The following is a 62,731-nucleotide window of genomic DNA, read 5'->3' on the forward strand; positions in this document are numbered from 1 at the left end:
TGGACCAACTGAGCTATCCTCAGTGCCTGGGGCCGATGCTCAAACCAGTTGAGCCACTGGCTTGTAGGAGGGGAAGAAGGGGGAGAGGGAGAGAAAGAGAAACAGATGGTCACTTCTCATGTGTGCCTTGACCAGGGATCGAACCTGGGACATCTGCATGCTGGGCCAATGCTCTATCCACTGAGTCAACTGCCCAGGGCCCTAATCAGGGAAATTTTTATTGAAGACTAATACTTAGGTTGTAGCATCACTTGCTTAACTTTTGCTAGTTGAGAGTTTGAGTAAAATATAAAGATCACAAAATATTGCCTGACTAGTGGTGATGCAGTGGATAGAGCATAGACCTGGGACACTGAGGACCCAGGTTCAAAACCCTGAGGTTCCTGGCTTGAGCTCAGTCTCACCAGCTTGAGCACGAGGTCACCAGCTTGAACGTGGGATCGTTGACATGAGCCCATGGTCACTGGTTTGAGCCAGGGGTCACTGGCTTGGCTGGAGCCCCCTGCCCTGGTCAAGGTTCATATGAGAAAGCAATCAATGAACAACTAAAATGAGGCAACTACAAGTTGATGTTTCTCATATCTCTCCCTCTCTTTCTTTCTCTCTCTCTCCCTCTAAAAAATAAAACCACAGAATATTGTAGACCATCTTGCGGTTAATCAAAAGAAATGGATTTTAGGGTTTCAGTTGCATTTTTTTTTTTACAGGGACAGAGAGAGAGTCAGATAGAGGGATAGATAGGGATAGACAGGAACGAAGAGAGATGAGAAGCATCAATCATCAGTTTTTCGTTGCGACACCGTAGTTGTTCATTGATTGCTTTCTCATATGTGCCATGACCACGTGCCTTCAGCAGACTGAGTAACCCCCTGCTCGAGCCAGTGACCTTGGGTCCATGCTAGTGAGTTGTTGTTTTTTTTGTTGTTTTTTTTTTTGCTCAAGCCAGATGAGCCCACACTCAAGCTGGCAACCCTGGGGTCTCGAACCTGGATCCTTCCGCATCCCAGTCCGATGCTCTATCCACTGCACCACCGCCTGGCCAGGCTCAGTTGCATTTTAATGGGTAATTTTTTGCTTTTGAGGTCTTCTTACCATTTCTAGGAATGAATATATCTATAATTTCCTAGTGGTACTGTTTATTTCTTTTTTTTACTAATGGTTTTTATTTTTAAAGACTTTACTTATTCATTTTAGAGAGGAAAGAGAGAGAAAAGGGAGGAGCAGAAAGCTTCAACTCCCATATGTGCCTTGACCAGGCAAGCCCAGGGTTTTGAACCAGCGACCTCAGCGTTCCAGGTCAACGCTTTATCCACTGTGCCACCACAGGTCAGGCCTGTTTATTTCTTTAAAAAACTTTTTTTTTAATTTTGTTATTTTCTTTTAGAAAGAGGAGATGGGGAGGAATGAGAAGCATCAACTGGAAGTAGTTGCTTCCCTTATATGCTTTGACTGGGCAAGCCCAGGGTTTTGAACCAGCAACCTCAGCATTCCAGGTCGATTGTTTACCCACTGCACCACCACAGGTCAGGCTTCTTTAAAGATTTTTTTAAATTTATTTTATCTTTCCTGTAACTCAATGCAAGAGTGTCTTGCTAGACTTTCTTGGGACATAGTTTAGCCCAGTTCTCACATGAGTACTGTGGCAATATTTCCTAAACTTTAATCTTTCAAGAATCACCTTCACACATTTTGCCATATCCATGTGACCACTCATATTATTATTATTTTTTAATATTTATTGCATTGATTTGAGAGAGAGAGAGAGGAAGGGAGACAGGATAAGAGAGAGACTAGAATCAATCTGCTCCTGTATGTGCCTCGACTGGGGATCAAACTGGCAACCTCTGCGATTTGGGACGATGCTCCAACCAACTGAGCTATCCGGCCAGGGCACTCATATTATTATTTACTTAACTTTTTCCCATTTTTTATATGTAAAGTAATTTATTTTAGGCAAACAGTTGCTTTAACAGGTTTTTAAAAAGAAAAGTAGCAGCAGTAAAATTTTGAGTAGTCAAGTCGTGACACAAAAATAATGTGTTTCATATTCGTGAGGTTATAGATACTTGAAACCCTTTTTTTCTTTTTTTTTTTTTTGCTTATTATTTGAAACCCTTTTTAAGCTATAAAAATTGAAAATATACATACGTACATATATACATATATAAAACACTTAGACGCAGACGACAGTATGACGAGAGCCAGAGGGAAAGGGCGTGCAGGACGGGGGAAGAGGGCAGAGGTGGATGAATGGGGGCAGAAAGAGACTTGACTCTGGGTGAGGGGCACGCGCTGCGGTGTGCAGACGATGCTTTGTTGGGTTGTACACTTGAGACCTGTATGGTTTTGTGAACCAGTCTCACCCCAATAAACTCAAAAGAAAAAATAAAAAACAAAAAAAATATATACATGCTAGACAATTTTTTTAAACATGTATGGAGCTATCGCTCAGAAAATCTGATAACTATACAGATCTTGTTGGCAGGGAACCATGCTTTGATGTGTGACTGCCCATGTTTGCACTGTACAACTAACAAATGCCACCAATACCAGAAACAGTCACGCACACTAGACTGTTTTTGATCATATATTTTTAAATGGAACATGAACTTCCCTAATTTAAAATAAGTATACTAAAAATGTAAATTAAATTAAATAAGTTATTCTAAAGAAAAGCAATCTATACATCATCACCTATATCTTTAAATCTTCCTCCTTTCTGTACTTTTGTTTCTTCCCGAGCAACAAGAGTTAAGTTCACCCTCGCCTCCCCCCAAATATGAGGAAGACATCATGCTGAGAGATCAATATAACTTTCTCTTAAGAAATTCAACATAGTCAACATGTGACAAATTACTATTTCTTGAGTTAAGCCTTTGATAAAATCTTGAACATACATAGCTTCAGGTGAATTCATTCACCTCAGTTTATTTTTAAAAAAATTTTATTGACTGATTTTAGAGAGAGAGGAAGGGAGAAAAATACAGAAACTTTGATCTGTTACTGCATGTGCCCTGACAGAGGATCAAAGCGGCAACCTTTGCTTATCCGGACAACCCTCTCGGTTACTGATCTATGTGGCCAGGGCTCGTTCATCTCAATTTAATGTGCTTATAAAGGACACCACTATACCCACAAATAGTCACTGTCTGATATACTCACAGAAGTGCCCAGCGCCCTTGCCCTTTTACCATAGCACACAAACAGATTTAAAAATCTTTCCAGATGTGAGATGAACACTGCTGACATATTCATCTGCTGACTTTGTACAGACTTCCAGGAGAGGCGTGGGGCTATCTTCAGATAAACTTATATTCACGTTGGAATAGCTGGACTGTGGGCTAAAGGGGTGGAGGTAGAAAGGAAGTATCAAAATCTGAAATAGAGCTATAGAAGTCGTCAACATGGAGATGGTACTTGAAATCATGGGAGTCAAGTAAATCACTCAGCCAGAGTCTTGGAGTAAGAAGATAAGTGAAGCTAAAATTCGGAGGAATGCTACAGAATGTGGAGGAAAATCATGGAGGCTAAAGGTAGAGTAATTTTCTAGAAATGAGATTTGTTCATGGCAACAAATACTACTGAGAAGTTCCCTCTGGAGTCTGTCTGCTGGCTTTCCTAATATGGAAGTCACTTATTAGCATAGTAAAGCACTTGCAGCAGATGACTAGGGCAGAGGCCAGACTGCAGTGGATTGAATGATAATAGGAGATAAGGAAGTGGTGATGGTGCATGTGAACTGTTTTTGTTTTTTTTTCCCCTGGAAACCAGAATCTGCGCGTTTCCTTTAAAATTAGCAATACCAGTTACCATATGTTAAATAACAAATGCACAGAAGATAAATATTAAAAATTCTTTAAATTCCAGCAAACATTTATTGGGTGCCTTGGCTGCTGGGGATATGAAAGAGAAGCAGTTGTAGTCACTATCCCCAAGGTGCTCACAGTGCGGTAAGAGACATAAGCCGGGTCTGGGAGCACAGCTGAGGGGATATCATTTCTGTCAGAAGGGGTTGTGAATCTGAGAAGTCTTGACAGAGGAAATGACATTAGAATTGGGCTTAGAAAGATGAGTGGAAATTCTCCTGGTAAAGAGTAGGAAAGGCTGTCCTGGCGGTATAGCTCGGATGGATGTCCCCAGTCAGGGCACATATGGGAACAGATGTTCCTGTCTCTCTACCGCTTTCTCCCTTCCTCTCTCTAAACTCAGTAAAATAAACATTTAAGTTGCTTCTAAAAATAAAAAAAGAGTAGGGAAGGCATTCCAGGTAGAGGGACACGTAAGCAAAGGCTTGCAGATATAAAAGTCTGTCATGTTTAGCCTGACCTGTGGTGGCGCAGTGGGATAAAGCACCGACCTGGAACACTGAGATTCCCGGTTCGAAACCTTGGGCTTGCCTGGTCAAGGCACATATGGGAGTTGATGCTTCCTGCTCCTCCCCCTTCTCTCTCTCTCTCTCTCTAAAAATCAATAAATAAAATATTAAAAAAAAAAAAAGGTCTGTCATGTTTAGTGATGACTAGCGGTTTGGTGCAGATGTGGTATGCGGTTGGACTGTAAAGGGGTCTTTCAGCCATGTTAACAAGTTTGAACTTAAATGTAAATAATGGGAAGCATTCAGAGCTTTTTAAGCTAGAATAGTCACATGTCTAGAATTAGAAAGGCAGAACTGCAAGTGGGGAGACCAGGTGAGAGACTTCCATAATTGTCTGAGGGGATGAGAACCTGTTCTGAAAGAGTGGCAAGATGTTGGAAGAGAATAAAACAGAAATAGAGAAGTAAGATAGTTGAGCTTATTTAGTGGAAAAAAGAAGATGATTTGATTTTAAATTGATCATAATGATGTTGTTAAGCTCTTGAGCTCTGGAATCAAGAATTCTGGCTATGCACCTGACCAGGTGGTGGCACAGTGGATAGATCGTTGGACTGGGACTCTAAGGACACAGATTCAAAACCCTGAGGTTCACTGGCTTAAGCCCAAAGGTCGCTGGCTTGAAGCCCAAAGTCACTGGTGTGAGCAAGGGCTTGCTGGCTTGGCTGGAGCCCTCCAGCCATTTTCTATGAGAAAGCAATCAATAAACAACTAAGGAGCTGCAACGAAAAATTGATGCTTCTCATCTCTCTCCCTTTTGTCTTTCTGTCCCTATCTGCCCCTCTCTCTGACTCTCTCTGTCTCTGTAAAAAAAATAATAATAATTCTGGCTCTACAACATCCTAGTTGTGTAACCTTAGACACATTATTTCACGTCTCTGAGCCTCAGCTTCTTCATCTGCAAAATGGAAAGAATAAAATATCTACCTTATAGGACAAAACAGAATATTCAATAAATGTTAGTTATCATTTAAAAAAATTTATTGATTGATTTTAACAAGAAAACAAGGGAAAGTGTTGGGCAGATAAAATGTATTATGCTCACTGTTGGGCAGATAAAATGTATTATGCTCACTTTGTTAAAGATAACACGAGGAGGCCGTTGCCCAGGTGATATTAATGTGTGTTGGGGTGGGCTAAAGGCAGGCAGAATCCTTGTAGCCTGGGGCTTGGTTTTGGGATTAAGCCTTTCCCACCCTTTTTGATGTGGGGTGGTACAATCCAATCATGCCTCAGAAAGTGACTTTGTATTAGAGACTTCCCTATTTTGTATATTGGATTAAGGGTTTGGATTTCTACACTATAAAATGAGGACGAAGCGGGAGCTTGGGCTCTTGGCTCCTGAGATTATCATTAGAGGAGAGAGCAGAGCAGAGAGCAGAAGGAGGCCACGTGGAGGAGGCCAGGAGAAGCAGCCAAGATGGCGGAGTGCTGAGTGAGATGCCAGTTTGTGCAGAGTTTGTATCTGGGATAAGGAAGGAGATGGGGAACTGAGGAGAATAAGGCTGGTGAGCTAGAAACCTTTGATTCTAGGGAACTCGGATAAGTCAGTGGCTTTGTGAGCATTGAATGTGAGTGGGTGTTGGTCAAATAAGTTTGTAAACATGATATATATGTTTGCTCGCTTGTGACTTATAATGGGTGTGGGGGACAGGCTATAAGCAGGCCAGGTTGTTGTAGCCTGAGGTTTGGTTTTGGGACTAAGCTTTTCCCCACACCCTTGACTGATTGTATGATCTGGGTGGTGCACTCTCATGAGGAATCCAATTATGCCTTGGATAAGTGACTTTGTATCGGAGACTTCCTTGTTTGTATATTGGATTAAGGGATTTTGGTTTTCTACACTATAAAGTGGGACAGACCAGGAGCTCGGACACACAGTTCCTGCTATCACAATTGCAGGGGCTCCCTGATCCCTTGCCCTTCATGGGAAGAGCTGGTTTTCTGCTTTTCCCTTGTCTTCTTTTGTGGTTTGCCTGTCTTGGTGAGACACCAATAAATAGGATGGCTCCCCATCCTCTGACTCGCCATTTCTTTATCGTCTGCCCGAATCAAATGGGAACCTGCATGTGAATGGTCACGATGGCGGCTCCTGGCCTTACAGTGGGTTTTGGAGCCCAGTGTGTATTTTTTTACTTGCCTGCCGGGTGCAAGCTAGAATTAAAAATGATGGCCCACCAGTTTGTGGCTCCGTTGTTTCTTTACCGACTGTCCGAATCCAATGCGAACCTGCACTGGCCAGGCGGTTGTTGTGATGGTGGCCCTGGCCGTGACTACTGGCTTTACAGAGAGGGACAAGAATATTGATCTGTTCCTGTATGTGCCCTGACTGAGAATCGAACCAGCAACCTCTGAGCTTCTGGACAATGCTCTACCCAACCAAGCTATCCAGCCAGGGCTATTTTTAACATCATTATTAATTTTACTGCAAGCTAAATTTCAGTGACTGATGGAAATGTCCTATAAGCATTGGAAATATAAATTGAGGTGCAAAGGGAAGGTATGAATAAGAGATTTTGATTTACCTTATAGAGACAGTTAATCTTGAAGAGGGACTGAGCCTCTGTAAAGGACAGAATGGAATTTTATAGAACGGTGTTGCTTAGAAGGGGTCGGAGAAAGAGTATAGAAAATTGGTGGCTTGTGAGGGAGAGGGAGGTCCTTACCTTGGAGAGGAGCTTCCAATTGCTAAATGCTGTGGCATTGGCTGACCTGTGGTGGCTCAATGGGTAAAGCGTTGACCTGGAATGTTGAGGTTGCCGGTTCAAAACCCCAGGCTTGCCTGGTCAAGGCACATATGGGAGTTGATGCTTCCTGCTCCTCCCCCCTTCTCTCTTGCTCTTTCTCCCCCCCCCCTCTGTCTCCTCTTTCTAAAATGAATAAATAAAATCTAAAAAAAAAAAATGCTGTGGCGTCAACTAAGTCCCTGACCCTCTGCAGTATTGAATGCAGGCAGCCTCATGAAACCTCTTTTTAGAAATGCTCTTTTTCAGTTTCCATGGTCTTTTGTTCTCTTCTATCTTCTATGATTGCACATAATATGTCTCAGTTGAAAGCCTAATAGCTTACTCACTCCAATCCCCTCATTTTACAAATGACAAGTCTAAAGACCAGAAAATGGAAGTAGTTTGTTCAGGGATCACAGTCAGTTGTTTCTTCCTTGTCTTTATCCCCTTTCTCACCTCTCATGGTTCTTTGCTCTTCGCTCTCCCAAACTCAGTGGTGGGATTCAGCCGGTTTGCACCAGTTCAGCAGAACCCATACCTAATTTTTTGTTGAGTTCGGAGAACCGGTTTTAAAAATGTCATTTGTAAGTTCTCTCTAAGGTGGGCACCTGGGCAGCCACCCAGTGTGGAAATCACAAATTTACATTCCTTACTCTGTTTTAATGTTCGTCTGCGCAACAACATATTCTAAGTGCCCATAGTAATTCCATTCAGTCCATAGGTGAAAAAAATTGCAAGTGAGGACACCAATCAAGGAACAATATGAAATTGACCTGTGGTGGCGCAGTGGATAAAGTGTCGACCTGGAAAGCTAAGGTTGCCGCTTCTTTGAAACCCCGGGCTTGCCTGGTCAAGGCACATATGAGAGTTGATGCTTCCTGCTTCTCCTCACCGTCTCTCTCTCTCTCTCTATTCTCTCTCTCTTTCTCCTCTACAAAACAATGAATAAACAAAATATATATATATATATATATATATATATATATATATATATATATATATATATATTTTATCTTTCTGAAGCTGGAAACGGGGAGAGACAGTCAGACAGACTCCCGCATGCGCCCGACCGGGATCCACCCAGCACGCCCACCAGGGGCGACGCTCTTCCCACCAGGGGGCGATACTCTGCCCCTCCGGGGCGTCGCTTTGCCACGACCAGAGCCACTCTAGCGCCTGGGGCAGAGGCCAAGGAGCCATCCCCAGCGCCCGGGCCATCTTTGCTCCAATGGAGCCTTGGCTGCGGGAGGGGAAGAGAGAGACAGAGAGGAAGGAGGGGGGGGATGGAGAAGCAAATGGGCGCTTCTCCTATGTGCCCTGGCCGGGAATCGAACCCGGGCCCCCGCATGCCAGGCTGACGCTCTACCGCTGAGCCAACTGGCCAGGGCACAAAAAATACTTTTTTAAATTTCTCTAGGAAGCAATAGGAAATATCTTTAATAGTTTTACTGGTTTTTGTCAGGTATTATTTAATATTTTCATTTATATTTTAAAACGCTTTCTTTGAATCTAGTTTTGTGTACCTCTTTTATTATTCATATTTAAATATTAAAGGCATGAAATAATAAACTACATTTTGCTATATCTTTTTTTATACTTAAAATGGTCATGAGGGCAGAGAACTGGTTGTTAAATTATTTGAATTCCAGCACTGTGTACATTCACTTCTTCTTTCTATAAACTCATCTGTTTCATAGCTTTTAGGATTGCCTGTAGGTTTATGATTCCCCAGATGAAATCTCTCACCCATGCATCTGCCCAGGGTTGCTATCCTGCCCTTCTAACAGTTAGCTGGAGCTCTCACTGACACTTCACACTCAGCATGTCTGAAGCATCATTTTTCTCCATAAGGCTAGCTTCCCTCTTTGACTCCACTAGCTTATTAATGACACCTCCCTTCTCCTAGTCATCTGATTTCTTATCAAATGTGATCTATCAGTCCTATATATATAGATATGCATGTAGTGCAGCAGTCAAGCATGCTGCTTCTATGGACAAAACTGCCCAGGACAAATTCCTTGCTCTGTGATTTTAAGCAAGTGACTTAGTCTGAACCAGAGGTCATTAGAGCTGGAAGAGACCTTAAAGATACTTATTTATTCAAGCGTCACCATTTTTTTTTCCAGAAAAGAAAACTGAATCCCTGAAAGGTAAATCGCCATTTTCTATAACTAGAAAGCATGACTAGGACCTGACCAGGCAGTGGCGCAGTGGATAGAGCATTGAACTGGGACATGGAAGACCCAGGTTTGAAACCCCAAGGTCTCCGGCTTGAGCGTGGGGTCACTGGCTTGAGTGTGGGATCATAGACATGACCCCAAGGTCACTGGCTTGAGCCCAAAGGTCGCTGGCTTGAACCCAAGGTCGCTGGCTTGAGCAAGGGGTCATTGGCTCAGCTGCAGCCCTCCAGTCAAGGCATATATGAGAAAGCAATCAATGCACAAGCAATCAACCAACTGCCGCAAGGAAGAATTGATGCTTCCCATCTCTCTTCCTTCCTGTCTGTCCCTATCTGTCCCTCTCTCTGACTCTGTCAAAAAAAGAAAAAAGAAAGACAGAAAGCAGGACTAGGACTAGGACCCAGGGCTATGGGAGCCCCAGTCCAGTGCACTGTTTGCTACACTACATTGCCTCTCACAGTCATTGGATCTAGTACCACTGACACCTCCTTAGATAGAATGTTCATAACTTCATGTCTGGATTATTGATGAAGCCTTCTACCTATCTTGCAACCTCTGTTTTACCCCCTTCTTGGTTTATCCCATCAGATTACTCTTCTTAAAGCGTCATTTCCATCTTGTTATTCCCTTCATTGAAAAGCTTTTCGTGATTCTTCATTACCTACTAAATGAAATTCAAATATCCAACCCTGACATCAAATTTCCTCCAAAATCTGGTGCCAGCCCATCTTTCCATGCTTTGTACCCACACTACCCTTTTATATCCTGTGACTCGAGCGTGCCCCAAACTCTGTGTTCCTTAAATAGTTCAAGCACCTTCATGCCCTGGTGATTTTTTACATATTGTTCTCTCAACTTTGAGTATCCTGACTTTGATTTTTCTCCTGCCAAATTCTTACTCACATTCAAGGCCTAACTCAAATGTCCTAGTGCATGATGACTTTTCAGATCCCTTAGTCAGAATTAATGCATGAATTATGATAATACATGCGCCAAGAGTTGCCATCAAAATGGTGTTTAGTAAACGTGATCGTGAATTTCCACCTTCCTTCCTTTTTTCATCTGTGTTCCCACAACATGTTGCTTATACCTCTGTTTAACACTTATTTCACTTCCTTTATATTAAAGGTGGTTATTTAAACAACTAGTGAGACCTGCTTTGTACATCTATCTTCGCATCCTTTGTGACCCCGAACAGAGTTCCTGGCAAGCAACAGGTACTTAACAGATAATTATCAAAATAAAACTGTGGAGACAAGTCTTGAGTCATTCATTGTCTCATTAGCAATTCAGCAAGACCAACTCCTGTTGTTGATCATGGAGCAACATGTTGAGAGAAAAGAAATCTGGGAAACCTTGTTGGCAGATTTCCAGCAAAGTGCTTCTGAGCAACTCTGATAATTTTCAACCAGTTTGCTTGAGGGTGGTAAGGTAAGAAGGTGACACAATTCAGACGAAATTCTTATCTCCACATTCTTTCAAATGAGCTAAGATCAATGTAGGTCCATGGTCCCCAGTTACACTTCTACGGCCTCTCAATAGCAGGGTCCGTTCCAGGCCATTCTGAACCAGCTTCTAGCTGAGGCTGCTATGCAGATCATCCCACTTCTGAAAGTGATGCCTGGGATATGGCCAAGATAAAAGATAACTGCACTATCGTGCCAGAGTTTAAGGGTAGATTGAAAGCCTTGAGTTCATTTTTTTGTTGGCCATGTTCATGTATTCATTCAACTGTCATTCATCCAACTTTTTCTAAAAAACTACTGTGTGCTATAGGTGCTCATATAGAGATGAATGGTACCCACCCTTCAAAAGTACTGTTTTTTTATTAAGAGAGAGAGAGAGACAGAGATAGGAAGGGAGCGAGATGAGCATCAACTTGCAGATGCGTCACTTTAGTTGTTCATTGATTGCTTCTCATACGTGACTTCTCAGCTTGACTTGGAGCTCTAGCCAAGCCAGTGACCCCTTGCTCAAGCCAGAGACCTTGGGCTCAAGCCAGGGACATTGGGCTTCAAGGCAGCAACTTTTGGGCTCAAGCCAGTGACCTTGGGATCATATTGATGTTTTTGCACTCAAGCTAGTAAGCCTGCACTCAAGCTGACACCTCAAGGTTTAAAACCTGGGTCTTCAGTGTCCCAGGTTGATGCTCTTTCCACTGCACCACCATCAGTCAGGTCAAAAGTACTAATCTAATGGAAGAGTCACACAAGTAAACAGAGAATATGGTGGTCTATGGTGAGTACTAACTCAAAGATATACAGGCAGAAGAAAAACAGAAGGACAGAGGAAATGGAGGAAATAAAACCTAAACTCCTGAATTTAGCACAAAAAGCAGAGGTGTATTTAATGGCTAAAGCACTGGTGTGTGCTCTGGGCCCTGACTTCTGAAGGGCCCCGCAAAACCCCAACTTTACACTTTTTTCTAATGACACCAAGCTTGGTTTCATATGTGCGATTTTAACATTAATAGTGCATAATATTTTTTATTTATTTAAAAATATGGTTAACATGTATTTTTCTTTTCCCTGTCTCTCTCTCTTTTTTAAGTGGCCTAATATTCTCTTCTGCGCCCGGGGCCTTAACCGACCTTAATCTGCCTCTGAGAAAATGGCGCTGGCTACCTCTCGTCACTCCTTAGCTTTTTTGTACATGAAAGGCAGGCTATCTGAGCTGAATTTCAAAGAATGAAGAAAAGTTGGTAAAAAAAAATGGGAAAAAGGAGTTATAGGCAGATTTTATTACAAAGGCAGTGAGGAGCAAATTGAGGATTTTAAACAAGGAAGTGGCATGATCAGATGTACATTTTAGAAAAAGCACTCTGAAGAAAGTTTGGAGAATGCACGGGAGGAGGCCATGAATAGAGGGTAGGGAGACAGGAAATTGGCTTACTAATTCAAATGTAAAATTATCAGAGTCTGTACCAGGGCAGTGGCAGTATTTTATTTCTTTTTTTTTCTTGTGGGAGAGACAGATAGGGACAAACAGACAGGAAGGGAGAGAGATGAGAAACATCAATTCTTCGTTGCGGTTCCTTAGTTGTTCATTAATTGATTTCTCATATGTGCCTTGACGGGGGGGGGGGGGGGCGGGGGGGGGGGCGGGGGGGCGGGGCTACAGCAGACCAAGTAACCCCTTGCTCGAGCCAGCGACCTTGGGCTCAAGCTGGTGAGCCTTGCTCAAACCAGATGAGCCCGTGCTCAAGCTGGTGACCTCGAGGTCTCGAACCCGGGTCCTCCACATCCCAGTCTAATGCTCTATCCACTGTGCCACCACCGGGTCAGGTGGCAGTGGCAGTAGAATAAGAAAAAAAGGGGGGGGGAGATATGAGTAGGTAAAATTTACAAGGTTTAGTTATTTATTGAATACAAAGTGGTAAGAGGGTAAGCAAGATAATGCCAACTCCCTAGATTTTTGGCTTGGGCAATTGGGTGGGTATAATACCATTCACAGGGATAAGAGAATACTAGAGGGACAGCAGGCTTGGGAGCAGAAGAGGTGAGAGGATATATTTGGAGACCAGGAGTAACTCTGGCTTAATGATACAGATTTGAAACTATTAGTAGGTGAAACTATGGGAGCAGATGAGACCACTCTGAGAGAGTTTGCAAAGTGACAAAACAGACAGAATGGAATGTTCAGGAACATCTACATTTAAGAGGCAGAGTAAGAAGAAAGAAAGCATGGAGTAGTCAGAGAGATGAAAGACTTGGTAGATATAAGTATAAAAAAATTAAAGGATACGACATAGCTGTCTAAAATCTTGTTTTAGAAAAATATTTAGTGACATTTTAAAATGGCCATGCTATAATGGCAAGTGAGAGGGAATATAAAATAATGCCTATTTCAGAGAACAGATTGGTGGTTGCTGGAGGTGGTGAGTAGAAGGGAATCAAAAGGTACAAACTTCCAGTTATCAAATAAATAAGCCATGAAGATGTAATGTACAGCATGGTAAGTGCAGTTAATGACATGATACTGCAAATACAAAAATTGCTAAGAGAGTAGATGTTAAAAGTTGTCATTACAAGAAAAAAATTGTAGCTGTCTATGGTGATGAATGCTAACTACACTTCCTGTAATGATCATTTCACACTATACAGAAATATTGAATCATAATGTCGTACACCTGAACGTAATATGTTATATGTCAATTATATTTTATAAAAATAATTATGTGCATCATATGACAATTTTATTTTAAAAGAATGTTTCTATGTTTTATTGAAAAAATGACCATTACATTTTACACTTATTTGTATAACCTCTGGGTGGTGGTGTTACAGATTATTTTTATTTTCATCCTCATGATTTTTTTTTTTTTTTGTATTCTTGTTTTTCCATAAAAAACATGCATTACTTGTGTGGTCAGCAAACATAAAAATTAATGTTAAAAGGAAAAAAATCAAAGGTAAATACAGTTTCAAGAAGGTGAAAGTGATCAACTGAATCTAACACCTCAGTATCAGTAAGGCTCATTCTGAGATGTCTTTTGGATTTAGCAACAAACTGACCTTGGTGAAAACTGTTTCAGTACAGTAGGGAGTAGGAGCAAAGCCAGCTTGGAGTGGAACTGAAGAGTTAACAGGTGACGAAGAAGTATAGAAAGCAAATGGAGAAGTGCTTTTCAATAACTTGGTTAAGAAGGAAAAGAGATAGGGCAGAGGCCAAGTTTAAGATGCTATCCAGTTGGAGATGCCCACACTATGTATGGTGGCTTTGAGTATTCTGATGAAAGGTAGATTATGAAGGGCTTCTGATTTTCAGATTTTCAGTATAAAGAATCACAGCCTAGGTTGGAATTAGAAGCAGCAGTCAGTGCAGGAAATCAACATCAGAAGTTGCTCTTCTGGGCTCAGAGACAAATTTATCATTAAAACTGAGCAAAATAGGCCCTGGCCAGTTGGCTCAGTGGTAGGATGTCAGCCCAGCCTGTGGAAGTCACAGGTTCAATTTCCGGCCAGGGCACACAGGAGAAGCACCCATCTGCTTCTCCACCCTTCCCCCTTCTCCTTCCTCTCTATCTCTCTCTTCCCCTCTTGCAGCCAAGGCTCCATGGGAGCAAAGTTGGCCCAGGGCACTGAGGACTGCTCCATAGCCTCGCCTCAGGCACTAGAATGGCTCCAGTTGCAGTGGAGCAACACCCCAGATGGGCAGAGCATCGCACCCTGGTGGGCATGCTGGGTGGATCCTGGGTGGGTGCATGCAGGAGTCTGTCTCTCTGCCTCTCCACTTCTAACTTCGGAAAAATACAAAAAATAAACAACTGAGCAAAACACTCTAATGCTACATATATAACTACATAATTTAGAGTGTGAATTAATCTTTAAAAAGACATGCTTCTCATCAAAAAACAAGTTGTGGAAGTTCTTGGGACACATGTGATAACAGCCTGGGCTCCTCTTACAAGGTGTGTAGCTCAATTCCATAGACAGTATTGCTCTTTAGCAATGATGCCAACCTCAGTGCACCTTATGGAATGTTTTATTGAAAAACCCAGCTGGAAGCTGAGTTACCAGCTCCAACATGATGAGATGAAATGTCAGCAGTGAGAAAGAACTATTTATGTGTATTTTAAAGTACCACTCAAATTCAGAAATCAATAACTGCTTGACATTCTGAAAAGCACCCTAATGCTAGCAAATCCAATGCCATTGAACACCTACTTCCTAAGAGATAATGAAGTAGCTCCATCATCATTGTCTTTTGCAGTGGAAAACATAACCAAAATGGAGGCTTCTTCAGAGGTTCTGAAGTCCTTACTTTATATTCAAAGCAGAGGCCCCACACACTGTGGAATCCTTATTCTGCATGTGTCTGCTTCTGGGATCAGCAGAGGGAGGGGGCTAGGGCCATCCAACTAGAAGAGGTTTTCACTTGAGGAGTCGCGGGGCAACAAAACTGTAGAGAAGAGCTATGATCTTTATTTTTTTTATTTTTATTTTTTGGGTGCTTTACATGAACTCATTTTGTTCTTGAGCCACCCATTGAGGTGAGGATTACTTGCCTTGTTTTTTTTAAATTAATTTTAGAGAGGAGAGAGAGAGAGAGAGAGAGAGAGAGAAGGGGGGGGAGGAGCAGGAAGCATCAACTCCATATGTGCCTTGACCAGGCAAGCCCAGGGTTTCGAACCGGCAACCTCAGCATTTCCAGGTCGACGCTTTATCCAAGCTACGATCTTTAAACAAAAGGAAGATGAAGATGGAAATGGAAGAAGGGAGACAGAGTCTTTGTGTGGGAGCCATGGGAGCAGAATTGTCCTGTTCAGGTGTAAGAAACAGATGAAGGAAAGCAGGTTAGTTAGAATGAAGGTTGTGAAGGATGAGGATGTATTGCAGCTCTGCTTTTTATATGACACTCAAAGCCTGTTGCAGGGACTGATTTGGCAACTTACAGAAGGTATACAGCCCTGGCCAGGTGGCTTGGTTGGTTAAAACCATCATCCCGAAGCACAGAGTTTACCAGTTCAATCCCTAGTTCAGGCACATACAAGAACAGCTCGATGTTCCTGTCTCTCTCCTGCTCTCTCTCATTCTCTCTCACTGAAATCAATAAAATAAATATTTAAAAAAGAAGGTATACAGGAGTAGATCTCACCTTCCCCTTCACACACATACACACACACACACACACACACACACACACACACTACTGTACTGGCTAGGTCTGGAGCTAAGCTGGCTCTATGAAAGGTACTAGGCATTACGGTGAGAGCTAAAGCTGGACTCAAGTTATTATGGGTGCCCCTTTGGCCCAGTGTTCTCTCCCTGGGCCAACTACTGAGATCCATGTGGGTGAGTCTGTCCAGGAATCCAAGCCCCACATAGTCTGGCTCCCAGTCTCTGACAAAGTGCATGAACAAGGAGGTGGAGAACTTCAGGCAGAAGGCAATGAAGTTTTTTATTTCAGAAATCTGAATGGGCCTAGAAGTCAGCCCTCTAATTTGATCAAGGTTGGCTTGGCAGGTAGGAAACCCAGGCAGTTTTTCTCCTACTCACCTGGCCAGTTAACCATCCTTCCTATAAGCAGTACATATCAGCAGAAACATCAGCCTTCAGTGTGTTACCAGCAACCTGGCACCCCCAAAGTATTGACCGGTAGTGCTGGGTGTTCCGGAAAGGAGCAAGGGTAGTGGTTGTGATGACTGAGGCACGGGGATTCTGGATGAGGCATTTATGGTGTTACTGTTGGCAAATATGGCTGACAGAGGGAAGACTAGAGGAGTCCAAAGATTAGACAAAGGGTGAGCACAAGGGCTAATGTTTAGGACTTGGTTTACATTTTTTATTGGATCCTGAGCTTGAAGGGTGGGTAATAAACCATTAGATTTCTATTTGGAAGACCCGGAAAATTATCCTATGAAAAAAATCTTCTATATGTACAATATGATTTCAATGATAGATATGTATATAAAGAAAGAAAACTGGAAGGAAAGTCCTAAACTATTAACAGCTTAATGGGCAAGGCATTAGTTCATCAAGTTGGCTTCCCATACTTTGGACAATTATCAGAGATAGCTAACTTCTTCAGTGTCCTTTTCACCTGACTCTTCAAGCTTGACACTTAGCTCCATTTTTCTGGCTATGACCTGGACTCTTCTCTGATTCTTCCCCCTACCATGCTACTTCTAATCCCTGTGGATAAGAATCCAGAATTGGATTCAATCTGAGAACTTTCTACTTCTGTGCCATCCCTGAGGTCCTGCAGTGCGCTACACCCACAAGAGCAGAGCGATCAGTAAATGGATATCAAGCTGGATTAATTGAATAAAAGCAACATGAAAACAGGAGCCCAGCCTAACCATGCAGTGGCACAGTGGATAGAGAGCATCGGACTAGGACACAGAGGACCCAGGTTCAAAACCCTGAGGTCGCCAGCTTGAGTGTGGGCTCACCAGGTTGAGTGTAGGATCACCGATTTGAGTGTGGGATCATAGACATGACCCCATGGTCTCTGGCTTGAAGCCCAAGGTCAATGGCTTGAGTCCAAGGTCTCTGGTTTGAGTCCAAAGGTCACTGGCTTGAAGCCCAAGGTCAATGGCTTGAGTCCAAGGTCTCTGGCTTGAAGCCCAAGGTTGCTGGCTTGAGCCCAAGGTCATTGGCTTGAGCAAGGGGTTGCTCGCTCTGCTGTAGACCCCAGCCAAGGCACATATGAGAGAGCAATCAATGAACAACTAAGGAGCCACAACAAAGAATTGATGCTTCTCATCTCTCTCCCTTCCTGTCTATCTGTCCCTATCTGTCCCTCTGTCCCTATCTCTGTCTCTGTCACAAAACAAACAACAACAAAAAAACAGGATCCCAAAAGTTCCAATTTTTCATTTCACTCTTTTTCAGTTGGCTACTTGGTTTAGTGAAAGTGTGTAGAATTTTCTGGAATCTTTTGCAAACATACCCTCTATTAGTGCAGTGATCAGACATCAGTGAAATATAGTACCATTCTTCAAACCCTAGGAATTAAGGTCTTCATAAAACACAAAAACAGGGGCAAAATGATTTCCAAATTGCAGGGAGTGGATATGGTGCTGCTGAAGACTCCTCTTCCCAGGAAATCTACACGTTTTGAGAAGCACTGCCTCACTTTCAGGCTTTACTCTTGGTAGAATGATTGTACCATCCTGACTATGTAGGGCTGCTTTTAGGATATTTCATACATTTAAGTTTTAGGGAAATTGAAACAACTTTTTTTTTTTTTTTTTTTTTTTTTTTTTTTTTTTTTTAATTTTTATTTTTTTTTTAACACAGTCAGAGAGAGGGATAGACAGGGACAGACAGGAACGGAGAGATGAGAAGCATCAATCATTAGTTTTTCATTGCGCGTTGCGACTTCTTAGTTGTTCATTGATTGCTTTCTCATATGTGCCTTGACCACGGGCCTTCAGCAGACTGAGTAACCCCTTGCAGGAGCCAGCGACCCTGGGTCCAAGCTGGTGAGCTTTTGCTCAAGCCAGATGAGCCCTTGTTCAAGCTGGCGACCTCGGGGTCTTGAACCTGGGTCCTTCCACATCCCAGTCCAACGCTCTATCCACTGCGCCACCGTCTGGTCAGGCAAATTGAAACAACTTTGCTTTTGTTCTCCTCTCCAAACTCTCCTTAGGACAAAATATATGCTCAACCGTCAGGTGGAATGATGCACTATCAGGGTATAGTTCTTCAGAAACCTCCTTGAAAAAACATTGGTAACTCCCACTTGCTAATCCCTTCTAAGAATATGAATTCCTGGGGGACAGACTTATTCATACAATTATGTGTGCTTTTGAAAAAGATATGTGGAAACCAATGACAATTATGAATACAGGACCACTTCCATCTTTCCCTAGCAGCCTCTTCACGCAGTTTGCATAACCTTCCGCAGCCTGAGCTGGGATGGGAGCATTGGGAATGTTTTGCAGATTTTCAGGGTTCCCCATTTCCTCAATTTCATGGGTTAATTTGGGAAGAGTTTTTTGCCTGTGTGTCTTAAGTACCATTTATATTGGAATTGTCCTCTTTGATTTCAGAGCCATACAGCAATGCTGCTTCATTGATCAAAGCCATACTCAATGCCACATTATGTTCAGTAATGAGGCCCAGGGACCAGCTGGGTGATGGACTCCACATGCGAGGTGGTGCCGCAGCATGCTGTCTGAGGAAGCCCCATGACTGTTGTGATGTAATGAGCAGAGCTTCCATTCGCCTGCTTGATTGATTCTGTGAATGGCGTCTGAACCTCTGAACTATGACGATGTCATGGGTGAGATGTGTTCTACACAATGTGATCAGGTTCCACCATCAACTGTCCCAGCCCCAGGTGGAACAGGAGTGGGGAAAGCCCTTGTTGGGGCCAATGTTTGAGCCATACCAGAGACAGCAGGCTTATGTTTAGGGCCTCTTACTTTGTATGTCTCAAGACCTAATGAAGGTCTCCCTGAGTGAATCCAAGGAAACAAACAGGCTGATGTAAAATCTTCAAATACTCCCCCAAAACACTCATTGTAAAGAAAAGTCTGCGTAGGATTCAAGGCAGAAACTGATTTTAGCTGCTTATCAGGAACAAGTGGATTTGCATTGCTCAGTGTAGCACTTTTCTTCCTCTCCACTCCATTTTCTTCCCATCTTTTCCCTCCCACGTCCTCCCTCTCTCTCCTCACTTTTCCTCTCCCTCCTGTAGGATCAATACCGCATCAAGAAGATGTGTTCAAGTAAGAGTAAACTGGCACAGGGCAAGTCAATTCTAACAACAATATTTTTATACATCTACAAGCTATTCAGATAGACTCCCTGTAGCCTAGAACTGCAAGCAGCCTAATTAAATGCTGCCAGAACTCCAAGTAACAATGAGTACACACTGATGTTAACCTGTAGTTTTCCTCCCAATCAGATCCACTATAAGCAGCATTCTCTTCTGGTCGAACAGGTCTGCCTGCCATTCCCTAACACATCTCACAGCTTCCTGTCCCTTTGGATGCTTGGCCTTCCATCTCCTATATGACCCGAGCCCAACTCTGTCTCTTCCATTAAACCTACCCTCTTCTACATCTGAATGCTTCCTGGCACCTCATATCTATAAATGGCACTTCGGACATACACACTTGTTGCAGTGTGTATACAAAGGTATATGTCTCTAACACCACAAGATGTTCATCCAATTTTAAATTGTACTATATGTGGCTTTTAAATTTTTTTTTATTTATTCATTTTAGAGAGGAGAGAGAGACAGAGAAAGAGAAGGGAGGGAGGAGCTGGAAGCATCAACTCCCATATGTGCCTTGACCAGGCAAGCCCAGGGTTTCGAACCGGCAACCTCAGCATTTCCAGGTCGATGTTTTATCCACTGCGCCACCACAGGTCAGGCTATATGTGGCTTTTTTTTTTTTAATTTTATTTAAGTTTACAGAGGCAGAGATAGACAGGGACAGACAGACACGGAGAGAGATGAGAAGCATCAATCATCAGTTTCTCGTTGCGCGTTGCGACTTCTTAGTTGTTCATTGATTGCTTTCTCACATGTGCCTTGACCGCGGGCCTTCAGCAGACTGAGTAACCCCCTGCTGGAGCCAGCGACCTTGGATCTAAGCTGGTGAGCTCTTTGCTCAAGCCAGATGAGCCTGCGCTCAAGCTGGCGATCTTGGGGTCTCGAACCTGGGTCCTTCCGCATCCCAGTCCGACGCTCTATCCACTGCGCCACCACCTGGTCAGGCTATATGTGGCTTTTTGATGTCTTCCCTTGACTCTAGTAAAATGTAGTTTGAAACTTGTAAACAACTAACTGTGTTTGCTCAAAACATAGTTCATATGAACTAGGCAAGTGACCCTTTCCCCCTCCTTCTTCTAATCTAATTGTAAAGCGGCCATCCTGAAGCCATGGCTGGTGCTCACTAGCTTTCTGATCTTTCAGATGAGATCGGCCATGTTCAGGGTGGTTTGGCCGTAGACCATCACTTTCTTTCAGATGCATCTTTACACTCTTGCACAGAAATTAAGAAATAAATGTCCACTACTTCGGGTTTTTTATTTTCATAAAGTACATGTCTCTTTTCTCCTGCTAGCTTAGAACCTGCTAGAGTAAGGGGTCGGTGTGATTCCCGGCCAGGGCACACAGGAGAAGCGCCCATCTGCTTCTCCACCCCTCCCCCTCTCCTTCTTCTCTGTCTCTCTCTTCCCCTCCCACAGCCAGGGCTCCACTGGAGCTACGTTGGCCCCAGCGCTGGAGATGGCTCCATGGCCTCCTCCTCAGGTGCTAGAATGGCTCTGGTTGCAACAGAGCAACGCCCCAGAGGGACAGAGCATCATCCCCTGGTGGGCATGCCGGGTGGATCCCAGTTGGACGCATGCAAGAGTCTCTCTCTGCTTCCCGGCTTCTCACTTCAGAAAAATAAAAGTAATAACAATAAATAAATAAAATAGAGTTAGGGATCGGTTCTCATCAGCTGTGATATAATGGAACAAGTTCTGGAGCCACACTGCCTGGGTTCAAATCTAGCTTTGCTACTTACTAGCTGAGTGACCTCAGTTACATAACTTAACTTCTGTGTGCCTTAAATCCTCTGTAACATGGGAATATTAGTAATGCCTGCTGCAACCCTGGCCGGTTGACTCAGTGGCAGAGCATTGGCCTGGTGTGTGGATGTCCCAGATTCGATTCCCAGTCAGAGCACCCAGGAGAAGAGACCATCTGCTTCTCCCTCCTCCAATCCCCCCGTTCTCTCTCTCTCTCACTCTTCTCTTCCTGCAGTCATGGTTCGATTGGTTTGAGCACATCAGCCCCGGGTGCTGAGGATGGCTCCATGGAGCCTCCACCTAAGGTGCTAAAAATAGCTTGGTTGTGAGCAGAGCATCGGTCCTAGATGGGGGTTACCAAGTGAGTCCCGGTAGGGGCACATGAAGAACTCTGTCTCTTTATCTCCCCTCCTCTCACTTAGAAGAAAAAAATGCCTGCTGCATAGGTTTATTTTGAGGATCAAAGTAACACTTGCAAAGTATTTTGTATGTTGCCTTAAGAAGAGTTGGAATGTGTTCCCCTATTCTGTCACCTGTCCCAGCATGTATCCAGTACTGAGTAGTAGATGTCCAATAAAACTTATCAATTGATGTATGCCTTTGCCCGGGTTTGGCCAAGGGAAGCCGAGCTCTCTGACAATGAGCTTGGGCTGAGGTGAAGTGCAGGAGGCAGGGGACCAGTTTCTGCCAACTTCACTTATGCTTTTTCTGACATTCAGGCCACAGAAGTAGCAGGGTCTTCAAATATGTCTTCCTCCAAACTGGACTAATTCCACAGTTAATGGTTGACATTGTTTGTTTACCTTAATGATTGGCAAGATCTGTTGCTGCACATGATACACTTTGTGGTCCAACTGCTTTGGCCCTGAGGGTAGAAAACCATTTTTGAAGAGGTTTTAGGCTTCTGGGGTAGGATTGAAAATACTTTGGTCCATCCCTATCCGTTCAAGACATGGACCATAGGCAGAGAGCTAAAGAGCACCCTGGTACTGCCAGGTGGGGGAAGTAGCAACATCCCTCACCTTGACCTCAAGATGTCAGTAAGCACTGCCCATGCCTTTTTCCTCCCCAGAGTCATATCCTTTTAGCGGCAAGGAGCTGTAAAGGGGGGAAAGGGAGTGCAGGAACCCTCTGCTGTTTTCCCACAGATTGACTCTATCTATGGCCAGGGGGTGAGGGAAGGTTGAGAGCTGCTGATGAGGCCAGGTCCATGCAGTTCAGTTTCCCAGCTAAGAAGAGCTAAACACAGACACATGGGTGGCAATGATGCCTCCCTCTCTCCCTCTGGGACAGGGAAGTAACTCCAAGCTATGTGACCTATCCAAACTCACTGGGAGCTCAAGGGATCAATCTTATTTAATAATTGTGTGTGGGAGGAGGTGGAGCTAGTTAATGTTTGTCTTGTTCTTCTTGGGCTGTGGGCCATATCTGGCTCGGGCCCTGGGTGTTTTTGTCCCTCCCCTGGGCTGGGCTGACAGTACCTAGTGGCACGGTGCAGACACGTCTGCAGACATTCCCGGGCAAGAGCAGCAGCAGCCAGGTGAGGACGCTGGGGGCTGAGAGAAGCGAACCAGGGGGCTCTGGCATGGCAGAGTGAGGCAGAATGGGGGGCTGGGAGGGAGGTCTGGGTCTTGCCTTCTCTTGGCCTCAGCATTCAGCCACTTCGGTCCCCTCTGTGCTTCCACCTGAGTTGGGATGAAGCCCATCCTGCCAGATGACAGGTTTGCTCAGCCTCTCTTTGTAACCCCAACTCTTCTCCTCTTTCCAGGCTTTAAGTTGTTTCTCCTTTTGTTCTTTTTATCCAGCCAAGGATTCCCCTTGTCCCCACAGGGTTGAAGTCCCAGGAAGACTTAAGAGGCCCTCTGGCACAGGGTGGCCAAGTTCACCTCTTTAGAATATTTCATGTCACAGAGGGTTAGGGTTTGGTGGGACCATTAGGCACTGCCATGTCTGCTTCCCTTCCCTGATTAGAAGGTAAAGCAGGTGTGCAGCCAACACAAGAGCCATGGGCAGGTGAGTACAGCACACTCAGTGGGCTCAGAGGGCCAGCTAGCAGGGCTGAGGTGTGGGAGTGCACATTTCCTTCTTCTAGAGGAGCCAAGCAGACTCAGCAGAGCTGGGAGTAACTGACGGTTTGGAGTTCGAAAAGACGGGTGGCCTTCCAGCTGTTGGGAAGTTGCTCCAGCTGTTAGGAATGGCATGGCAGAATGCATGGACTTAGAAAATGAGATGAGAGTAGGAGAATAGGGACAGGAAAGAGGAGTTTGGATGGATAGAGGACAGATGCGTGTGTAGCAGGGCAGTAGGGAAGGCACCTAGGTGTTGGTGAGTGACCAACAGGAACACTAACTGGAACTCCACACTTGCTTCCCGGCTGTGTAATGAGTTGCTCAGCTTCTTTGAACCTCCTCTGCCTAATCTGTGACCTGAAGATGATAAGTAACCCATATCTCAGAGGGCTGGTGTGAGGATGAGAATTAATAAACATACAGCTTTAGTGCGCAGTGAGCATTCCGTAAACGGGGGCTGTTCTAATGAGCCCAGGGAGAGAGCGAAAGGAACTCAGAGAGCTGATGGAAGAGTAGAAAGATGTAGGTTGAACAGTGAATGAGCAAGGGAGCTGACATTAGCAGGAGTTCTATGAAAAAACCATGGTAGAGCGAGATAAGGAGAAAAATGGAATGAGCTACACTAGTCCCGGCCCAAGCCTGGCTACAGAATGCATATGGTAGGGCAGAGGGAACACGTGCGGTGACCAAGGGGCTCCGCAAGCACAGGAGTCAGCGAGGCAGGGAAGGGAAAGAGGGCTGGGAGAGTCTGGTCTTAGCCATGCTAAGTTGATGAAGGCAGCCCAAAATTCAGCAGTGAATCTCAAGGAAAACCCCCTGCCCTGGCCTGGCTGGAGGTTGCCTGTGGGACGGGGAAAGGGGGTGTGGAGTTATACTCTGAGACAGGGTATAACCTCATCCAGCCCAGCCAGGCCCCTATTCACCAAACAAACAAACAAACAAACAAACAAAGAAACAAACAAAAAACACACAAATATTTGCCTGATGTGTGGTGGCCCAATGGATACAGTATCGACCTGGAATGCTGAGGTCGCCAATTCGAAACCCTGGGCTTGCCCAGTCAAGGCACATATGAGGAACAACTACTACCAGTTGATGCTTCCAACCCCCCTCCCACTTTCTTTCTAAAAACAAAACAAACAAACAAACAAAAAGACAAAAAAGATCTCCTGTAATTTGAAGGAGGGGTGGGGAGGGTGCAGAAAGAAAGAGACGGGCTTGCTGAATGTTTCTGTGCGTGCATGCGCGCGTGTGTGCGTCTGTGTGTATTTGTGTGTGCGTGCAAGCACATGTGAGAAGGAGTATGAGAATTTGAGTTGTGGGCCTGCAAAGTCCTTAAAGGAAGACAGGCTGCCAAAGGCAGCACAACATACAGAGGCTTTGAGGTCAGAGGAAAATGAGTTGGGAACTTGACTGCCATTGAGCAGCAGTGTAGCTGCCATTGAGGCTGGTTGTTGAACTTCTCTGAGACTCAACTTCCTTGTCTGAAAAATGGGGATAATACTACAGGACTGCTGTAAGGACTAAGAGCAATCTACCGATTTTGAACTGTGTTTGAGTGTTTGGGAAAATCTGAATTTGAGGACAAAGCCTGACGTGGCCAGAGATTTCTTGTCTAACTAAACATGAAGGCAAAACACGCCTGGAGCAACACAGACCATATCAATATCTGGACTTTAACCGAAAGTCACAGAAACTGTTTGGATTTCAAAATCAAGTCACGCCCCTGGATGTTTTTTAAAGCGAAACCCTTGAGATACTAATGTTGACATAGGGATCAGCTCTCCTTCTAAATGGGAGAGCAAAAGTTGAGATCCAAGTGCCCACATAAGGGTCCTTAGGGGACTGAAGGGTGCTACTGGCTAAGTCCTAGAGGGCTCAAGAAGATGATAGGTTTAAACTTTACAAGAGCCTGGAAACTCAGAGTGGCTAGGCTGTCTGTGGGGCACCCCAAGGGGCAGAGAGAAGAGAACTGAAGCTTGCTTTGGAGTTTGAGTAAGCAGTGCAAGAAAGCTAAGGAAGAGAAAACAGAACAAAGCAGGGTGCTGCAGAGAGCCCTGGGAAGGAAGGACAGGGAAAGAGTTGCCAGTTAATAGGACAGGAGAGTAGGGCTACAGGAGCATCAAAGCCATACCAGTTTTGAATCTCTCTGTTTCTAAAAACACAGAAAGAGGCCCTGGCCGGTTGGCTCAGCGGTAGAGCATTGGCCTGGCGTGCGGGGGACCCGGGTTTGATTCCCGGCCAGGGCACATAGGAGAAGCACCCATTTGCTTCTCCACCCCTCCCTTCCTCTCTGTCTCTCTCTTCCCCTCCCGCAGCCAAGGCTCCATTGGAGCAAAGATGTCCTGGGCACAGGGGATGGCTCCTTGGCCTCTGCTCCAGGCACTAGAGTAGCTCTGGTCACAGCAGAGCGACCCCCCAGAGGGGCAGAGCATCGCCCCCTGGTGGGCAGAGCTTCGCCCCTGGTGGGCGTGCCGGGTGTATCCCGGTCGGGCGCATGCAGGAGTCTGTTTGACTGTCTCTCCCATTTCCAGCTTCAAAAAGATACAAAAAAAAAATTTTTTTTAAATAAAAAAATAATAAACACAGAAAGAAAATTCTGATTCCAGCCAAGGCAGTAGAGCTTATGGAACAGAGTATGGGCTCCGGAGTCAACTTGGCCTGGCTCAAACCCCAGCTTGGTCATGTGCTAACTGTGCAATGACCCTTGTACAAGTCCCTTTACCTTTCTTTATGTCAATTTCCTCATTTGCGCCATGAGGATTCAAAATAACACCTAGCTCACAGGGTTGTTTTGAGTTTCACATGAGATAGCACATGTGCAAGGGCCTGGCACATAACAGGTGCTCAGTGAACGATTATTCTTGATATTCCTTGACCACATGCTTTTTTTTATACAGAAACAGAGAGAGAGTCAGAGAGAGGGATAGATAGGGACAGACAGGAACAGAGAGAGATGAGAAGCATCAATTATTAGTTTTTCGTTGGGACACCTTAGTTGTTCATTGATTGCTTTCTCATATGTGCCTTGACTGTGGGGCTACAGCAGACCGAGTGACCCCTTGCTTGAGCCAGCAACCCTGGGTCCAAGCTGGTGAGCTTTGCTCAAACCAGATAAGCCCACGCTCAATCAAGCAGGTGACCTCGGGGTCTCGAACCTGGGTCCTCCGCCTCCCAGTCCGACGCTTTATCCACTGCGCCACCGCCTGGTCAGGCGACCACATGCTTTTGAATCCAATGAGTTACCAGATGAAACATCTCTTCACAGTGCCCCCTGTGGCAGCTCTGTCTTCAGCACACTGGGCTGAAGCAAGGGGCAGCAAGGGATACCTGGTTCCTGCTTTTCACACAGACCCAGGCCCACAAGCGTGAACTCACTAAGAATTTTTTAAAAGATTTTTATTTATTCATTTCTAGAGAGAGAGGAGAGAGAGAAAGAGAGAGAGAAGGAAGGGGGGAGGAGTGGAAAGCATCAACTCCCATATGTGCTTTGACCAGGCAAGCCCAGGGTTTGGAACCGGCGACCTCAGTGTTCCAGGTCAACGCTTGATCCACTGCGCCACCACAGGTCAGGCTCAATAAGAATTTTTTAAAAGTTAAATGAAGAAACCTTATTCAGAGAAGTAACCTATGTCTGGTGGACCATCTCTTCATCCCTTAGTTTCTTTCATCCCATTCCCCAACTTCTCCAGTTGTTAATACCCCCCCAGCCTTTCCCCTTGAAACAGAGAGGCCCACCCAGCACTGGATATGGGGTTTCTGCTGCAACCCCCGCCCACCCCCACTCCTCACTGAGTGCAGGAAATGCCCCCCATTTCCTACAAGTTCAGGCCTGTGTGTTCTCCTCACATCCAGTTTCCTGCTTCTAGCATGACCTCCTTACAACTTAATGGTAAATGATGGGAGTTAGGGGGACCCCTTCTTGCCTACCTAAGGGATAGAGGGGAATTTGTTTATTTTTTTCTTTTTATAAATGATTTTACTTAATGATTTTAGAAAGAGAGTAAGAGAGAGACAGACAAACAGGCAGGGACATCAATCTGTTCCTATATGTGCCCTGACCTGCCAGGGATCAAACCGGCAACCTTTATGCTGGGGTCAACACTAGATGAGAACTTCTTCCCTAGAGCAGCTGGCAAGCTTGGGAAACCAGGAGGTTACAGTGTACACTTGACATTGGGGGCAGGGCAACAACGGAATAGTCTGTTCTGTCTCAGGTGGACACAATAGGTCAATAACAGCACTGGGAAGAAAAAAGAGGGATATTGAATTTGGCAACCCACTGCGTCCGGCAAAGCATTGCTTTCTCTTCCTGGTAAGGTTCTTACTTCCCTTGATCAGCAACTATGAAAGTGGGGCTGGGCTAAGAACTTTAGCAGGTTGCTTTATTGAACATCACAATAACCCTGGATATTAAGGCCATTTAGAGATGAGCAAGCGGGCTCTGAGGAGTTTAGTCACTAGCCCAAGGTTGTATTAGGTGCAGAACCAGGATTCAAATCCACAGCTATATGACTCATACCTGTTCCATCTTCTAACTTTCTATTTGATTGCTTAATTCTTTCTCTTTCTGGTTTATTCTCACTGTGTGCCCACCTGTCCACCCTCTATATGGGTTCACTTTCCAGAAGCTCAAAGAGAGATGGTCAGGGTAGGCTCCATGACACTGGATTTGAAATTTATTCACAAGTCAACAGCTTCCATGTTGCTTGTGCTTTTACGGGTAGCATTAGCCTTGGCTTTTGTTGTTACTATTGGCTAGCCTTGGCTTTTGCTGACACCATCTGCAAAAGCACAGGTATACTGTGGAAAGAGCCTAGACTTCTGCTTTAGATCCTTTTGTGTTTCATCCTACTCTAACACTTCCAAGCTGTGTGATCTGGAGTAACTGACTTAACTTATCTGAGCTGTAGCTTCCTCATCTGGAAAGACTAGAGTAACAGTCCTTAGAAGCTGGCTAAGTGTGTCAAAAGAAAGAATGTATGGGCCCTGGCTGGATAGATCGGTTGGTTGGAGCATCATCCCAATATGCAAAGGTTGCCGGTTCAATCTTTGGTCAAGGCACATATAGAAAACAGCTCTATGGCCTGACCTGGTGGTGGCACAGTGGATAGAGCGTCAGACTGGGATGCGGAAGGACCCCGGTTCGAGACCCCAAGGTCGCCAGCTTGAGTGCAGGCTCATCTGGTTTGAGCGAGGCTCACCAGCTTGGACCCAAGGTTGCTGGCTCCAGCAAGGGGTTGCTCAGCCTGCTGAAGGCCCGCGGTCAAGGCACATGTGAGAAAGCAATCAATGAACAACTAAGGTGTTGCAACGCGCAATGAAAAACTAATGATTGATGCTTCTAATCTCTCTCTGTTACTGTCTGTCTGTCCCTGTCTATCCCTCTCTCTGACTCACTCTCTGTCTCTGTAAAAAATAAATAAAGAAAGAAAGAAAGAAAGAAAAGAAACAGCTCTATGTTTCTGCCTTTCTCCCTTCCTCTCTCTCTAAAATCAATCAATAAAGAAAAAATAAAGAAACAATGTCTAGGGAAACACGCAACACAGTTCCTAGCTTGATGAATATGAGCTCTCTTTCCTCTCCTCTAGCTCACCCATACTGTGGAGGAGATCTAAGCCTAAGAAAAGTCCCACCGACCTTAAGTTTCTAGTAGGGTATGGGGAAGGGCCTCAGCCAAGAGCGCCCTGGTTCCCTCGGGTCCCCTCTTACATGTACCTGTGTTTGTTTCATCTCCTCCCCCTCCACCATGGTCATTCTTCTGGTGGGGCTATGGGGCGGGTGCGGCGATGGGCCGGGCGGGCACAGAACAGGTGGGTGCAGGCTGGGTGTCCGACGCTGGGACACAAGTGCTCTGTGTATAGGGTGGGCGGAAGTCAGGGCGTTTGATCTGAATTCTAAAGGGCGTTGTTCAGAGCTCTACAAAGATCCCATTGTGCAGACTCTGGGTATAAAGTAGCATATGACTCCCCAGCACCGGGCGGTGATGAATTGGGACGCAGGCGCGGACCCAGAGACCACTCCCCCGGCGCAGACATGAGACCATAGGGGACCTGTCTGGGTGGCCTCAGGGATAGGCGCTCCCCAAGGTAATGGGGCTTTGTGGGCTTGCCCCACGTCCAGAGTTAAGGAAGTGGAGGATAGGGAGCTAAAGAGGACAGTTAAAGGCAGAACAAGATGGGCCTGGCAAAGAAAGGGGCTAGGCAGGAAAGAATGTCGGATAAAAGAAAGAAGGGAGATGGCGCTCAGGGAAGTCAAGTCAAGTGAGTGAATGAGGAGGAGGGGGACAGGGAGGGGTGCGGGGGAGGGAGAGGAAGGAGGAGGGGAGAGGCTGGCAGGAGCAATGGGGTGATGAGGAAGCCTATGACTATCCCTCCTTTCCTGCCGCTGCCTCTTGGAAGGGCTAAGGGAGGTGTCAGGCGGCGTCAGGGTGGCTGGCCTTCCGTCCCAGCTCTCTGACAGTGTGCTGTGTGGCTCGTGTCTTGCAGGTGTGAATGAGGCAGGATGAACTGGGCGGGCTTGTACACCTTGCTCAGTGGCGTGAACCGGCACTCTACTGCCATTGGCCGAGTATGGCTGTCAGTCATCTTCATCTTCAGAATCATGGTGCTGGTGGTGGCTGCAGAGAGTGTGTGGGGTGACGAGAAGTCCTCCTTCATCTGCAACACCCTGCAGCCCGGCTGCAACAGCGTCTGCTACGACCACTTCTTCCCCATTTCCCACGTGCGCCTGTGGTCTCTGCAACTCATCCTGGTGTCCACCCCCGCCCTCCTCGTGGCCATGCACGTGGCTCACCAGCAGCACATAGAAAAGAAAATGCTGCGACTGGAGGGCCATGGGGACCCCCTGCACCTGGAGGAGGTGAAGAGACACAAGGTCCACATCTCAGGGACACTGTGGTGGACCTACATCATCAGCGTGGTCTTCCGACTACTGTTCGAGGCCGCCTTCATGTACGTCTTTTATCTACTGTACCCTGGCTACGCCATGGTGCGCCTTGTCAAGTGTGAGGCCTACCCCTGCCCCAACACAGTGGACTGCTTTGTGTCTCGCCCCACGGAGAAAACAGTCTTCACCGTCTTCATGCTGGTCACCTCCGGCATCTGCATCATCCTCAACGTGGCCGAGGTGGTGTACCTCATCATCCGGGCCTGCGCCCGGCGCGCACGGCGCCGCTCCAACCCGCCGTCCCGCAAGGGCTCGGGCTTCGGCCACCGCCTGTCTCCTGAATTCAAGCAGAATGAGATCAACAAGCTGCTGAGTGACCAGGACGGCTCCCTGAAGGACATACTGCGACGCAGCCCAGGCACCGGGGCCGGGCTGGCCGAGAAGGGCGACCGGTGCTCCGCCTGCTGATGCCACAGACCGGGCAACCTCCCACCCGGCCCACGTGGCCCGGCCTGTGCCCCTCTCCCCTGCAGGGGCACCGGGAGGCCCCCGGCAACACCTCCCTTCCCTCCTTACTCCCCTTTCCCCGCGGCCTTCTGTCTGAGGGGCAGAGGGGGTGTAGCCTGAGGCCACCAGAGCCCGCTCACGTTACTGAGGGCGTGGGCCACCCTGGCGGCTTGTACCCCTCCTCTTCCCTCTCCCTCTCCCTGGGACCACTGCCCCCCCCCCCCAGAGACAGGGCGCTCTGACAGCGTCTCCAATTATGAAACTAATCTTAACCCTGTGCTGTCAGATGCCCTGTTTCTGGAGTGACATTGGTGAGGATGGAAGTGGTGAACAAGTGGAGCGCAGGGAGGGCGCCCTGTGGATGGAGAGGGAGGGCAGCGAGGAAAGGAGCAGTACCCCGCGGGCCTCACCTGGGCCTGGGGAAGGGAGGGGCTGCCTGAGCTAGGCCCCAAGACCAGAAGCAGACAGATAAACAGCAGTGGGGGTTGGTCAGGGCTGCCTTTGCCCCTAGTCCCCAAGGCCTCTCTCTGCCTGAAATGTTATACATTAAACAGGATTTTACAGTAAATGAACGAGGAGGTGGCTGGCCTGTGTGTTTGTCAAGTTCTTTGTCCTGAAACCTCTGACCTCCCGGGGCTGAGCTGGCCCTGCCTTTTGCTGATCAAGAAAGGAAGGGGAGAAAGACTAATGATTTGAGGAGCCAAAGCTGCAAATAAGGAACCACTGCCCTCCTGGCCCACAGGGGTGACCCTGGGCTCTTCTCTCCTGGGTTCTGTTATTTTGGCTTTTGGATTTTCTGGTTGTTTGTTACACTTTTTAAATAATAGCTTTGCTAGGATCTAATTCACTTATTCCCTTTCTCTGATTTTAGTTTTGTTTACCCATTTTAAGTATACAGTTTATTGAATTTTGGTAATTGTATACAGTTTTGTAAATGTGACCACAACATATTATAAAACATTAACATTACCTCAAAAAATTTCCTTGGACCCTTCTGATTTTGGAAAGATAAGAATAACAATTTGCTCTGGAGAAACAGAAAATGGTAGAGAGATGTTGCAGGTCTTAGAGTGGAGCGCCCATTCCTCAGGCACCTCTGTGAAGCCTCCTCCTCTGTGCTCCTGAAAGTAGCCTCCTTCCTCCTTTGAAATTCAGCATTCTAAGCAAACAAATGCCCCATAGGCCACCCATCCAATTGTACAGTGACTTTGACCCCTTTCTTCTGGACCTAGCCCCTAATTCACCCCCCTCCCCAGTTTCCTTCCCTCAAGGATCAGTGCCACCCACCTCAGCGATGTCTCCACCGCAGGTCAAACATTCATAACATTCTCAGTTTCTTCACCTGGCATGCTCTCCAAGCAGCAGATAGCCTCCCCTCCCCCTGTCAGCTGTGGTGAGAAAAGTCCCAGGCTGGGACTTGACAAAGCTGTGTTCTAGTCCTGCTTCAATCACTTACTAGCAAGGCATACCTTTCCCCAAGTCTCAGTTTCCCTGTGAACAAATAGGGCTGGCCTCACACATCTCCACTCTCCCTTTAATACTCTATGTCTCTGGGATTCTGAAAAGACTTCCCAGCCTCATGGGGTTTCCCATCTCAGAATTGTTGCCCTCACCAATGGTCCCTCAGAGTAAAAGTTTCCCCCACAGCAAACTTCTCTCCTCAGCTTCCTGATTTTCTAACAGATAAAAAAATGACTTGTCATTCCCTCTCAGAGTGCTCTGACTCCATGTGGGAAGTATGGAAAGGAAGAGAAAATCAGGCATATTCTTATCAGAATTGCTCTCCTCTGCAAACAGGCTCTCCTTCCCACAGAAAGCACGTAACGTGTCCTCACTTGAGGCTGTTTCTCCTTCAGGAAAAAAAAAAGCAGAGTAAGTGGTCCTTTCCCCCACATTCAGCAATCCAACAAAGAGCTTCCTTTCTCTTAAAAGAAAGACAGACCTTTCCTTTCTTCTTAGAAAGCCATCAGGAGAAAGGTTTTCTTTTTTAAATTCCATCACGTCCCATATGGAACAGCGTTGCCCTCCCCACACTGAGAAATGCTAAATCCATCATCATCTCAGAAATCTTTCTTTTCAAATGATTCTACGAATTCCCTTTGGAAAGAGGCTTCAACTCCAGATCAAGGCTTTCTTCTCCAGGGGGCAGTGGTGGGACAATAAAGCCACTTCTGGCTGTTACAGCCGGAAGGAAAGCAGGCTCTTACTCTTGTATCCTGTTAAGCAGGTGGGAGCAGGCCGAAGGAAGCTTGTGCAGAGCCTGTGTGTGGCAGGGAGGGAGGGAGATGAGCAAAGATAACCCAGGACTGACTTAAAAAAATGATTGATTGCTTTTAGAGAAAAAGAAGAAGGAAGAGAGAGAGAAACATGAATTTGTTGTTGGACTCTTGCATGTGCCCCAAATGGAGACTGAACCTGCAACCTTGGTGTATCAAGAGACTCTCTAGCCGGTCGTGGTGGCGCGCGCCTGTAGTCCCAGCTACTCGGGAGGCTGAGGCGGGAGGATCGCTTGAGCCCAGGAGTTCTGGGCTGTAGTGCGCTATGCCGATCAGGTGTCTGCACTAAGTTCGGCATCAATATGGTGACCTCCGGGAGCGAGGGACCACCAGGTTGCCTAAGGAGGGGTGAACCGGCCCAGGCTGGAAATGGAGCAGGTCAAAACTCCCGTGCTGATCAGTAGTGGGATCGCGCCTGTGAATAGCCACTGCACTCCAGCCTGAGTAACATAGCAAGACCCCGTCTCTTAAAAAAAAAAAGAGAGAGAGAGACTCTAGCCAACTGAGCTACAGGGCCAAGGCAGGTCTGACTTTTTTGAGGCTTTGGTCACAAGAGCATAAGTGAGAAACAGGAGGCAAGTGGAGTGTACACTGTCTACTGTGTGACAGGCATTACATTGGAATAAGGCAGGGGTCAGGAACCTATGGCTCGCTAGCCAGATGTGGCTCTTTTGATGGCTGCATCTGGCTCGCAGACAAATCTTTAACAAAAAAAATAATAACGTTAAAAATATAAAATATTCTTATGTATTACAATTCATTCATTTCCTACTGCTCATGTTCATGGTTGCGGGTGGCTGGAGCCAATCACAGCTGTCCTCCGGGACAATACCAAAATTTTAAAAATATTTTATTTATTGATTTTTAGAGAGAGGGGAGAGAGAGAGAGAGAGAGAGAGAGAGAGAGAGAGAGAGAAAGGGGAGGAGCAGGAAGCATCAACTCCCATATGTGCCTTAACCAGGCAAGCCCAGGGTTTTGAACCGGCAACCTCAGTGTTCCAGGTCGATGCTTTATCCCACTGCACCACCACAGGTCAGGCCACAACACCAAGTTTTTATTGGATAATGCATAACATACTCGGGTCGTTGTATGGCTCTCACGGAATTACATTTTAAAATATGTTGTGTTTATGGCTCTCTCAGCCAAAAAGGTTCCTGACCCCTGGAATGAGGAGACCTGGGTCTTCCCTCGGACACATTATACTTACCTTCTCTGAGTCTCAGTCTCCTCATCTGCAATATAGGCTTGATAATAACCTTTCCACCTGTGTCACAGAGCTTCTGTGACAGTCAAACAAGATTTGCTGAAAAGCTGGTTATAGACTGGAAAGTACGGTAAGATGGTATCAGAAGCACTAAGCCCACAGCCTTAGGGCGTGCTAAAACTCACAACAAGCCAGAAAGGAGTGAGGCTGGTTAAGTTAGGCTGGAGGGAGTTGAAATCACTTGGCAATAATAGGGTTGGCTCCCCCAGGGAACCCCAGAAGTCCAAACAGCAAAGTCCAGGAGTTGTTGCAAACTCCTCTTGAGCATGATCCATCTAAGGGTTAATATTCAAGGAGTCTGAAAGGAGGCAGAAAAAAACCTAATAACGGCAGTTTCTAATACACTCTATTACATTAGATTGGTCTTTTAGAGAAATTTGTGGCGAGATACCAGGAGATGGGGAAAAAGGTCAGAGAGTTAGCTCCTCGATGAAGGGGCAGGCTGACCTAGAAGAGTAGTCAAAGTCCCAGCTAGCTGAGATGGAATTTCAAAGCAGGCTGCAGTATCCATAGAGAATTGGCATGGCAACCATGAACTGATTCAGAGACCCAATCAGATAGCTTGGGTGCCCAGAGTGGCAGCAACAGGAAATGTCTGTACCATTTACTCATTTCAAATACTTAAATGTCAGGCCTAACCTATGGCATAGATGGGGCTACAAATACCCATCAACCTGGCCCCCTTTGATTGCTGGAAGAGGCCAGGTGGAGCCTGACAGTTGGGGAAAGGACTGGGTCACTCTAAGGAAGGAGAATAAAGCAGGCACAAAGCATGACATTTGAGAGAGCGTGATGATGATTTCAGATTTAGCTCAATAATCTGCTGTGCAGGGTTTAAGGAGTGGAATGTCTAGAGGGGAGTGGGAAAGATAAACTATGACCAGCTTAGGATGGGCCTTATATGTCACTGTAAGGGGCTAAGACCATCCTCTAGGTAGTGGACACCATTGAGGGTTTTTAGTGGGGGAGTGCCAGTTCCAGATTTTTGGGTTGGGAGCTCACTCTGGCAGCCGCACAGAAGGTAGATTCGGGATTGGGAAGAGGAAACAGAGTGGCCACCTGTGTACCACCCAAGTAGGGCCTGTGAGACTTGGCCAGTGGCGGAAGGACTAAGAAGACAAAGGTGACAGGCGTTTTGGATGTAAAATCTACAACGGGACTTGATGTCTGAATGTGGGGAGATGGAGGAGCTAAAGATAATTTGGACATTTCCTGCCCCCGCCCCTTGACGGGCAGATACCTAATCATCCAAGACTCAGCTCAAATACCATTTACTATGTGAAGTTTCCTACTCTTCCGTCAGCTCGGTTTCCTCATCTGTCACACAAAGATAAAGATAGCCCCTATGCCACAGGGCTGTAGTGTGGATTAAGTGTGCTAATTATTTATAAGGCACTTGGAATGTATAAGTGCCCAGTTAATGGCAAATTCTATACAACTGTGAGCTGTTAGGGTTTCATCTTGCTATCTCTACCACCCTCCATCTATTCACCAACGTTCTCAAACGCTGAGCTAGACTCTTTGCCACACCTAATTAACATGCTTTCCTGACTATTTAGTTGTCACTCGCCATGTGTGTGTGCTTAAGGAAGCAAGTCTGCAAGTTTTCCTACACATATCGCAATACATATGACCACATTTGTGTATATATGTGGCAGAATGGCTGTGAAAGGCATCTTAATTATTTTTTAAACTTATTTCTTTATTTTAGAGAGAGAGGAAGTGAGAGAGAGAGAGAGAGGAAAATGTTGACTTGTTGTTCCACTTATTTATGCATTTATTGGTTGATTTTTGGATGTGCCCTGACCGGGGATCAAACCCACAACCTTGGTGTATCGGGACGATGCTCTTATCAACTGAGCTACCCAGCTAGGGCATTAATTCTTGATGTAGTTTTCATGAAAAGGATGTGTTTCAACCATACTATAGTCTAAAAGTATATTATCAGACTTAGAAATCACTTAGGTGGCTGAAAGGAAAGGAGACTGTCTGTGGAACACATAGTATGGACCAGATTTGGTAATAAATTAAGCACTTACTACACAATCTCAGTAATGGTGAGGTAACTATTGAATATTATGATAGCCATACATGTAGATGAGGGAACGGAGGTTTAGAGAAGGTAAGTAATGTATCCAAAGCTTGCACAGCTTAAAGCTGCAGAGCTCGAATTAAAATGTAGACCTATGCTAATCCAAAATCTGTACTGTCTCCTTTCCACCAAAGTAGCCAGCCTGTGCTGCCTTGGGGAGTGTTTCAGGACACAGGGGTGCGGTGAGGGCGGAGAAGCTCACTATGAAACAGTATGCCTAACAATATTAACCTGCTGGGAAATGAAGCATGCATTTGGGGATCCCTAAGGTCAAGGGTGAGAACTGGTGGGGTTTACAAAGGCTGATCCTGATTTAGGGGTTTGGAGGGTAGGGGTTCTGACTGACTGTCTCTTCCCATCATCCCTGCACTTCCCAAGTTGCCTTGCTTCACGGGGATGGACGATTTCTGGCTCTTACTCCAGGCAGAACTCTCTGGAGAAGACCTCTTGCTCCAGCGTGTCCTTCCCTGAAGGAGGGTGCTCCTCCTTCCCTCGACTTTCACCAGCTTTCACAGTCAAGCTGGTTTTCCAGCAGTCTCCCCTTGTCCCGTGCCCTTCAGCCCCAACCGTCCCTTCAAGGGACAAAGCCTTTCATTCTGCAATGAGAGATATAAGTCTTGAAATGCAGGTGCTTTGGACAATGCCAACCTAAACTCAGTCACGCTAAAATAGAATCAGTAAGCTGACAAACAATGCCTGGTGATGCTGCTTCCCAAATCTTTTTCAGGTCCCACTCCTCCTAGCTGCTTTTCTTCAGCACCTCACACACCTCCCTTGGAGCCTTGCTCATCGTGCGGACAATGAAAGCTAATGTGTGTAAGCACTTGTCATGTGCTGGGCACTGACCAGTAACTCCCTCACCCTCGCCACTGGTTGAGATAGGCACCTTTACTGCCCCCATTTAATGACGAGAAAACTGAAGTCCACGTTGGTTAAGTAACTCGCCCAGGCCACACAGAAAGAATGGGCTAAGCCCGAAAACTGGAACTCATGTCTGTCAAATGCTGGAGGCAGAGCATGGAACATTTCTGTTCCACTGCCCCCCTGTAACTAGCCTCCTGGGTTTCTTCAGCACCCACTTCTCCCACACCTCACCCAGACATGCTAGCGCCACCTCAAAACCTGCAGCACACCCTGCTGTTTCTTTCTGAACATCCTTTACTGGCTTTCCATCGTGTTGGAAAAAGCATGACCACTCCGGTTTGCCAGGACCAGGTCTTCCTCAGGATGCTGGACTTCCGCTGCTAAAACTGGGAAGTTCCTGGGCAAATCAAGATGGGTGGTCGTTCTAGCAGGGATTGGCAGGACATTCAGTGCCTTTCTTTATTAAATTTTTGCAGAGACTTTATTATTAATTTTAGAGAATGGAGAGAGAGAAAGGCGGGAATGGGGGAAAGAGCAGGAAGGATCAACTCCTTGCTTCTCGTATGTGCTTTGACCAGGCAAGTTTGGGGATTTCGAACCAGAGACCTCAGCATTCCAGGTTGATGGTTTATCCCCTGCGCCACCACAGGCCAGGCACTTCTTTTAATTTTTAATTTTATTTATTAATTGATTTGAGAGAGAGAGAGAAACATTGGTTTGTTGTTCCACTTATCATTCATTGGTTGATCTTTTTTTTTTAGATTTTATCTATCTTAGAGAGAGGAGAGAGAGAGAGAGAGAGAGAGAGAGAGAGAGAGAGAGAGAGATAACGGGGGAGGAGCAGGAAGCATCAACTCCCATATGTGCCTTGACCAGGCAAGCCCAGGGTTTCAAACTGGGGACCTCAGCATTCCAGGTCGACGGTTTATCCACTGTGCCCCCCCAGGCCAAGCCATTGGTTGATTCTTGTATGTGTCCTGACTGGAGATTGAACCCACAACCTCAGTGTATCCAAACGATACTCTTACTAACTGAGCTACTGGGCCAGGGCCCACTCAGTGCCTTCCACAACCTAATCCCTATGTTCCCAGCAATATCTCTCCCCACTGCTCACCCTTTGTACTGCCCCCTCTCCACCTCCTCTGCAGCCCAGTCACCCTGCCCTGAAGACGCTCCATGTTCTCACACACTTCCACACCTTCGCGCACACTGACTGAGTGAGCCTGCATCTTTACTCTGCCTGGCAAGCTATGCCCACTCTATATGAAAGCCCAGCTCCTGTGTCACCTCTGTGGGCTTGCTTTCCTGGTAGAGAATGAGTAACAATTATATTCTGCCATGGCCATTTTATTGACATGAGTTCCCCAGGGTTGGGACTAGGATGAAGCCATTGAGGCAGCCAGGGCACAGCATTTCAGGAGGCATTCACTCTCAGGGTTGCGCGAATGCCGACCCTGGACTGGCATGACCCGGGCAGCGAGGGAGTACAATGAAGTACCCCCTGGGTACTTTCATTGAGTGCCCTAGTCCTAGCCTTGGTCCTCTTTATCAGACCAGAGACTTCTGAAGAGCAGACTCCAAGTTCTTACTCATCTTTATCTCCCTAGTGACTAGCACAAGGCTGGGCACAGAGTAGAAATCTAGTTGAACAAATGACATCAGACCCTTCTCTGTTCCAGCAGGGGAAGGAGGTAGGAGAGCCAGGTGGATTTGGGCCCTGTTGATGATGGAAGAGGGAGAAGGCAAATTTCATAGACTTCGTCTTGGCCTGGGGTCTGAGGACAACTTTTCATCAGGTGGTTCTACCTTTGGCATCTAGCAGATTTGGGGCTTTTCCCATCTCTCTGGTTTCTCCCTCAGCTCCTTTCTTTTGTTAACTGGAGATATTCTCCAATGTACCATTTTTTTCTCTTCTCTCTTTATTCTATTCCCCTCACTCAGTGATCTTGTCTCCTCCCAGAGCTTCGGCTAGGAGCTTCCTGCTGATGACTTCTGAATTGACACCCCATGTATTATGCTAAGTGAAATAAGTCAGACAGAAAAACAAATACTGTATAATCTCACTTATATGTGTAATCTAAGGAAGCTAGCCTGACCTGTGGTGGCGCAGTGGATAAAGCCTCGACCTAGAACACTGAGGTTGCCGGTTCAAAACCCTGGGCTTGCCTGGTCAAGGCACATATGGGAGTTGATGCTTCCTGCCTCTCCCCCCTCCTCTCTCTCTCTCTCTCTCTCTCTCTCTCTCTTTCTCTCTAAAATGAATAAAGTCTTTTAAAAAAATTTTTTAAAGAGGCTGGACTTGCCCTGGCTGGTGAGCTCAGTTGGTTAGAGCATTGTCTTGAAACACCAAAGTTACAGGTTTGATCCCTGGTCAGAGCACGAATGGGAAGCAACCAATGAATGCGCAACTAAGTAGAATAATAAATGAATGTTTCTCTCTCTCTCTCTCCCTTCCTCCATCTCTCTAAAAGCAATCAATAAATAATTTTTTTAAAAAAATACATGGGTGTGGGAAGAGACTTTGCATGGGGCAAGGGGGGCCTGACCTGTGGTGGCGCTGTGGATAAAGTGTCAACCTGCATGGGGTAAGGGGGTCACAATGCAGTATGTAGATGGTGAAAATGAAAAAGAGGGAAAAGAACAAAAAGTAAAGAAGCCGAACTCATGAAAAAAAGATGAGTAAAACGACGGTTTCCAGGGGCCGGGCGATATAGGTTAAATCTGAGATGTTGGTCAATGGGGCAAACCTTGCACTTACACGATTAGTAAGTTCTGGGGAGCTAATATACAGCACAGTGACTGCAGTTAACCATACTGCAGTTATATACTTGAAAGTTGCTAAGAAACTAGATCTTAAATGTTCTCATCACACATACACAAAAGAAATGGCAATTATATGATAGGATAGGGGCAGCTGTCGTTTTGCAACATAGGTATATCAAATCAACATGGTATATACACTTTAAACTTAAGCATTCTTTTTTAGTGAGAGACAGAAAGAAAAAGAGAGGGATATATAGGGACAGACAGTCAAGAAGGGAGAGAGATGAGAAGCATCATCCCATAGTTGCAGCACCTTAGTTGTTCATTGATTGCTTTCTCATATGTGTCTTGACCCAGGAGGGGGGAGGTTCCAGCTGAGCCAGTGACCTTGGGCTCAAGCCAATGGCCATGGGATCATGTCTATGTTCCTACACTCGAGCCAGCGACCCTGCGCTCAAGTTGGTGAGCTGGCACTCAAGCCAGATGAACCTGTGCTCAAACCAGCGGCCTCGAGGTTTCGAATCTGGGTCCTCAGCATCCAGCATCCCAGGTGTACACTCTATCCACTGCACCATTGCTTGGCCAGGCCAATTTAGGGAGTGTTATATATGTCAATTATATCTCAATAAATCTGGAAAACTACTATAGGTTTCTTGTCTCTTCTATGCCTCAGAACATTCCAGCTGCCTAGTGTATATGGCAGGGGTCCCCAAACTTTTTATACAGGGGGCCAGTTCACTGTCCCTCAGACCATTGGAGGGCCAGGCTATAAAAAAAAACTATGAACAAATCCCTATGCACACTGCACATATGTTATTTTAAAGTAAAAAAACAAAATGGAAACAAATACAATATTTAAAATAAAGAACAAGTAAATTTAAATCAACAAACTAACCAGTATTTCAATGGGAACTATGCTCCTCTCACTGACCACCAATGAAAGAGGTGCCCCTTCTGGAAGTGCGTGGGGGCTGGATAAATGGCCTCAGGGGGCCGCATGTGTCCTGCGGGCTGTAGTTTGGGGACCCCTGGTATATGGTAACATCCACCATTAATATTACTTTTTTTTCTTATTTTTATTAATTTTAATGCAGTGACATTGATAAATCAGGGTACATATGTTCCGAGAAAACATCTCCAGATTATTTTGACATTTGATTATGTTGCATACCCCTCACCCAGTGTCAAATTGTCTTCCGTCACTTTCTATCTGGTTTTCTTTGTGCCCCTCCCTTCCCCCCACCCCCAATATTACTCTTTATATGCATTTTTTCACCTGACCTTTGCAACAATTTGGTGAGAAAGTCAGGGAAGAATATAATGAGGCTCAAAGAGGTAGGCTTGCCCAAGGTTCAGTGGCACAGCTATGATTAAAAACTCAAGTTTAGCCTGACCAGGTGGTGGTGCAGTCGGACGGGAATGCGGAAGACCCAGGTTCGGGACCCCGAGGTCACCAGCTTGAGCGCAGGCTTGTCTGGCTTGAGCAAAGCTCACCAGCTTGGACTCAAGGTCGCTGGCTCAAGCAAAAGGTTACTCAGTCTGCTGAAGGCCTATGGTCAAGGTACATATGAGAAAGCAATCAATGAACAACTAAGGTGTTGCAATGAAAAACTAATGATTGATACTTCTCATCTCTCTCCGTTCCTGTCTGTCTGTCCCTATCTATCCCTCTCTCTGACTCTCTCTGTCCCTGTAAAAAAAAACACACAAAAAAAACCAACAACAACAAAAAAACCCTCAAGTTTAGCCTGACCTGTTGTGGCACAGTGGATAAAGTGTCGACCTGGAAAGCTGAGGTCACCAGTTCAAAACCCTGGGCTTACCTGGTCAAGGCACATATGAGAGTTGATGCTTCCTGCTCCTTCCTCTTTGTCTCCCTTCTCTCTCTCTCTCTCTCTCTTCTCTCAAATGAATAAATAAAATCTTTAAAAAAAAACAAACAAAAAACCTCAGCCCTGGCTGGTTGCCTCAGTGGTAGAGCGTCAGCCTGGCGTGTAGGAGTCCCGGGTTCAATTCCTGGCCAGAGCACACAGAGGACCCAGGTTCGAGACCCAGAGGTCGCCAGCTTGAGCACAGGCTCATCTGGTTTGAGCAAAAGCCCACCAGCTTGAACCCAAGGTCGCTGGCTCCAGCAAGGGGTTACTCGGTCTGCTGAAGGCCTGTGGTCAAGGCACATATGAGAAAGCAATCAATGAACAACTAAGGTGTTGCAACGCGCAATGAAAAACAAAAGATTGATGCTTCCATCTCTCTCCGTTCCTGTCTGTCCCTGTCTATACCTCTCTCTAACTCACTCTCTGTTTCTGTAAAAAATATAAATAACCAAAAATAAACCCCTGACCATTTTCCACCTTGGTAAAAGGCATCTCTCTCCCAATCAAAACACGAGTTTCACACTTCACATCAATTCCCTCTCCCGCAGATCCTGCAGACTTGACCTTCAGGTCTGAAACTCATCTGAACCCATTCTTTTCCTTCTGTATCCCTATGGTTCCCACTGAGGTTCACATAACCTCTCAGGCACACTCCTCACTGACCTCCTGGCCTTCAGACCTGCCACCACCGTCCTTCATACTGTTCTAGGATCTCCTCCCTAAAGCAACAGATCCAATCCTGTAATTCTCCAGTTGAAAAAATCTCAGCCTTTGATTATACTGGTCCCCAACCCCTCCCACTTACTTTCTGAGACTCAAGTCAAATGACACCTCAGAGAATTCGCATATAACCTCCCTGTAATCTTAAAATGAGTTCCTTAGTCCTCCACTCACCCACAGCACTAGGTATTTCTGCTTCTTACAACTAACTGTGCACTAGTCTGTCTCCTCTCCAGCCTGGGAACCTACTGGAGGTAGGATCCTGGTCTAATTAATCTTTGTCTTCTCTGAATCTAGGTCCTTAAACATTATACGCCCTCAGTAAATAGCTGTGGAAGAACTTTTCCCTTAAGTGTCTGGAAACTCGTTATAAAAAGGGCCATATTCCTAGTGGATTCATTCAGTAAAGTAGGTAAAAAATGATTCTCAAACTGAGGTGGGACACTTCACTTCTTGGCGCCTTGAGAGACTTGAAGTTGTCTGGCATGGCTCCTCCAGGTCCCTCGCCCCTCCAAACGTGCTCTCCCTCCCCCAGGAAAAGCAAAAGACAATTTTAACTCTTTATTTGAAACAAACAACTTCATAGACAGAAGGTTAGTTGTGACAACAGCTTCTCACTACAACACAAGGGCAGGCGTGGCTCACTGAAGGGACAGGCCAGGCACCTCAGAACAATATATACAATTTAAACAGTGGCTAAACTGGTGACAGTTATAAAAACACAAAAAGGAGGCTGGGGGACAGCAAAGCCAACAGGAAAAGAACTGGGCACCCCCTCTGCCAGACACTGATTTGTGGAACTACAGAAGCAAGATGGGGAAGAGGAGACAGATTTGGCGGTGAGGGCAGGACCCAGGCCCACAGCTCCTCCCGACCCTGACCACAGACACCACCGTGCACAACCAGGGCCCGCAGGCTGGGCCTGGCTCTCATGATGGGAGAAGAACGAGAGTGGGGAACCCAGCCCCAACCCAAGTTGGAAGGTAGTCTTTGCCTTAGGAACTGTGCCCGTGGAAATAAAGGGAGGCAGTTACAGAAGGGGGCTAAGCATGTTGCCACGTGGCCTGTGCCAATCTAAGACGGCAGAGAGGGACAAACACATAAACCAGGGGAACAGAACTCGATCCCCATACTTAGTCATTCTCTGCCTTTAAAGAAAGCATTTGGAAGTTTTTTAAATCGCAGCACGAAGGGTTGGCGCTTTGAGGGGTAGGGACAGGGAATGAGGGGGGTTCCAACAACCAGTTATTTCACGGGAGGGGAAGAGTGTCTGAGCTTCGTGTTTCAGGTAAAGGGTTCCCCTCGTGACTTGCAGAACTGATTGCATGTCTCCCGCCCCCGCCCCTTTTGCACAGTACTGGGGAAAAGCAGGGAAGGCAGTGGGCACAGGGCAGAGAAGGCAGCTAGCTGGGTTCTTCCCTTGGCCAAACCTAGGAACAAGGGGTTTTAACTAGGTGGGGTGGGTCAGGAAACCCAAAGCCAACAGGATCACCAGAGCTATTAACACTCCATCCAGAGTCTGGCCCCAGGAGAAGGGCTTTACTCTGAAGCATAAACAAAATGGCCTAGCTGGTTTTTACCTATCACTGGGAGACCAGCCCCCAAGCACAGAGGGCTAGGGTCTCGTGGTTATCAAGTGGTATGGACGAAGGTAGAAGCCAGGGGTTCCTAGGGAAGGCAGGGAATGGATAAGTAGAAAAGGGCAGTCACGGCCCTTCAGAATGAGTAGCATTGGTTCCTGGGCCAGTGGCCCCGTGGGGCATGGTCTCAGGCCAGACATTGGTATGAAAGATGGCTACCGACAGCACTCGGGTTCAGTCCAGGTCTTCATCCCCAGTACGACCCAGCTCTTCATAAATCTCCCGCACAGCCAGGATGCGATTGAGCATACTCTCCAACATGCTCCGGTCCATGGGGATCACGGAGTACCACAGAGGGGATTCAGCGATGCAAGACCGCTCAGGTTGCAGGTAGAACACATCGTTGCGAGTCCGGAGGCTCTCAGGACTGCAATGGTGCAGGTAGAACAGATCAGTACCAAGGCCACGTACAGCCCGTAGGTCCCCATACTAATGCCATTCCTGCAAAGCTGCCGACTTACCATTTGGAGAGATAGAACTCATAGAACTTGACAGGGCAGCGGAGGGGATTCATTCGGTTCTCACGCTGCTCTAAGATGGGGGTTTCATCTTCTCTCTTCCGTTTCCCAGGACCCATGTCTGCAGGAGGCAAATGAACCAGACTCCTTAAAGGCAGTCTCATGAAGCCACCCTAGGTGCACAGTGTGGGGCACAGCGGGAAGGCCTCAGGACACACAACACAGGCTCATAAAGAAAGGCAGAAGACGAGTTGGTCAGTCTTCCCACCCCGGGGCCGTTGCTCGGCAACCTGCACTCCCCTCAGTCCAGATAGCATGGTTAAGGTCTTGCCTGACAATCTCCCCAAAGGTGATTTCGTGAAGAGGCCATCTCAGAAGTTGGACACATAAACTGACAAAACAGACCCGGCTGCAAGGTTGAGCTTGCCTTCTGGGCTAGAGAAACCAGGATGGCCTTAACCCCCAGGACAGTAGTCTAGGTAGAGGCTTGGGTCCAGAGAAGGAAGGGACCTTGGGAACTGCGCTCAGATGGGTTAGGATTTCAGGACCATCACGGAAACCGAGGTGCCATTCCTGTCACACCCAGCAGCAAAGAGCCACGCAAAGACTGTCATTCACCCTGTCAGCTCGCTCCCAGAGCCAGCACAGCCAACCACTCCCACCTGTCCACTCCCCTGCCTGACAGTAGGCAAAGCAAGGAAGTCAACTGTTCTGCAAAAGGGGGGCATGGAAGGAGAGGGAAGCAAGTGCCCAGGAGGGGGCCGACAGGCGTGGAGGAGGACACAGCGGGGGAAGCAGAGGAGAGGAAGCAGAGGGGCAGCCCATACCTCGCCCTTTCCTCTGGCGCACCGGGGCGTAGTAGCGGATGCTCACCACCTTGGTGGTGCCCCGAGGGGTGGTGCACTTGCGGGACTGCCGCACCACATTGGTGAAGGAGAGCTGCATGTGTTCCTCAGCCGTCTGCAGCCCAAAAAACTTTGTGTTGAAGAACATGAGGGTGTTGAGAAGGACAAACGGTGAGTAGACGCCCAGCTGCTTACACTCCCAGAGGTGCTCCTCCTCCACTCGGGAGAACACTGTATCTGCAATGGTCGAGGAGGAGAAGCCGGTCAGGAGCGAGCAGCTGCCTGAGCCCGGCCACTTCTGACCCAGGCGTCCTGCCCGTCAGCATTTCCGCTCAGCAGGTGACCACTATGTATAAAAGCCTGACGCCTCACTACATTACCCAGTAGGGACTAGACGGTTTTTCTGGTTTCCACCTGCATTTGGAGCTTCTCACACTACGCCCAAGGCACAGGCAGATAGATGTAAACTTTGGGGAGTCACACAACTTCTTCCCTTTTCTTTTAATTACCACCCAAACTCAGGCCACCTTTTGTGGCTCCAGACATGGTTACTCAGAGCTAAGCGTTGATCCCCTTCTCGTGAGGCTCCGAGTCCTCTAGCTCTAAGCTCCGAGGCACCCAGCTGTGTGCTCCCACCCCGAGACCCTTTGGGAAGAGGGGCAGGCCAAAGGCCTGAACTCGGGACGGTGGAGCTGGAGAAAGGAGGGAAGGCCGCAGGGCTTGCCAAGTCCCTGTCCCTTACTGTTGGGGAGGAGCGTGGGCTGCCAGGTACTCAGAGATTTGTTGAGTTCTTGAACAAAAGTCAGGTAGTAAAGGTCCGTGAAAATGTTCACCATTCGGTTATTTTCCAGCAAGTACTGGAGAAGGAAAAAGAGACACGTATAAGGCTCGATTGACTCTGGGTGCCGGAAGAAAGACAGCGATGTCAAAAGCCCAGGGCACAACCTTGATAATTAGGGGATGGTGGAAACCAGCTGCTTGATCATGTGACCCAGAGTGCTTTTCCCAGGTACACCTCCAACTCTGAGGTGCCCAGGACTTGCTGAAAGAGGAGGTGGCCTGGAGGGAACGCGTCATAGCTGGTTCTTCACAAGCCCAGGCTCCTGGTCAGGCCATGATGCTCGGCTGTCCTGTCCAAGTGGGATCTAAGCATTCCCCATCACCCACAGAACACAGCTGTCCCCCAGGCCAGAACTGCTTGGAGGAGGACAGAGGGGCCCAGCGAGCTTGGCCAACAGTCCCGGGATGCGGCTTTGGTTTTAGAGGAGCATGGACATATGCTGTGCTGCCTTGAGGAGGAGATGGAAGGCTGCCTGCCTGGGTGGCAGACGAGGTGAGGAACAGGGAGCAGGACAGAATCATTTCCGGGACCTTGCCTGCTGTGTTGACAGTGACTGACAGCAGTGAGGTGGGGTGCACGGGGTACCTACCTGCTGGATGCCGAGACACAGATAGTAGATGCTGTCAGGTTCATAGCGTTCACCGTTGGGCCGAGTGATTTCTCTCACAAACTGGGCCAGACCGTAGTTGAGCTCGGCAGCTGAGCATGCCAGGATGTCTTCTTTGATCCGCATAGGTTTGGCTGCAGTGATGCGCAGTGAAGGTGAAGAGGATTCAGAAATGAGAATGTCATTTAGCTCCACCATGAACTCTTCCATCCCTTAGTCACGTCAAGCTCCAGAACAAAGCCTCAGTGACCAAAACCACCCTAAGCTTTGGAACCTGCAGCCCCTCCCCATGTTCATAAAACGCCCACCCATAAGTGCCCATAGCCCCGCCCCCGCCCCTACCCCTGCCCTGCCCCTTCCCTGCCCCATCCACCACTGGGGACGTACGGCCAAAGCGCAGCTCATCACCCTTGCTGGTTTCTCCATTGGCATACTTGGACTGCACCCAGCACTTCCAAGCATTGACACCGTACGAATAGTTGAGTCCAGTACAGCTTGGCTGGCTGCTCATGGAGTCCCGGGAACAGCTCTCCGAAAGCATCAGCCGCTTCTGACCCTGGATGGGAAGAGGAAGGAGAGGCGTGGAGGAGGTAAGGCCAGGGGAGCCATGAAAACCAGTCAGGACAGTGTTGACCACCAGGGCAGTGGGGGGGTGATATGAGAACACAGCAAGCTGCCACAGCACAGAGCCCTGGGAATGGCTCTGATGACTTCGGGAACTGGGGACAGAGCAAAGTTCAGCTGCATCTCAGTGCTCACGGTAGTAGAGAAGGGGTCAGTCAGCAAAGGTCACACTAAAGCTGCTGACTGGGCTCTGAAAGCACCCCCTCCAGTCCTGTGAGCCTCCATCCCTTCCATGGATACAACGGCCCCAGTCCTCACCTTCCTCATGGTTCGGGGAAGGTCTTGTTCAGTAGAAACATCCTCAGGCCCTACCAGGCCACAATCAAAGAGGAAGTCTACGCTGGGGTTAATGTCCAAAGGATCTGTTAGAGGGGAAAGGAAACAACCTGATTTTTAAGATTCCACCCTGCAGCCCCACCCCAACCCTGCCGCCTGCGCAACTGACTCTGGACGAGCCTCCCAGACAGCTCCAGCTGCACCCAGTAGGAACCAGCAAAGCCAGGCCAGAAATATGTTGAGGTGCGCGCGCAAGCGCAAAAACTCACAATGGGAAAGCTCATAACACTACTGAACTGCATGCTCAAACATGGTCAAGATGGTAAATTTCATGTTATCTGTTTTACCACAATTAAAACAAGACTCAAATGTCAAATCATACACTTGTCCCAGTATCTCTGCCACTCCTCCCTGTGAGAACCTTTGTCACTGGGTCAGAAGAAGCACTGTTAGGGTCACACTCAGGGTCAGAAAAAACCCTCCTTTCCTTATGGCACGATGCTACTGCACTCAGAGGGTACATCTTGAATCCCACTCACTCTTGGGGAAATCCGCCTCCAAGTCTTGCCCAGGCTCATCCAAGACATTGGCCATTTTGACAGCCATGGCCAGGACATCATCTCGAGCTGGCCCAAACAGGTCACAATCTTCCAGAAGTCCCTCTGCACTCTGGTTGCTCACAAGATCTGGGAGGCAGAGAGGTTGGCTTAGTCTCTACAGCTCGGACCTAGTTCCCTCACAGGCGTTCAGGGGCCGAGTCACACAATTTCCCCGTCCCATTAGGTCCCAAGGGTCACCGCTCTCCAGCCCCTTAGGCGGAGACCGACTAGAACCCCAACTCCCTTAGCGCTGCTGTGCCCGGCGTACCGCAAAGGTCAGATGAGGCCTTGTCTAGCTCCTCAGCCTCTGCAATCATCTCTGCCATGGCCAGTATGTCGGCCTCCAAGGGGTTGGAGGGAATCTTCACCTTCAGCTCCTCGATGGTCTCCACAATCTTGTCTGTGCTCTCCAAGGTAGTGGGCAGGAACATGGGCACAGGCACCTGGAGACATGAATGCCAACTAAACGCCAGGAACCAAACGAGTGCATGAGGGCCAGGTGGAGAGAGTGCGGGCAGGGTGGGCCCACTGCAGAGGGGATGCTTACCGGGATTGGCATTGAGAAAGGCACCGGGACTTTCTGGCAGTACAGGTGCATAGGCACTGGCACAAAGATGGGCACTGGGATGGGCAGCACGATCACCTGTGGCTGCCACTCTTCTGCTGACAAGAAAGGGGCTCTGAGAAGACTCTTTAGATGGGTCACACCCGGCCTGGGACCCAATGCTTGCCTGTCACCCCCGAAGCTCTACCCAACACCTGCTTTGCATCAGAAAACTGCCTGGGCATCCAAGCGGAAGGGTCAACTCTGTGATTCTAGGCCAACCACGCCCATGATACCTCAGCCACATACGAAAGCCCTTGGGGCAGCTCCTAGGCACAGGGTTGGAGGTCCAGGGCTCCGGAAGACAGCCTGTGGTGTGCAGGAAGGCACACTGGCTCACCTGTCTGGCTCCCTTTAGACTTCATCTCCACCTTGCAGGAGACCCCTCGATTCTGCATCAGAGGCTTACACATGGCCGCTTTGTTTTTGCGAGGTGTGGCGGTGGGGGGCGGGGTGTGGGGAGGAGGGGTTGAAGCAGAGGGAGCCAACCGGATCTTCACAGGGATCTGCAGACAAAGGCTTGTCAGTACCACCCACTGCTAGACTCTCCCCTGAGACTGTCCTCCAACTGGGCTTGCGCGCTGACCTTGCCCAGAGTCCCGTTATCCGCTGGGGTCTTCACTGTATTGCTGGGCTCCACTTTGGTTTGAGAGGGTGTCTGGGGCTTCGACTCAGCAGAATGACCTGCAGATCAAAACAAATGAGTGTTTTCCTCTGCGGAACTAGCACCCCGTTTCCATCACCCTGTTCCAGAAGCCTCAGTAAGAGGCACATGACTGTGGATGGGAAGGCCAGAAGTTCTCCTCCTCTCCGCCCCAGCCCTGGTTTTCACTAGGCCCCAGCAACAGCAGCCAAGATTTTCACTGCTGGCTCCTACAGAGAATGAAAAAGATGAAGTTTTCCCAATAAGCCGTATTTTGAGCCCTTCCATTTAATGGCCCTTAGGGCTTTGGTACCCCTGGAGTGGCAGTGAGGCCAGGGAAACGTTACTGAAACAACAACAATCCCCAGTCTCTCTAAGGGCAGAGCTATGCTGACGCTGCCTTCTCTCTGAACCCTAAGCACAGCCCCCGCGTGCTGCATCCTACCCAGGGAGGTATCCCTCCCCTGAAAATACATCCTCCACAGAAAATCGGTGCAATCTAGCTCTGGAAACCTTTAAGCAAGATTCCCCCTAGTGCCTGCACAGTCCAGAAGCTGAAAGAGCGCAGGACCAGGAGTTCTGGCCAGGGATGAGACGAAAGCAAACCAGGAAGGAGAGAGGGCTGGGCCCGGGCCCGGCGAGTGCACCCGCTCCGCCGGCCAGCGAGTGCCCCCGCCTGGGACTCACTGTTCAGGAGGCTCTCGGGCCCGCTCTGCGTGTCCAGGTTGGGCTGGTTCTGCTGGCTGTAGAAGCGCAGCAGACACTGCTGGTTGCAGAAGTGGCGGATCTGCCCGCGCCAGTGGATGGTCTCAAGCAGCTTCCCCTGGCGCTTACACGCGTGGCAGCGGGCAGCCTGGTGGTGGGGGGGGCCGGTCAGACCTGCCTCCCCAAGATGCACCGGGCCCGCTGCCCTGGGAGAAGCCATGATGTCCCCTGCAGGCTGGGCCTGCCAGGGCCCCTCCTGGGTCAGGTCCACAGCGAGCACAGCACACGGCCTATACCCCCGGTCACCCAGCCCTCCCTTTCTGCCCGCCTCACCTTGCAGTACCACAGCAGGTACTTGCTCTTGCAGTCCTCGCTGCAGAAGTCCCACGTGCTGCCATCCAACTGCTCGGTGACTCCGCGCTGGCAGGTCTGGGAGCAGTAGGTGCAGGTGATGCAGCACAGCCCCAGCTTCTTAGTGAAGTCCTGTTTGTATAGCAGCACACAGCCTGCAGCCAAAACACAGAGTTCTCTGTGCCATGTTCACCTCTCCGGGGTGGCACCCTGGACTCCTCTGCCCAACAGTCGCTCAGGTCCAAAGCCTTAGAATGGCCGGTCAGGCAGAGCGTCCCAAGCAGAGGCCATTGCCCAGGGCCATGCCCCAAGCCCTCCACCTTTCTCTGTCCTTCTCTGGACTGTGTGGCCCGGGGCCTCTGGTCCTTACCTTCGCTGCAGAAGCTCTTCTCCACCCCGCTGAATCGGAGCTTCTCGTGCAGCAGCTTCTCCTGCCGGCAGTGCTCACACTGGGACACCACACCCCGAAGCCGCTTGAAGTCCTCACAGCAATCCCGGCAGCAGAACTGGAACACCTGGTCCTGGGATGAAGGCACAGGGCAGGGAAGACAATGCTCTGACCTCTGGGCCTGGCGAGAGCCAAGCTGAAGGACCCCTTCAGTCTGAGGTCTGGTCATGTAGCAAGATGCAGGCAGGGTGGGGGTCTTACCTGCCAGTCCAAGACCTCAGGCTTGCCACTGAAGAGGCTATGGCAGTAGTGACAGCTCAGGTGAATGCCCCCCTCGGGGCTTGTGCGCTGGAGGGAAGGAAGACAAGTAAGGGGGCACCGAGGGTGTGGTGGTGGTCGGGAGGGGAAGTCAGGCTTGTCCTTCGCTCTGCCCAGGCCTACCTACCCCAGTCCTCATACCCTCTCTACGGCGCCACACCCTTTAGCCCTCGTCCAGGGTCTCAAGTACCTGGAACTTGGTCCAGCAGCTGGGGCTGCAGAATTGGTAGACTGTGCGATCGACCTTGTTGTAGTAACAGGGGTCAGAGAGGCTGCGGCGGCAGAAGCTGCAGGGTCGGGGAGGGCCTGGGGCACAGAGAGAAAGGAAGAGAAAGAGAAGCGAGACAGGGAAGGAAAGAGAGAGAGAGTGCACAGAGGTGTAAGGCAGTGCAGAGATGGAACAGGAAGTCCACGGAAAGATGTGGTTGGGGCCGAAGTCAGGCAGCGGGGGTTACTTGAGAAGAGGGGAGCATGGGGGTAGAAGGAGGGCCAGCAGGGGTCTCAGAGAAGAGGGCTTTGCACCTACCAGTGAGCCCTGCCTGCTTCACTTTGTAAGAGGTGGTACAGCAGAGGGAACAGAACAAGCTCGTCTTGCCATTACGATCCACATGTGAGAGCATCTCAAAGTTCTTACACAGGGTCTTGCACCAGACACAGGGGTACACACGTGTGTTTTTCTGTGAGGATGGGGAAGGAGAGGCTGAGGCTGGGTTTGTCCCTTTGCTTTTATTTTTTAAATTTTTAAAACAGGAAATATTTCAAGCATACAAAAAAGTATAGATGATACTATAACAAAGACCTGTGTATCCACCAGCCAGCTTCAAAAAATAAAACATAACAGATACAATGGAAGCTCCCTTTATTTGTTTTATTCCTCCCAGCCCTCGACCCATCAGGCACCTTTATTTCTCACCCAGGAACCGCACCCCCGGCCACAGCCCTCCAACGCACTACTCCCTCAGCCCCACCTTCTTGTACGCCCCCAAGCAGCTTGTGTTGCAGAACCGCTTTTGTTGGCCCTCATGGAAGAGGAGCTCGGGCCCAGGGCTCCCGGTCTTGGTGTAGATGTAAGCCCCACACTGGTCGCAACAGTTGGTTTTCAGGCCCTTGTTGGCCCGGAATTTGGAGAAGCAAGAATCACTGCAGAGGCGGTGCACCACGCTGCCATTGCTGACCTCATGCTGGACCTGCCACACACACGCACACACACGCACACACACACACACACCCTGAGCCGAGGCCTGGCCACCATCACTGTCAATGCCACCGCCACCCACCCCAGTGCCCAGTGTGAGGCCAGCCCGCCCCGCCTCACCCTACACCTTCACAGTACACACTGCACCCAGGGACCCCCCAACCTGCACATCAGGCTGCTGACTTGCTGCTGAGGTCCTGGGAGGCAAGGAAGGCGTGTCGCACACATCCTGGAGAGGCTCTAATCTTGAATACACTCCCTGTGGATGGCTGCCTGTCCTCCCCACACCCCACCTCCACAGGGCCTGGCCCCCACAGCCCCAGGATCAGCCCCAGGATCTCAGGGGCGCATCAGGGCTGGCCAGGCTCTGCGAGTCAGCCCCACTTAGCTTCCTCACCTCTCCGGTCTTCTGGCAGATGCTGCAGCGAGTGGCATCAGCAGGGTCCCCAGCCTGAGGGATTGGGCGCTGCTGCTGGGCCTCATACAGGGAGAGGCAGACTGATGTGCAGAACTCGTGGAAGGAGCCTCCTGAACCAGTCTGCGCCACAACTAAGTCCTTGGTGTTCCAGATCTCCCTGCAGGTGGGGACAGGTTTGAACATTCACTCATTTCATCAGCTGCCACCCTCCCCTGGGATCAGTGGCCACAGAGCCAAATGCTCTCAAACCCCCGACCCCAAGCACCTCTCTCTCCCAGTTCCATGAGGTTTTCTTGCCAGCACTGTCTGTCTCAGCCGCTATTCCCGGCCTGACACTTGCCTTCCCCACACCCCAGGACCCTCACGTACTTTTTGCAGAAGGTACAGGTCTTTTTGCCTGAGGGCTTCTTGGAGTAAGTAGTGAGACAGGACGAGGAGCAGAAGAGCTGAGGCAGTCCTTTGCGCTGGTAGGCCGTCTGCCCCTTCTGCAATGGTGTCCGGCAATGTGCACAAGTCATCTTGGTGCCCGCCGAAGAGCGCCCGGCCCTCTGTGCCACGCTGGAGCGTAGAGACATGCGAGGAGAGCGCCGGGGCCGGAATGGCACAAAGTCCTCATCATTGGGGTCATCTACCATGGCGTCAGAATCCTCATCTGACACTGGAACTGAGGGCGGGGGGGAGGAGCCATGAGAAAAGGCCACTGGACCAGGTCTCCAGCCATGCCCTGACCAACAGGTAGCTCTGCTGCTCCTGGGATCCCCTTGGTTCTTGCCTGGACTCTCCCCAACCCTATCACATTGGTATCTTAAGCCACTGGTGTCGCTCTCCCGTGGGAAGGTTCTAAGTGGGGAGATTCGTCAGCACAGGAATGGCAGAGCTGAAACAGGAAACTCCATTCTCCCTGTTCTTGTTTTCGATCTCCCCCACAGCCCCTGGTTCCCATGCCAACCCAGAGCAGAGATAAGGACATCACACTGTGCATGGAGCCAGGAGATCCATGGTGGCCACTTCCCACTCATCCCACTGGGTCACACTTCCTCGAGCTCTACTCACTGCTCTCGGTGGAATCCACAACCTCAGGTTTGGGAGGTTCTGCTCTTCTAACGCGCTCACTTCTCTTCTGCACCTTGGAAACATGGGGAGGGAAGGAAAGCTGACACCAGGGGCAGGCTGAAGGGCCAGCTGCACTAGCACAGGGCTTACGGGGGTACAGAGATGGCAGGGGGAAGGCAGAGTAGGGACCCTCGGCCCAGCCCGTAACAGGAGGGGAGAAAAACAGGCTGGACCTCACTTTAAGAAGCAGTAGACATAAGAGCTCCCTCCCTCCTCCTAACTCGCCTTGCCTTGCCTCACGCACACCCTCCACAGAACAACATCTGGGAGGGAAAATGAAGGGTCTGTCCTTCCCAGAGCTATAGGGGGAACTAGACTCCTTCCAATCCCCTCCCCCCCTCACCCTCTCAGGCGGCTTCTCACTCGCTTTCCCAGTCAAGCCATCTCCTGCAAAGGAAGCAGAAAGCAGCCTAAATATTCAGCCTGCCCTCACACCCCCCCTCCCTGGCCTTAAACGTCCGCCTCCATTCCTGGGGAAGAACTTACTCAAAACTGAAAGGGAAAATTCAAGTGCCTGTGGCTTCTTGGGGCCCCTCTCAGGGTTACCTCAAGCTCTGCAATAAGGGGAGGATGGTGGCACAACTACTCTCCGTGGGAAAAAAATCCTACCCTTCCCACTAGCTTTCGGTCCCAATCTTTGGGAATCGGGGAAATAGAGGTAACATATCTCTCATCAAGAATTGATAGATTACCAACAGAGACCAATGCAATCCCCCCCAAAGGCAGACAGCAAGGGGAGAAGTGGGGCCCCTGGACTCGGGCGGTTATATAAGCACTGAGCCCCTGGTCACTGCCTGGGAGAGGCACACCACCAGGCAGAACAGGGGAGAAATAACAGCCTCTCCAAGTCTAGGCTGTCCCTCCCGTGGGCGATTCAATCCTAGGACCTGCATTTCTGCCATTCCCCTGATTCACAGTGTTGTCGGTGCCTCCAGAACCAGTCATCATTGATCAGACCCAGAACCCCCACTCTCTTTAGGAAGAAACAGCTGGAAAGATCTTAAGAGCCAAGAAGCCTGGAGTCTTCCTCAAATCCTAAAGGAAGGACCTGGCTCCAAAAGCCCACTGGGCTAAGATGGAACCTCTCCCACCAAATCCACACTAGAACCAACCCCTGAAACCTCAGCCCTATCCCTCCCCCACAGCAGCAGAGCTGCCCCCTCCTCTTCCCTCCTTAATCTTCTTCACCACCCTCATTTCTCCCTTCCAAACAGCCCATTCCTTTTCATACACATCCCTATCTTTCCACCCTCCTCCTCCTCCCCTGCTCCTTCCCTGAACACACTGTTCAGCCCTCCTGACTTCCTCCCTCTCACCAGCCTTGCTTCTCCAGCTGAGTAGGCAACCTACCTGGCAAGGAAGGGTGTGCAGGGGGGCTAGTGCCCCCATGTTTGGTCTGAGAACTGTTCTCCCTTAGAGCCTCTCCCACTGAAGGGCTGGGGGGGCCGTCTGGGCTCTGTGGCTGCCCCTGGGGAAGCTCGTCCTCCTGCCCAGGGGAGACCCTTCTCCCTCTAGCTATGGAGGTGGTGTCCTCCTCTTCTATATGTGGGGACTGAAAGGTTATTGGAGAGTCTGGCGCCAGCGGCTCTAGCAGCCCCTCAGGTGAAGAGGGATTTGCCCCAGTCCCTGGATCAGGTGGCACCACCTCAGGGGTCTGGCTCCCTGGTCCAGGCTCTAGGGCCTGATCTGCATCCCATGCAAGGGTCTCCTCAGGACCAGGGTCCACGTCTGGGGGGGAGGGGACCTTATAGAGCAGCCCCCCCAGCCCGAGCAGCTCAGTGGTTCCATCCAGCACTCCAGGGTCTTTTTCCAGGCCAGCAGGGGTATCAAGCAGGTCCAGGGCTCCTGAGGATGGAGAAGGGCCAGGGGGGCCCCATCCTCGAGTTGGGGCAGTCTGGGATTCCAGTAGATCCTCTCCAAATTCCATGTCTACTGGAAGGTCTCCAGCCAGGGGCTTCTCTGGCAGGGTCAATGGGTCAAATGGACTGGGGAAGTCACTGGGGTCCATGAGGATGGCTGGATATGGGCTGTGGATTAGGGGTAAAAGAGGGGGCAGAAAAGGTGGTCTTCGCCAGAATTCCTTCTTATATAGGCTCTGGGACATACCCCATCACCCACTTGGATTTCTCATGAACAGCCCCCACCGCAAACGACAGGCATTTCCACAGGCTTTGGACCAAACGACCACTCCTCCCCCCACCACCACCAGCAACAGCGCCCCCTGTGGGGAGAGGCGTTCCGCGCCCCGGCTAGGCACCCACACTCACCCGGCCGTCGTTGGTCCTACCGGCCCTCCTGCCCCCGCCACCCCACTGCAACTCCCAGTTTCCCTCCTCCCTTACCTTTCAGCCCCACCTCAACTCGGGCTTAATGCCCCATTAGAGTCTCCCAGGGCCGCTGCCACCAGGAGCCCTCCCGCCCCCGCCATCTGTTTCCACCCCCTCCGCTCGTCCCTAGAGCCCCCCAGCTCCTGAGTCTCTACCCACCCCGGGCCGGTCCCACCCCCTCCCGCTGCAAGGTCCCCCCTCAGCCTTCCCCTCGCCCCCACAAATTGCCCTTCCTAACCCCTCCCCCCAGTTACCTCTCAGGGTCGCCCACTTCCTCAGCCCCGTCACCCTTTCCTATAGCTCCCTCAGTCTTCCTTCCCCTGTTGCCCACCCCCCACCTCAGGCATTTACAGGAAGACATTTTGGAGCTACGATCTCTCCTCAGAGCCCCCCCTCCCGGCTACTGCGAACGCCCGCCTGCAGGTTCGGTTCGGCTTGATCAGGCCCGACCCCTACCTGCGGCAGGGTTAGTGTAACGGCTATAAGCCTAGAACTGCAGACAGAGACGGCCCCGCGTTCCTTCTCCACCTCCCTCCCTAGCAGCCGGGACAGGGGTCGCGGCCCCTTTAAATGGCAGCGCGGCTCACAGCGCCTAGCGCTCTGCACCAGGCGGGCGGGCGGTGCCAGCAACCAACCCCATTGGCTGGCTCCAGGAGGGGGCTCGCGAGACAGCGCCGGCTCCGGGCGCGAGACTCCCAGCCCAGTGGCCGCCCGGAAATTGCGGAGTGGAGCCCAGTTGTTGGAGATGGAGCTTGTGCCTCCGCCCGGGGCCCCGTTAGTTGAAGAGGAAAACATAGGCTCTGGAGCTCTGAAGCCCACCCCCAGGAAAGGTGGCACCCCCTTTCCACCGAAGGGCCGAATACACTAACCCACAAAAAAACAGATCTACGCACCTGCTTCTCTTACCTGGCTCAAGAGTCTGCCCCCACCCCCCACGCCCGTGCCCGCCCTACCTCCTGGAGCCCACTCTACCCGTGATCCCCTCCTCTCATTCAAATGGTTCCCGGTCCCCTCCCCCTCCGGTGTCTCTCTTCGCTTCCCACTCGTGTTCAAGCCCCCAGCGTCCGCCCCCTCAACAGTCCCTACCTACGCCATGCAGCAAGCGTCTGCCAAGATTACCCTCCCCCCAACCCCACTTCTCCGGGCCCGCCCCCTGGGCGACTGTTGGGGTGATGAGTGACAGCAGAGGGTGGGGGGAGGCAGGGACCCAGCCCTCACGTGCCCCTCCTCTCCTTGTCTGCAGCCTCGGGGCCCCCCCTAACCAGCCATTCCCAGTCATAGTTTTGGGGTGTCTTAAGCTTGGTTTCCAACCACCCAGGGCGAGTTAAATGGCTCTGGTTCAGTGACAGCGCCTATGCAGTAACCGTTACTGCCTGATGACTCCCAAGCCAGGTCCCGCAAAGACAGTCCCCCCACTCCCTCAAGGGTCTTAGGGTAAGTTCTGGGATTTTGTCCCTGACTCTTCCTGCACGGGTTCCCTGCGTTATCTCCTCAGTAGTTTTCCTCACCTAAGCCGGTAGCTCTCCTTCCTCCTTTCTCTCTCTCTCTCTCTGCCTTTCCCTGTCTCTTCTCTCTCTCTCTGTCTCCCTCTTCCTTTAGGTCCCGGTCGATCTCTTCCCTCCCCCACCACCGTCCCCCCTCTCCCTCTCCCTGGTGCGTACTCTCTCTCCTGGTCTCTTTTTGTCTTGCTCTCTGTCTCTCTGCCTCTCATACGCACGAGCACGCACGCGCGCGCGCACACGCTCCCCTCCTGGATGGTCCTTAGCGTGTGGGTGTGGCTGAGGCTGAAGCTGGAAATGCGGGCTAAGGGGAAGGGGCACTAGAATTAGGCCTACTGGCTTTAGAACATGTGTGGCAGGATCAGTTCTCAGTCCCCACGATAGTTTGAGCACTTGACAGGCCCCGCTCCCCACTTTTCTCCTCCAGCCCCTAAGGGCTGAAGAGCATTTACTAGCTGAGATACTACAGGAGGCCCAGGCTAGAACAGAGAGTCCTGCCCCAGCTTTAGGAGCAACAAGGTTTGCTGTCCTCTGCCTCCTCCAGCCTGCCTCTTTGCTCTTTTGCTCTGGCTCTTTCTTCTTTCCCACACTAAGCCTTTCCTAGCTTAAACAGTCCTCCCTTGTCTCATTCACTTTCCCAGAAACCTTATCCTTCCTGACTCCCACATGGTCTTGAGGTTGTCTTTGCTCTCTCCTTATACAGAGATAAAACCAAGAATTTCCCCCTTCATGTTCTCAAACCCAGCTTTCTTTTTATCTTAACTGATACTATGTGTACCCATCTTTCCACCTTCTGCTTATTTATATGTCTGTCTCTTTCTTTGCATTTTCAATTTGTTCCATCTCATTTGAGACACCTTTCTGCCCTTCTCAACACCCACTTGGATCCCTTGGCCACACTGATTGTGGAGAGTGCCTGATTTCAAGTTGAGGGGAGACAATCTAAGGGTGAGGGTAAATGGTGTATTATTCACAGGCAGCGTGGTTGCATAAAACTGGGTGGATTCTGGAGAGATAAATGAGGATTCTAACTAATCTCAGTTCTACACACTTTTTAGCCAGTTGACTTTGGACGAATCACTTGTCAAGTCTTAGATTTCTCATCTTTAAAAAGAGATAAGAAAATAATCTAAATATCCAGTCATATGGGAACTCTGTACTATCAGCTCATTTTTGCTGTAAACATAAAACTGCTCTAAAATATAGTTTATTTAAAAAAAACTAATAGCAAAACTGCTCCTGATACATTTTTAGAAAGGAGTTAAAATGTGATATTTGTAGGGAAATTCTATATACATGTACACAGAGAGAGACACTAGAAGGAAACAATGCAGATAATACCTCATAAGCATGTTATTAAGATTAAGTGGACTTGGTGGAGTGAACACACAATGTGGGGTACAGAGACGTGTTGTAGAAATGGCACCCCAAACCTGTATAGTTTTGTTAGCCAGTGTCACCATAATAAATTCAATTTAAAAAAAGATTAGGTGGGAGGGTGGGGAGAGGGGGTGCCACAGCAGGACGGGTAGAAGACTGCAGAGGCCATGGGGGTTAGGGGCCTGGCAGGGGCAGTGGGGTGTGGGCAGGAGGGGCATGGCAGGAGGATGAGAGTGAGGGTGGGAAGGGGCTGGCTGCCCTGAGCAGTCTCCTTCCCCCCTCGGAGGCCACCTCCATGCAGGCCTGTGGCTGCTGCCAGACAGCAGCTCTGACCTCTGACCTTGCACCGCTGCCTCCTCCTCCCCTGACTCCAAAAAAAAAAAAAAAGGGAAAAAAAAAGATTAAGTGAGCTATACACCTACCGGACATATAGCAGGTGTTTAACAAATACTGGTTACTGTTATCATTACAAGAGAAATATCTCCGGCTTCATGCACGATCTGGGACTTCACACCCTGGAGCCTTCATATTATTAAAATATATTTTTTTGTCTTTGACTAAGCCAAGAGTGCCCACAGTTGATAGGTTTTAGTATATATATCAGTCACAGATGAAAGGCTCTAATCAGTGGTGGCATTCGAATAATTTTAACAACCAGTTCTCTGCCCTCATGACTATTTTAAATATAAAAAAACAACATATTGAAAGGTTGTTTATTATTTCATGCACTTAATAAGTAAGAATTATAAAAGATGTACACAAAACTAGATTGTTATAAGGGTTTTAAAATATTAATGAAAAGGTATTAAATAATATTTGACAATAAACAATAAAACTGTTATTTAAGATATTTCCTTATTGCTTCTTGATTGGCGTTCTCACTTGCCATTTTTTTTAACCTATGAAAGGAATTAACATTACTGCAGGTGCTTAAAATATGCTATTGTGCAGATAAACATAAAAAAAGAGTAAGGAATGTAAATCTGTGATTTTCACACTGGGCGGCTGCCAAGGCGCCCACCTTAGAAAGAACCCCTGATGACAAGTGCCATTTTAACAACCGGTTCACCGAACTCAACAACAAGTTAAGTATTGGTTCTGCAGAACCGGTGCAAACTGGCTGAATCCCACCACTGGCTCTAACAAAGAATGGGCTGATTTTGGGAGGGAGGGTGTATGGTAAGTGTAGCCTGCCATTCAAATGCTTTCATCTTCAGCCTTGATTGTTATAGTTATGGCTTGGTGCTCATTCTGTTATTTGTTATTCAACATTTATAAAACACTCCTTAAATGCTGTAAGCACTACTGGGTGGAACAAAAGTAGGTTTACGTGGTTCATATGGAAAATAATAAAATAATTAATAAATTATAATACAAGAATAAACTGTATTTTGTGAACTCACAACTGTAAACCTTCGTTTGCCCCACCCTGTATGTTACGTGTAAAAATTCAGTCACTGTTCTCTAGAGAGTCGTTTCATTTTAATTATAGATATAGTTTTCTGATTATAAAAATATAAATAAATGTTCACTGTAAAAATCTTGGAAAGCATAGAACATCTGAAGAAGAAAGCAATAATCACTTATATCCCACCTATTATATTATACTTGGAAATAGCCACTGCTTTTTTAAATGCATATCCTTTTAGCTCTTTTTTTTGCATACATATTTTTTCTTACAAAATTGGAATTATCTTGTATAATGCATTCTATGATATAATTGCAATAGTTGTACACTGTCCCAGCATTTGGATGCACCATATTTATTTAAGTAATTGCTTCTGGATGTCAAACTTTGATTTTTCTCATGAGAGGCAAGTCTACATATAAATTGGCCAAACAAATGGAGTTATTATTTAGCAATTATTGATTAGAGTGAGGCTCACTTTTTTATTTTATTTTATTTTTTTACTAAGTGAGAGGCAGGGAGGCAGAGACAGGCTCCCGCATGCATCCCCATCGGTATCCACCAGCAAGCCCCCTACAGGTTGATGCTCTGCCCATCTGGGGCCACTGCTCTGTTGCGTGGCAACTGAGCTATTTCAGCACCTGAGGCAAGGCCATGGAGCCATCCTCAATGCATGGGGCCAACTTGCTAGAATGATTTGAGCCATGGCTGCTGGAGGAGAAGAGAGAGAAAGAGAGAAAAAGAGAGAAGGGGGAGGGGTGGAAAAACAGATGGTTGCTTATCCTGTTTACTCTGGCCAGAAATCGAACACCAGACTTCCACACACCAGGCTGACATTCTACCACTGAGCTAACCAGCCAGAGCCGTGAGGTTCACTCTTTAAAACTAACTCTGAAAAAACAAAGAAACAAACAAAACTAATTCTGGAAAGACATGGATTACTTTTTGAATTTTTTTTTAATTTTCAATTACAGTTGACATTCAATATATTACTTTCATGTGTATTGCATACTGGTTAGACATTTATATAACTGATAAGTCTAGTACCCCCCCAACACAATAGTTATTACAATATTACGATATTCTTCTCATACTGTACTTTACACCCCCATGACTAGATCATATTCAGTGAAATAAATCAGAGAAAGACAATTAGCATATGACTTCACTTATATGTGAAATCTAAAACACAAAATAAACAAAACTGAAACAACCTCATAGATAGAACAAGCTGATGGTTGCCAGATGGGAGGATTTAGAGCAGGGGTAGTCAACCTTTTTATACCTACTGTCCACTTTTGTATCTCTGTCAGTAGTAAAATTTTCTAACCGCCCACTGGTTCCACAGTAATGGTGATTTATAAAGTAGGGAAGTAACTTTACTTTATAAAATTTATAAAGCAGAGTTGCAGCAAGTTAAAGCATATAATAATAATTACTTACCAAGTACTTCATGTCAGATTTTTGCTAAATTTGGCAGAATAAATCTTTTTTTTGTGTGTGTATTTTTCTGAAGCTGGAAACGGGGAGAGACAGTCAGACAGACTCCCGCATGCGCCCGACCGGGATCCACCCGGCACACCCACCAGGGGCGAAGCTCTGCCCACCAGGGAGCGATGCTCTGCCCACCAGGGGGCGTCGCTCTGCCGTGACCAGAGCCACTCTAGCGCCTGGGGCAGAGGCCAAGGAACCATCCCCAGCGCCCGGGCCATCCTTGCTCCAATGGAGCCTTGGCTGTGGGAGGGGAAAGAGAGAGACAGAGAGGAAGGAGGGGAGGGGGTGGAGAAGCAAATGGGCGCTTCTCCTATGTGCCCTGGCCGGGAATCGAACCCGGGTCCCCCGCACTCCAGGCTGACGCTCTACCGCTGAGCCAACCGGCCAGGGCCTGGCAGAATAAATCTTTATAAAACAACTTACT

At 48.3% G+C, this 62,731-nt stretch overlaps 2 protein-coding genes and 1 non-coding gene across 7 annotated transcripts; 1 reads left to right on the forward strand and 2 right to left on the reverse strand.

The window, feature by feature from the left end:
- Nucleotides 1-2,430: 2,430 nt before the first annotated feature.
- LOC136318048 (small Cajal body-specific RNA 14) lies at nucleotides 2,431-2,563 on the reverse strand. The gene has a single exon (XR_010728014.1). It is a non-coding gene; the product is annotated as a small Cajal body-specific RNA 14 (non-coding RNA).
- A 20,135-nt stretch (nucleotides 2,564-22,698) lies between these two features.
- On the forward strand, nucleotides 22,699-31,292 carry GJB1 (gap junction protein beta 1). The gene is made up of 2 exons (XM_066250018.1): nucleotides 22,699-22,796; nucleotides 29,814-31,292. Exon 2 carries the CDS (start codon nucleotides 29,830-29,832, stop codon nucleotides 30,679-30,681), a length of 852 nt encoding a protein of 283 aa, XP_066106115.1. The 5' UTR covers nucleotides 22,699-22,796; nucleotides 29,814-29,829; the 3' UTR covers nucleotides 30,682-31,292.
- A 12,871-nt stretch (nucleotides 31,293-44,163) lies between these two features.
- Nucleotides 44,164-58,261, reverse strand: ZMYM3 (zinc finger MYM-type containing 3). 5 transcript variants are annotated; one of them, XM_066250363.1, is made up of 25 exons: nucleotides 58,188-58,261; nucleotides 55,550-56,226; nucleotides 54,543-54,586; nucleotides 54,140-54,206; nucleotides 53,456-53,750; nucleotides 53,066-53,243; nucleotides 52,442-52,660; nucleotides 52,000-52,150; nucleotides 51,664-51,779; nucleotides 51,417-51,503; nucleotides 51,138-51,288; nucleotides 50,750-50,922; nucleotides 50,399-50,564; nucleotides 49,655-49,752; nucleotides 49,409-49,574; nucleotides 49,012-49,124; nucleotides 48,733-48,907; nucleotides 48,405-48,551; nucleotides 47,848-47,951; nucleotides 47,353-47,521; nucleotides 46,948-47,099; nucleotides 46,260-46,374; nucleotides 45,500-45,754; nucleotides 44,676-44,793; nucleotides 44,164-44,581 (listed from the first exon to the last, which is right to left on the reverse strand). In XM_066250363.1, exons 1-25 carry the CDS (start codon nucleotides 58,235-58,237, stop codon nucleotides 44,389-44,391), a joined length of 4,179 nt encoding a protein of 1,392 aa, XP_066106460.1. In that variant the 5' UTR covers nucleotides 58,238-58,261; the 3' UTR covers nucleotides 44,164-44,388. The 5 variants fall into 5 exon arrangements, with proteins under 5 accessions (XP_066106460.1, XP_066106458.1, XP_066106462.1 ...); XM_066250361.1 differs by having other exon boundaries at nucleotides 54,140-54,212; XM_066250365.1 differs by lacking the exon at nucleotides 58,188-58,261 and adding an exon at nucleotides 58,035-58,145 and having other exon boundaries at nucleotides 54,140-54,212.
- Between the last annotated feature and the right edge of the window lie 4,470 nt (nucleotides 58,262-62,731).

Source organism: Saccopteryx bilineata, chromosome X, assembly GCF_036850765.1.
Source record: "Saccopteryx bilineata isolate mSacBil1 chromosome X, mSacBil1_pri_phased_curated, whole genome shotgun sequence".
NCBI classification, from domain to species: Eukaryota; Metazoa; Chordata; class Mammalia; order Chiroptera; family Emballonuridae; genus Saccopteryx; species Saccopteryx bilineata.

Excerpts from the sequence above, each read along its gene's own strand:
- GJB1 (XM_066250018.1), top strand. The coding sequence starts at position 29,830 with ATGAACTGGGCGGGCTTGTACACCTTGCTCAGTGGCGTGAACCGGCAC.
- ZMYM3 (XM_066250361.1), bottom strand. The coding sequence starts at position 58,237 with ATGAGAGGCAGAGAGACAGAGAGCAAGACAAAAAGAGACCAGGAGAGA. Across the intron at positions 53,244-53,455 it reads ACCTGTACCTTCTGCAAAAA|GGAGATCTGGAACACCAAGG; the intron begins GTACGTGAGGGT and ends CCCCACCTGCAG. Across the intron at positions 47,100-47,352 it reads TGATGAGCTGCGCTTTGGCC|CCAAACCTATGCGGATCAAA; the intron begins GTACGTCCCCAG and ends GCATCACTGCAG.